Genomic DNA, 72,089 nt, shown 5'->3' with positions numbered 1-72,089 from the left:
GTTAGATTGTTAATACCTAGCATGCTAATATTTGATTCTTTAGTTAATGGTATTCATGTTCTGTGTAGCTTAGTGATAATTAAATTACATGAACTTGACACCTAGTGATTTAGTGAACATTAAATAGCTAGAGCTAGGATCGACCAAAGCTTAGGTAAGTGACTGAAATAATTAAATTTAGCCGTGCTAGAGAGCATATGTTATGACCATAATTATGTTTGCCTAATAAATCTTACATAGCTTATTCATAATCATAACTAGTTCTGTGTTTAATTGTGTGTCACCCTGCATAGTTTTACACGATTATGTTAAATGCTGGTAAGCTAACACTTAAATTACTAATATAATACAAAATTAGATAACCAACTTTGATAATCCATAATTGTTAGCTAACCAGAAAGAAGAAGTGGATTCGAACTAAATAGCAGTATTTTTAGTAATTGATTGAATTTGTGTTAAAAAAGTTAAGTTAATCTAAACTTTCAAAAATAGATAAATTCCATTTCTTTGTTAATAATTAGGTTAATTTAGTAGTAGATAGATTAAGTTGTCAAAATCGTTCTCTAAGATCGACACCTGACTAACCTGACAATTCTATAATTTGACTACGTACACTGCCTAGGTGCAACTTAGTTAGTTAAGTTAGTTAGCTTATAAATATAAAATTAGGTGTAGCTATTTGCACTCATCAAGTTTTTTCCTTTGTAAATTAACATTACATAACACTATCAAGTATAAACAACCTATTACACCTTACAATATATTTCGCCTCTAACAACCCCCCCCCCTTTGTAAGAAGTGTTGAAATCAGGTTGTGAAAATTTGTGCGGCTTGGTGTAATACCCATCTTATCTCTGAATACCAGTTAACAACCTTCTTTATTTATACTTTCTCCTGGTCACTACTCTTTTCATAGTTATTCATTCTAATTAGCAAATTTGTTAATGCAAAGAAGTGAAACTTTCAATTTCATTAACTTGAATCAGAATTTTTGTTGACGTACCCTTCTTGTTCTTTCCAACGAACACAATCCCCAAAGGTTTTAAGAATATCTCCCCATCTTCGTAATCTTTAAGAAATTATTGATTTTTAATCACTGATTTGGGAACCGAAACTTTCTTTCCTAATGTTGTCAAATCAATATTAGTGATAGTCATGGCTCCATAATAACCATCAATGAATACCCTTAAGTGTTTGAAACCTATCATGAAGTCTTCTTTGTTAATATGCTGCATCTTCGAATAATCAGTTGACTTCAAGATCTTTGCAAAAATTAAAAGATCATATAGGTTCATCACAGGGAAATTAGCAACTAAGAAATCAAACACCAAATTGTTTGCTCTTACTGCAACATATCTATAAATTTGTAGCATCCATTCGAACAAAACATCCTAGGTAATAATCACCACTCAAACATTTTTTACCAAAGACCAAACTGATTCTTCATTCCTTCCCAAAATTGCATGGAATATATACTTCAGTCGTAAATACTCCTCCTTTTCCTTGAACTCATTTGAAAGCTCAAATTGCTCATCACGAAACATCATCAGATTTATTGGAAACTCTAACTGATTAGTATTCGTGTTCTCAATATCATAACTCTTCTTGGGAAACTTGCTAAAAGAATGCATCTCAACAGATAGAACTGTGGCTTCGATGTATTCATATTTGAAATACATAGCAGGATCTCTTTTGTTTATCCCAGGAGGATCACTCTTTGAGTCAAAGTATGCTTTGTATTTGCCTTTGCTTCTCCATTTCAAGTTTAGCAACATCCTTCTTTTATTCTGCTATAGGTTCTTGTAAAATACCCTTCCATTTATTTTGCAACTCTTCTGTGGTAGGAGGTGGTTTCAAACTTGATCCCCCAACAACAGAACCCCCAATAACAATAGCTTTCGTTATGTAACACCGAAAATTTTCAAACAAATTTTCTTCAATTTTTATAAAACATAATTCCATTGATATTCATTAAACAACCATTTTAATTATCCAAACAAGACGATACAAAATCCCAAGATCATGATATCAAGCTCCGAATGTGTGTGTGTACGGATCAAGCCGGCGCCTTCCCGCGATCGTCACTAGTACCTGAAACAATAACATCAACACTGTAAGCACAAGGCTTAGTGAGTTCCCCAAAATACTACATATAACACATATTAGCCACTCGAGGCTATAACTCTGTGGGTCCGTGCACCCAAACTCTGTGAACCCTCAGGTTCTAACTCTGTGAACCTTCCGGTTCTAACTCTGTAAACATGCACAACATCAAACACATAGAAGTAATGCAGTACAACACATAACATACATAGCATACAAATACTCTATCACATAACTTTGGTTACCTACTCAAGGTAAAGTATAGTGAGAAGACTCACCTAGCGTGTCTCGGTAAATCGTAAACCTGAAATCGCTAATCACTCGACCTGTCGAGCTGTCGTCCTCCTATAGCACAATACACCTCTAATTAACACTTTTCCAACTAGGGTTGACCACACTATAACAAGTCAATCTAGGTCAACGCTGGTCAACGGTCAACGGTCAATTTTGACCGGACTCGGCGAGTACCCAGGCGACTCGGCGAGTCTGGGCGTGTACACCAAATTCCCTGGAATCCTCCCTTGACACGTCGAGCATTCCCTCAACTCGACGAGTTCCACCTGGCACGAGTTGTGGGGCTACCACGACTCAACTCGCCGAGTCTCAAGAACAACTCGGTGAGTCCAGTTAGACTCAGTCCACCTGTCCATTCTGACTCCCCCTTGACTCACTGAGTCCACCTTTCCCAACTCGGCGAGGCCACTCACAGTGTGGTCGGGCAACATTCATGCTACTCGCCGAGTCTGTTCTTCGGACTCGGCGAGTCCATGCCATGCACTGACTCAATCTTGCTCTAAAGGTCAGATCCAGTTCATTAATCCATAGATCCAGTCCCTCCAAGCTCATTTAGCACGTAAAGTTACAATCTTGATGCACATACAACCTCTATATGACCATATATGATGTTTATGACTCAAATGCTACAACACAAGGTCAAAGACTCTATTGTCACTCATAAAGCTTGATGAGTGAGGCTCTCTGGACCTCTATGGATCCGGATCCATGGCCTCAACTCAAAGAGGGAACCAATGGGCATCAAATCATCCCATAAATGACTACCACAAGCCCTAAATTGCATCATGCTTCACTAAACAGAAAATGGTCCGAGATAATACCTCTAGAGTGATGATCTAAGCTCAAAATCCACGAAATAGCAACCTCCTTTGCTTCCTCTTGCCTAGGGTCTCCTTCTTCTTGCTAAATAACACACACAAGATCAAGAATGGCTCATTTCTCTTCACAAATAGCTCAAGAACACAAAGGTCACTCACTGAGGATTGGGTGAGCACAAATGACGGCCATAAGGCCCTTTAAATAGGCCTCAAACCCGGAGATTTAGGGTTTCATTACACAGCGCAGACTCGCCGAGTCCATATCCTGGACTCGCCGAGTCCAGGCGCGCACCAATGTTCAATTCCGCGTCTCTACTCGGCGAGTCTGAGCTTCAACTCGCCGAGTCCCTCACACAATATGACAAAATTATATTTACAAGATACCTGGTAAAATCCGGATGTTACACGTTATAGGACTTGTAGTAGTTACTGTGGATGTCGCAGATGATGAAGTAGATACCAAAGAAATAGGAATTTGAGTTGAAGAAACCTTTCCCATTACTTTTTCATCTTCATCATTTGTCTTTTATGAACTACCACTAGCTCCGAAAAATGAACCTTTGCCAACACTAATCCTCTCTCCCCCTTGCACCCCTGTTGAAACAGGCGGGGCATCCGTGGGCAAAATAGTTAGTATTTTCGGCAATGGAGCTAACTCTTTATGAATAACATATTCGAGATTAGAAAACTTTTGTGTCAGAATATCCGGAGTGATCAATGAAGAGGACATCAAATTGGATTTAAGCACCATCCCTTTCAATTCAACTAGCAATTTATTTATGTTTGAAAAACTGTTAACATCATACACCAACATCTGCTCAACCATCGGACCAAGTGTTTCAAACAACATAACAAACTTGGTAACAACATCAGCGATGATATCAACCTTCTAATTAAGAGATGCATAATCTTATTGTACAACCACAATCTCTTTGCTCATATCCTCCCTAAGTTCTTGAAGTTTGAAATTTACATCTTCACAAACTTTCTTGACATCTTGAATAAACAAGATGTCTCTTTCATTCGCCACATCCTTCAAGTCCTTTAGTCAGAAGCAAAAGTTAATAATTGTGCCTTCACCTTTCTCTCGTTGTTTCGATCAGCATCTTGAATAGCATCGTAAAGACGATTTTCGTGACGTTTCAACAACATATCAACCTCCAGACTAGATATCGAATGTTTACCTCCTCCATCAGCTTGAATTTGTAAAAGTGAATTAAGATTTCGATTGAGTATTTTGAACTATTTTCCTATAATAAGCATATTATCTGGAATATTCTCCTCCTCCAGATGAAACTAAATGTCAGCAAAAGTTCAATCCAACTCATTCTCTTCATCATCGGTTGGGATTTGTTCTTCTTCGAGAGTGACAAGTAGATCGGTGGAATGGGAAGAAAATAATTAAGTAATGGGTTGATTGAGAATATTATAATATGTAGGTGAGTGGATAACAATTGGAGTAGAAACAAAAGGAGGCAATGAAGTTGAAGTGTCTATGGTGTAAGTATCGAAGGTAGAAGAAACAATAAGTTGAAAAGTACCTTGATCTTGAGAAGTCTCAACAATTGACACCGGAGGTGTAGTAATCACAATTTTCTCAGGGGTGGAAGCTTTTGTGGAAACAAAAGATGTAGAGACAGGAGCAGAAATCTCGACATTCGATACTATTAGAGAGTCAAGCACTGGTGATTTTGGAATGTTTTCTTCTTCGATAGATTCATCATTGATGACCAGCTTGCGAAGTTTCTTCTTCTGCTTTCTCGAAAGATGTTTGGCCATATCTTCTGCCCATCGCTTCTTTGAAGTAGGAGAAACAGGATCATGTACTTCTCTAAAAATAACCCCTTTTTGAGTAACTTGAGGTTTAACAGTGTAAGTAGGAGATGATTTACGAGCCTTCTTTTTCAACTTCTTAAAAACACTAGACCTGGATTGTAAAAGGATAGCCTCAAGTTGAGATACCTCTAGTTTCTTCACAAGAATAGGAGGTGGCTAACTATGGTCTTGCTTTTCCGACTTCTTGATAACTTTCGGAGATGATGGGTGAGAAGGACTCTCAACATGCTTCTTTGAGCCGCTCTGTGGTTTCACCTTTAAAGAAGACAGCAACATCCCTGTTTCGACATTGGGATTGATAGTTTTCAAATAGTTGATCAACATTGGATTAACATGATCAATTTTGCGAAGCATCACATCTGGAATATGAGCAACCATAGGAAAAACATCCACATCATCCTCAACTGTTTTAGGAAAATTAAACAATGAAAAAGATGCAGTGTCTTTGTCTTGAGGAACTTCAGTCCGCTCCTTCTCATAAGCAAACAACAATATAAGTCTCCAGTAACGACGACAAGAAATTCCATCCACATCATTATTGTTCACAATACTTTTAACAAATTCATTCCATAACTGAGTCGCATAATCCACCTACAAATCATAATATAACCCAATGACCATCGCATACACCTCCAACGTTCCCTTGTCTAAACCCACAGTATGACCAGTGAGACATTGAAGGTAAATCCCAAAGAAGAAATTCCATAAACATGGTAACCCTGATTTCTTGAATTCGTTTATTTTTGTAAGCCGTGGCTGATAACCCATTTCATTGAACATATGAAGAATTTGTTCATTAGTTACCTTGTAAAAAGGAGCAGTGTAACATTCCAAAAATACAAGCCAAAAAATTTGTTTAAATTAAGTTATTACATAAAATCATCAGTATAAAACATTGTAGTGACATAAGAACATGGTTCGGCATGTGGAATTAAAGTTTGCAAAATGAACATGGTGATTTGGATGCTAAAAGATATATTAGATCATAGTAAATGAGTACAAAAAGGGAACTAGTCTAGAACTTCATAAATATCTCACTCACTAATCACTATGAACTATATTTCTCAAGCACATCTCTACAAGTGGTATGAAGCCACCTTATATAGAGGTGTTTACATGTCTCTCTCTCACTCTCTAACTCTCATTAGTCATAAAACTAATGCACCACATGCAAGTGGGTCTACAAAAGTCAAATAATTACAAAGTCAAACATGAATAACTTTGCATCATAACATTCTCCCCCTCAGAGTTAGGAATGTATGACCTACTTCAAATCTTCCAAAATCAAGCAACTACGTGGTTCCAGCCTCAAAGGTGACACATGTCGAAACAAACTTCAATCTTCAATTCTTCCGTGATTCTTCAATTTGGGCTCTAGGATGTGAGACCATACAAACCGAGCATCAACAAATGATCACGAGCTTCTCAAACTCCAAATCAATCACCAAAAATTGAGCATAAAGACACACCTTAAAAATCTTCAATAATTCTAAACCCGTTTTGAAACGAAATCATTTCCGAACTTCCAATTGCATAATTTTGTAAGCTTCAAAAACTCAAGATCACTTTAGTCTTCAAATCCGTGTAATATGAAAAATATGCAAAAACTCTCCCCTTTTTCCAAAGCTGGGTAGAAAGCATCAATTTGCACAAACTGTAGGGGCTTGAAATGCATTTTCTTCAAATTCCAGCAAAATCAGTCATTTTTCGAATTTAGGTACGAACTGCCAAACATTCAAAACCTTAGGGACTAATTTCGACAATTCTTCCCTTTGTGCTCCAAACATACGTAGAGTACCCCAATCATACGAAGCTTCAGACAAGGTTCGAAGTTGGGTGAAAAGTATCAAACATCCGAAAGTTCAATTAGTTTTTGAATTGTCAAATATTCGAAGGTTTAGGGGTTGTTTCGAAACTTTTGCTTTTAACTTCAAAATATACGAAACTTTTATCAATCTTCATATTGGAAAAAGTGTCAAATTGGCGAAATATCAAGGGCCATTTACAAAAATTATTCTTTTTCATTCCAATTCGTACGGATCGACAAAATTACAGAAATGGTCCCTATGGTTTGCTAAAAGTCACAAAGTCAGTCCCTATTAATTTTTTTTGATGTAAATGGTCCTTGTGGTTTGAAAAACTTGCACGGATGGCTCTTTTTACTAACGCCGTTAGTATTCAGTCGTTAGGGACTGAATTCGTAAGGGCATTTTCGTCTTTTCAAGTATAAAGAGACTGAATTTGTGATACGAATTTGTGATACTTGGTAAACCATAAGGACCATTTTCGTAATTCGTCTAAAAATAATTTAAATGAGTGGAGGAGGATTCGAACTTGGGACCTCCTCCCCTAATCCCAAACCAACCTAAACCTTACACCAATAAGTTGCATCCAAATTTGGTTTATAATTCCGAAAAATAAATTATTACTTAAAATCGCAAAAAATGATAAATAACAAAATAAATTACAATTTTTTTTAATAAAACAAACTGTACTTTTACCGTTTTGAAGAAAAAATAAAATTTTACAATTAGTTTATATTTTTTTACGTTTTTATTTTACGTTAACTATTTTTATGTATTTAAAAAATATGTTTTTTGTACAATACGCTATTATGTTGTTATAATCTTATACTATACTTTTATGTTATGTTAACGTCTTTAATTGGTTTAAAGCAAAACTACAAGTATTTTTTTGCGTAAAAATATTAAGAACATGATAATATAACGTAAAAAAAATACTTGAATATTCGCTTTAAATCAACTAAAGATTTTAAGATAACGTAAAAGTATATTTTATGATTTTAACAACGTAATAATGTATTATATAAAAATGTATTTTTTAAATACATAAAAGACATAATTCACACACACACATATATATATATAATATATATATATATATATATATATATATATATATATATATATATATATATATATATATATATATATATATATATATAAGAAAATTACACATTTTTAAGATTAAGTGTTTGTATAATATGTTATTACATTTTTTTTATGTATTTAAATATTACTAAAAAATGTGTAACTTTTTATTTGTATATATTTATTTTACGTGAAGTATGTTTTTTTTATGTATTTAAAAAATACATTTTCATATAATACGTTATTACATCGTTAAAATCATAAAATATACTTTTACGTTATCTTAACATCTTTAATTGATTTAAAGCGAATATTCAAGTATTTTTTTTACGTTATGTTTTCATGTTCTTAATGTTTTTACGTAAAAAAAATACTTGTAGTTTTGCTTTAAACCAATTAAAGACATTAAAATAACGCAACAGTATACTATAAGATTATAACAACATAATAACGTATTTTATAAAACCGTATTTTTTAAATACGTAAAAAAATTATTTTACGTAAAATAAAAACGTAAAAAAACATATAAACTAATTGTAAAAATTTATTTTTTCTTCAATACGTAAAAGTACAATTTGTTTTATTTAAAAAAAATTATGTAAAAAAAATGTAATTTATTTTGTTATTTATCTTTTTTTTTTTTTTTTTTTTTTTTTTTTTTGCGATTTTACATAATATAATTTATTTTTCGGAACTATAAACCAATTTTTGTTGCAGCTTATTGGTATAAGGCATAGGTTGGTTTGAGATTAGGGGAGTAGGTTCCAAGTTCGAATCCTCCTCCACTCATTTAAATTTTATTTAGACGTATTACAAAAATGGTCCCTATGGTTTACCAAGTGTCACAAATTCAGTCCTTTTATATTTGAAAAGACGAAAATGCCCTTACGAATTCAATCCCTAACGGCTGAATACTAACGACGTTAGTAAAAAGGGCTATCCGTGCAAGTTTTTCAAACCACAAGGATCATTTACATCAAAAAAAATTAATAGGGACTGACTTTGACTTTTAGCAAACCATAGGGACATTTTTGTAATTTTATCGTACGGATCTATGACCAAATGAACGAAACTTTTGTTCTTCGTCCCTTCATTAGGAATCCATAGAACCCTTCGTATGACCATTACCCTTCGAATCATCAACTCCATTTGAATATCAAAAATTCACTGATTCGAATCAATATCACAACCCTTCGAAAGTTAAACCTTCGACTATCAATCATACATTATGTTCGAAGATCAAACAATTCAATAACCCACTTCATACAAATACCCAGTTAACAATTCAAATATCAAACCCAGTTCCACAACCCATTTTCATTCACCTTCGAAATCACAAATCAAAATTCGTCTTCTGTTTGTAATCGATCTCCGATATTAAGCTTCATTAATTGATACTTGAGTATTGGCTATTAATTTCATTTGAGCACAAATCGATTAAGGTTCGTTCTTAACACAGATAACACAGTCAAAACCGATTCCAAACATCTTCATAAACATTGACTTCCTAAAACAAATTCTTTGAATCGATTCTTCAAAATCAAAGCGTGAAATCGAATTCATCAATTAAAGATTTCGATTTTGATTTTCTTATAACTTTTCATACCCGACTATCAATTTTGGACTGAAGAACCAAAATCAAATACAGCCACTCGATATCAAGTAATATCAGTCAAATGCGATTTCAAATCCATTCATCATTACCCGACCATTAAATCACTATCCTCGGAAATTCAATTTTGACTCAAAATGAAGACTTTCAACAAAATTTGACTGCTCATGTCAAACTCAAATTCAACCATTTTCATGATCGATTATTCAAATCGAATCATATCAACAGAATCTTTAATAGAAACGAGATTTAAACAAAAATAGTGAAGAGATGATCTAAACTAGATGTAATAATATGAATAGAAATCATGAGCTAATGATAATCAAGAAAAGGAAACGTCGTCAAGGCAATTGAATTCACAAATCATGTTTATATCGGCTGAATAAATAAGATTGGGCCTCTAAAATTGTTTTGTACAATAAAAAATCGAAAGTTGGGCTTGAATCAATGAATAGTAATCCAAAATCAATTTGGGCTTGTATATTGATTCAATGAACAGTGACATTCGAAGGAAAAAAAATGAAGAAATATGATTTTAATTTTTGAAGTTTGATCTAAAAAAACTAATTGGATCTTCAAAGGAGGTTTAAAACAAATTCGATCCAATTGAGTCAAAATGATCAGGAAGAAAAAACGCAATGTATGAATTCAATGAAATTAAAAGAGATCATAGAGAGAGTCTCACCAAAAATGCTTCAATTGTGACAAAAGTTGCCAAACCAATAATCGTTCTTCAAAAATCACATTGATCTTGAAGACCCGCTCTGATACCAATTGTAGTGACATAAGAACATGGTTTTGCATGCAAAATTGAAGTTTCCGCAATGAACATGGTGATTTGGGTGCTAAAAGATATATTCGATCATAGTAAATGAGTATAGAAAGAGAACTAGTCTAGAACTTCATAAATATCTTACTCACTAATCACTATGAACTATATCTCTCAAGCATACTTCTACAAGTGGTATGAACCCACCTTATATAGAGGTGTTTACATGTCTCTCTCTCACTCTCTAAGTCTCATTAGTCATAAGGCTAATACACCACATGCAAGTGGGTCTACAAAAGTCAAACCATTACAAAGTCAAACATGAATAACTTTGCACCCCAACAAACATTCATAATAATATTTCATGTCAAAACCAGTGTGTCAATAATTAAGCATGTCGTCATAAAATAATATCAGAGTTTAATCCCAAAGACCTCCTGTATGGAAAACATAGTGTGATGTGCTACAATCGAGCCGACTCCTTTCCTTTGAAAATGAAGTACTTGAAAACATAAACAAAACCTGTAAGCACAAAGCTTAGTGAGTTTCCCAGAGCATACCATACACATGATCAACATATCACATATCCTGTTAGCTATATGAGCTATATGTATCACATATCCAGCTTGCTATTAAAGCTACATATAACACATAAGCCATGCATACAAAAACATGCAAGAATGCCATGGGCTACCCTACATGGTCTTTACCTAGGACAGCCATGGGCTACCCTACATGGTCTTACATCCAATGTCATGGGCTACCGCACATGGTCATTACCTTGGACTTCCATGGGCTACCCTACATGGTCTTTACCTAGGACTGCCATGGGCTACCCCACATGGTCTTGACCTAGAACTGCCATGGGCTACCCCATATGGTCTTACATCCAATGCCACGGGCTCTCCCTGGATCTTCATGCAAAACACACAATCACATATCATATCAAATCATAGAATAACTAACACATATAGACCCATGGGTATGGTGTGAAGACTCACCTCCCACTGCTAAAGCCCCGTAGACACAATCCCAGCTGCTGGATGACAGATTCCCAAACTCTCAATATCTAAACATCAACCAATTAATAATTGGGTTCCAACACAAAAAGTCCAAGGTCGGGGTAAAAGACTGCTTTACCCCTATCTTAGCTTGATTCAACTCAAGGCCCAAATCCAAACGCCCAAAAGTTAAACTATGAATCAAAGCCTAACATATTTCCTAATTTTCCAAATTGGGCCCAAACCTTTACCTGGTATTATTCTAAGGTCCAACTATTTAGTCCAGTCCAAACATTTGGCATTTCAAGTGGCCCAACATCTCATAATCATGAAGGCCCAATTATGGCCCATCTATGGCCCAATTTTCCAAATTGGGCCCAAACCCTCACATATGGGCCTTACCCTAAAGCCCATCTAAATATTATAGTCCATATGATTATTCATAATGGCCCATTTATAACCCAATCATCAAGGCCCAATAGAAAGGCCTAATAATAAACCCAAGTGGGAAGAGGGTTTCACATAAAATGATGATTAAGGTTATGCGTTTCTCACTTAACCCATTAAGGACTTAATCCATTAAATCCATCACTCATCTAAATAAATCATATGGTGTGTTTGGGCTTAATACACAATTCCATTCTGATGGCCCAACAGTGGGTCACGAGAAGTCCATGCCCATAAATCTAATATTAGGGTTTTCTAAACCCTAATTAGGGTTTCCAACTCCATCTTAGCCCAATAGGCCCAATTGATATGTCTTTTGATCAATTAAGGTTCACTAGGCCCATTAAGGTTTCACTAGCCTGATTAGTCTTCTGTTTGGGCTTTTAGGTCCATTAAACTCCAATGGGCCCATTAAGGTTTATTTGGACCATTAAGCCTCATTGGGCCCATTAGGAATTATTAGTCCCTTTGTCTAAACATCCAAACGAGTCACGATCCAACAGGACACACTGCCACCCGACACGGCGGCCGGTGGCGGTAGCCACCACCCTAAGGTGGTGGTTTTCAATTTCTTTCCATTATTCCATTTTTACAATTTACAATGAAAATACCAAAATAAATGCACACACACACTACACTAGAATAAACATAAACACGCAACCACCCTTGCTGTGGTCGGTGGTGGCGTATGGCTGCAGCTACCGCCTCACGGTGGTGGTGTTTATGTTCTTGGGCAAACACAACACCAAAAGCACTCCAAACATGAATCTAAATGCACCCAAAAACCCACAGCAACCCGAAATGGTGGACAACAGTGGTGAAATGGCGACGTAAAGGCGACAAAAGGTGGTGGTGGTGAGTTATCTCTGTTTTTCCGGTCCAAGAATATCCATACAACATTAATCTTGTGAACTAGGCCCACACACACTACATCACACACACAGACACCGTCCCATGGTGGCTGGTGGTGATAAAAGAAATGGCATCCACCACCTCGTGGTGGTGACGGTTGCTTTTCGGCCATAATATTGCTCATCCAATCTCGTGGTTATATTATTCAACATAAAAACTCAACAATACAAACGTCCGGCCACCTTCTAGGCACTAGACGTTGCCGAAAACGACAAGAACAATGGTGGCGATTACAACGTACCCAACATCAAGAAATTGTGAGGAAGGAAAAAGTGGGAGTTGGTCAATCTTACCGAGACTCTTAGGTCATGCATCAGTGACGAACATGGCCAATGTCATCGGTCTTGGTGGCTCTCCCGACGACCCATGGTGTCTGACAGCAGCTTTGTGGTGATGTTTCAGTGGCGACATGGCGGATAGAAGTGTGGTGGTCGGCTCGGGCTCACAATCCCTTGGCTTTGTCGACAAGGAAATCGATGGCGGCTGTAAGGTCTCCTCGTGGTGTCGGCTCGTGACAAATTAGGGTTAGGGTGCCTTGAGACGTATCTTAACCTAGTAGGGAGGTACCAGGTTTAACCCCGTAACTCCAATTCAAACTCATGCTCCATACTCCAATTTTGGTCCCTCCCCCTCAAGTCTTTTTCAAATGAAGTCCAATAGTTACCATTTCTACCCTATCTTCGAAAATTCCATACATAAATAATCCTAATAATTACCAAGCAGCCCTCAGCACTTCAATACCTTTTCAAATTAAGTCCCAATCTTACCAAATAGCCTCTGACTTCTAAAAACCCCAAAAATACCTTTAGCCCCCAAATAATCCAATTTATGACATTCGGTTCCCCAAAACTAACACTCCACTAAACAATATGGATTTAGGGTGACCATTCATTCATCAATTTTTTTTTATCTATTTATTTATTTTATAAACATGATGTTACAACTCTACCCCACTTAAATTAGATTTCATCCTTGAAATCATCCCTTACCATACCTTACACGCCCGACAACTTAAACGACATGGTCACAACCACAAGCTTACCCAATCCTTCCCAGGGCATCCAAACCATCCCTTCGCAGGTTTCAAAACCCAAAGATGAACGAATTTCTTGCAACTTGATCACATTTACTCAATCTAAAACCTAAAGTCTCGAGATGGGATGTCTCCCTGACAGAAGCCCGTCCTGAACCCAAGCTGAATCCATCCTATAAATGTCCCCACTACTACGTAACTTCTGATAACCTAAGGTTCCCACTAGAAGATAGAGCCACATACCAAATTTCCCTGCAGAATACCTATATTTGAACGAAGCTCGGTTAATCCCTCGAAAAACAGACATCAAACTGATTGCTGAGCCAAAACACACTCAACAGTCCCATGCGGCTTCTGAAGGATACCTCGTCCAACAATAATTACCCTAACTATACTACCACTCATGGCTCATCAAATCCTTATGATCCACCCGATCATGATAGGATGGCTACCCATCGCCCCTATATTCGATGCACCAAAAAGGTGAATGCTACTAGAATAACTGTAGTCTTACATCATACCCGGTCTCCTTCGACGTATCGTTTCCTCATTCAATTATGTTGTGACCTACTCATAACTTTGCAAAATGGCCCATACTGGCCTAACGAATCCTTGAATGTCACAGCTACCCTGCAGTCTGTCTGTATCTCCTACACTATCTAGCCGTTGTGAATGCTACAACACCCCCATAGTCTTACAACACTTTCCACACAATCTGGCTACTAGTGAATGCAACGGCTCCCCTGTAGTCTTACAAAACTTTCATTCTAACACAACCGTAGCCCAATACCTTACTCCTGACCTATTGATTCGAAAGGCGTACAGGGTCGAGCATGCACTCCACTGAACCACCCTAACTGAACTCTATTCATGATTGGAGTTCCAATCTACTTCCCCAATTCTGCTACCAAGCCCCCAAAAGATGCGGTTCACATGTTGGGGAGTTTTACCGTACTCTACATTAGTACAAACCTTAAACCAAATAACTACTTAGGCTGCCATTTTCCCTCGATTGGGATGAGAATCCCATCCTTGTCTAATACACGTCCCTATCATGAATACCTTCACGGTTCTCCCCTAATTAGATTCGACTAAGTCTTCACAATACATGAGATTTGAAGGATTCGCGATCCTTCTTACTCTTTAATACCCAACTACTGACAACATGTTTCTCGTCTGTGCGAGTGCTCTATTACGAGCCCAAATCCCCAAGGACCACTCACTCCTAAAGATCAGACAAACACTTCCCGAATCCCAACGAGAATAATAATCTCATACGCCTTGAAATGATTCCCCACCTATATCTTGAGGTTCGAATAATCGATGTCCATGGCAAGGCCTCAACAGTAAACCACTTACCCTGGCGCTTCTAAAATCCGAGTCAATCATAACGGCCGAGTCACCAATCCAGTCCATAGGCCTTCTGTGTCATGTCCCAGAACTGATCTCAACCCTAGACCCAGATAATATTGAACGCTCCAAACCAGCAAGGAGCGAAACAACTTTTCACTAACCACCCGGTAACTCACAGTATGCAAATGACATATGACAATTTTTTGAATGTGTATTCCAAACACAAACAGGGCAACACACCCAAAGATACACTTACTAAAACCCTCGAAGCGAAAACTCCCTCGTGCAACTTCCTACAAGTACCGCACTAAACCCGGCCCTGCTGGCCTCTCACAACTTACTCGAACCCTTGGGTCCCCTTCGGGGACCCTCCAATGTATGTACATGATATGATTACCCTCTTCCCAATGTGCTCCACATAAATCTCTTCTCACGAGCTCTAGAAATCATATTGATCAGGGTCTCGCACCCTAGCACACTCACCAACTCAATCATCGACGGTTGAACTACAATAGTTGGAGAAACCTCTGCTCTATACCGGGCTACTAACCATCCCCAAGACCTAGTCTGCCAATCCCGAAAGTGCAATAGATCGCATAATCAATCCTTGCTGCCTGATACAAGAGATCTAAGGCGAACTCAAAATCCTGACATTCCTTCCACTATCTGGCTCACTACCGGAGCTAAGATCAAACCCTGGTCCTTCTCCTTGCGGGCTCATCCGCATTCTGCATAACAACTATTCCCACATTCCAATCATAATCAAGGATTCTCCTTCCCAAGCTTCTTAGATTCTGCAAGACTCTCACTCATTCGAGTATGGAGCATGTGCTGTTAGTAGTACAAGCCCATACTACCTTCTATCCATACTTTCCTCAGTAATTCTACCGAATCCTCTAAGTCACCTACCCCATTAACGCACCAAACATCCGCCGAACAACAACACAATATCCAACGAAGCACCTCCTAGGCTTCCCCTAGGCTCCCAACCTCACTGAACTGCCCCAGTAACTCATTGGAGCATATCCTAGGCTTTCCTAGGTTCCCAATCATGCCCTGTCATTAGCAACTGAAGAAATCTCCATGATGTCATCCATCTACCTCCTGGATATCATCACATCCACTTAATATCTGACTCCCACCACTTAAGAGTTCCACAAAGCACAAAGCAAGCAGCATTCATGTAGTTGCACTCCGACCCAAAGAACTGCCATAAAACATTCAGTCAACATATCGCGGCTCTCGCTACCCACATCCGTCAATCCTCACTGTCGGCTGCCTTATGCATGCAAATTATACACATAACAGGATCCAGTAGACTGTTGAATAGAAGACTCTACCCTAGGACCACAACCAAACAAGGAAAAGAAAATAAGGCCAAATCTATTGTTCTACAGCTATAAGATCCTAACCGTATACAATTTTAAAAGCATACACATATCAGTTATAAATACGAATTATCATTCTCATTCCAGCATGACATCCAATATTCCAAGGCTACAAGCATCACATATCAGGCCAACCTATTGTTGACTACTCAACACTAGCATGCAAGTCTACCAGCTCACACATCATATGCAAGCATCTCCCCTAGCCCTAACTAGCATGCGAGTCACAAATTCACAAACCAAGTCATAATAAACAATATATATGGGTATTCTAGGGAAACTTACTTGGGCTCAGCTGATTACACGCATCACACACATTGTTCTTTTCAATGTTCTTTTCCCTTTTTAGCTTCTTTTTCAAATTCCTTTTTGTAAAAATGATTTTCTTTTGGAAAATTTCATACCAAGTCCTTAGTCTGAGTCCAGGCACACCTGAGAGTGTGCCCGAATCCCTCAAACCAAAGCTCTGATACTAAGTTGTAACATCCAAAAAATACAGGCCAAAAATTTCATTTTAATTAAGTTATTATATAAAATCATCAGTATAAAACATTCATAATAATATCTCATGTCAAAACCAGTGTGTCAATAATTAAGCATGTCGTCTTAAAATAATATTAGTGTTTAATCCGAAAGACCTCGTGGACGGAAAACATAGTGTGATGCGCTGCGATCGAGCCGACTCAATTCCTTTGAAAATGAAGTACCTGAAACCATAAACAAAACATGTAAGCACGAAGCTTAGTGAGTTTTCCAGAGCATATCATACACACAATCAACATATCATATATCCTGTTAGCTATAAAAGCTACTTGTATCACATATCCTGCTAGCTATAAAAGCTACATATAACACATAATCCATGCATACAAAAACCTGCAAGAATGCCATGGGCTACCCCACATGGTCTTACATCCAATGCCATGGGCGATACCACGTGGTCTTTACCTGGGACTGCCATGGGCTACCCCACATGGTCTTTACCTAGGACTGTGTGACAATTGTCAAATTTAGGACATTCTCGGTCTCATGCATCTTTTTATATACCATATATGCACATTATGTTATGGCCTAGTAGTATAAATTAGGTCATCATCTTGTAGAAACTAGGATCCATCAAAAATCTAGGACTAATATACTTGACTCTTGCAATTTTAGTAAGTTGTCTAGCTACTGTAGGAAATGCCAATGCTCGAATTAAAACAAACTCCAAGCGTTTGTTACAAATGAAAAAGGGTATTAAACCCTTAAAAATAAATTAAAACCTTCTAATTTCATTTCAATATGATGGTGAATATCAAACAATGTTCCAAAAATCCTAAAGATCGCAAAAATCCAAATTTATAAACTTTAAAACCTAAAAACTCTATAAGATTTGCTATGAACCTCATTATATTGAAATTTAAATAATTAAGTTATAAGATATAATAAAAGATATAAAGATTTAATTATCAAACGTAAATCATATTTTATGAACTAAAAAAAAATTCTTAAATAAATCAAGAATTACTTAAATAAACATTTTTATAAAAATTTAGGTTTTATAAAAAAAATTTTTTAAGGGAAATTTATTTAATTTGAATTAGGAGAGAGAGGGCCTCTCTTATACTCATAAAATCCGTCACCCTCTCTCCCATGCTCTCTCTTCCCAAAAACTTCAATTATTAAACCCATTCTTACAGTTCACATCCCTCTCTACACTCTCTCTCATACTCCACCCATTTACCACACTCAAACTCTCTCATTCTATCTCCAATCCCACGAAATACTCCAGCCAAGAACACCTCTCAACCTTCAAATCTTCATCTTCTAGGGTTGTTCTTCAAGGTAATCATGAAAATCCTTCATCTTCCCTCACTTTTCTTTCTTATTTTAAAAGTTTTTCTGGCACTTCTCATTCTTCTACTCCATTCTTTATGAACTTACATGAACATATCCATGAATGTCGAGTTTGATGATGATGGTGGTAGGGTTTCACCCAAGAACAACATGCATGTTGTTTAATGGTGAAATCCAAGGACCAAAACCTATGTCAAACCCTAAAATACGGATTCTTATAAGTTTTAAAGGTTCATATACCTTATGCATTCAAGTATTTCCTTTGAAAATATCACTATGACCAACATATTGTGACAACCCGATATTTTGAATCAATGTAATGACCTAAAAAGTCAAGAATTGCAACCCCTTTTAATATGATGAAATTATTGTCAAAAATAAAATGTTCAAAAGTCATCTACTGGATTTCATAAATGATAGTTATCATGTCAAGGTTTTTCAGAAATATAAAGAACATTAAAATCCGAGTTATAACGAAGAAGTTATGACCAACCTAAGATTCACAACAAAACCGTCAATACGATTAAACGTAAAAGTAAAATTGTTAATAAAATACTTTTTAACCTTAAGTATCTAAATGAGAATCGTCAATACGATTGGGAAGTTATGATTTTCGAAGTTTCGTATGTAGCAGTAGACAGCTAAAAACTCGAAATAGAGATCGAGGGATTTTTTACCGAAAAAATCTAAATGAGAGTCGAAGACCTCAACAATGGTAGTACAACGTTAAAAAGTGTGTCGAAAACAGACATCGGATGAAGAAGTTACAGATTTTTAACGGACCTTTTGTGTCCCGACCTGTTAAAAATAATATAATTAAAATTAAGTCAAAACTAGCCGACGGAGTCTAAATGAAAGTTGTAGTGTAGATTCTCACCTACGCGTGGATATAAAGAACGCAAAAAACGGAGCTCGTACGCAAAAGTTATGCAAGTTAGAAGTTGGAAAAATCCATTTACGCCCCGCGTAACAGAGGATAGGAGCCTCGACCCATCGGCCACAGGCTCTCCCATCGGACAGAAGCCCTCATATCCGAAGTGCGTAAGCAATGAGGTCCCACTATGTCCCGCGTAACCTCATACGCCCAACGCACCGAGGTGGTTCAGCCCCCTATAAAAGGGATGGGAGGGTTCCGGGCAAAATTGCTCATTTTTTTCTCATTCTCTTGCATTTTTACTCCATTTTGCATGCAAGAAATATCCCGAAGCCCTGGTTTTCACACCCAAGTCCCGAATGAAGTTTTATGCTCCTGAGATTCCCAAAAGTCCCGAGCAATCCGCTTTCTCCTGCCAAAGTTTTGTTCGGTTTTCATCTTACCATCTTCACTCTATCTGGTAAGTTTATACCCCTATAACTACATTTTCAAATGCTTTGTAAATGGTTTTATACACTTTTAAGGGGGGGGGGGGGGGGAATACAAGTAAACACACGATTATCCTCGTGTGAAAAACATCAATATCTTGCTATACTTTTTGTTATAATCAATCATATGTGATTTATAACTATCATACGATAACGTTCTCATGCAACATATCATGATAAACACTTTGTCTTTTTGGAATGAAACATGTTGTTATATAAATATCAAACACTTTATTTATTATTTTGAGTATAAATGTTCAATAATGTTATACTTTACATACAAAGTCGACATTACACTAAGGTTTACGATACAAACGAAACATACTTTTGGAAAAACTATAATATGTATAGTCTACTAGTTATTCATGAGATTTTACATACTATAAGTACTATATCAAGGAAATACTTTCATATACAAGAACAAATGGACTTTTCATACGGAAAATTATTTTATATTAAGTTTTGTGAGACATTCAACGTCATGTACTTTCAAGTATGCAGTTAAAGCCCTGTGTTATATACCATAATCTCTTGTAGGGAGAGCGTGATATTTGTGTATAGATCTATACGGGATTGACAATCCCACAACAAACCTGTTAGCTACAGCTAGGCCGGCAGGCATGGGGTGACAAACGTCATAACCTTCCAACACCTGTAGAACGTTGTTACAGGGAGTCTAGGTCAATAACATGGAAATAAAACTCACATGGAGTATTAAAAACACGATGATTTACGAGGTTATCAAATGTGTTAATAATTTTATACATACTTAAATCTGTTATGCTAGATATGAAAAACTACTAATGCATTACAGTTTTGGAACTTTTAAACTACCACACACTCATGGAAAAATATTGGATTTTTTCAAAAATAAACTCAGTGATTTTATACCAAACTTACAAATTTTATACATAAACGCTTACGAACTCACCAACTTAATTGTTGAAACTCTTTGAAAACTACTTGTATTTCTCAGGGATTCAGTAATACAAGTAAACCCCAACTTTTGGAGAAGGGATGCTAAGGCGTTAGTTTAAAACTCATTTTGTCATCATATTGTAATTTATTTTGAACAAGTATCATTCAATAATGTAACTTTTAAATCATATATATGATGGTTGTTTTACTTTCTTTACTATGTATTCAACTGTTACGATACTAAATGAAGTCATCCGCCCTCGAACAATTCCGTCGTTCTGGTTTGGGGGTGTGATTGATTGGTATCAGAGCATTGTTTATAGTGAAATAAGTATATCGAACCACATAAGATATACAAACTATAAATGCATAGGGACTAAAACTCTCTGACAAATTGTTTTTACACCTAAACCGCATTTCATTTAGCTTAAGTTATTTGGGTCGTAAAAGCACAAATACATGCATACAACAAGTCATTTTCATAGTTATAACTATACAAGAAGTATTAAGACAAGTTGGACACTACGACTAGGCCTCGGAATATGTAATCGTATTTGGGACGAATATAGCCTAATCAACTATATTTATCCGAGATCGGACTAATGTATGTTAAGGAATGGTCGTAGTGAGCAACAAGTCAAAACTTACCAAAATAACACTAATATCAAACATACAAACTTAAATACTATAGGAGTATTTGGTAAATACAATAAGTTAACTTACGTATTTAGATGTACATGTTTTGAATTCTAGACAATTCTCATATCTCTATTCTTGCATAGGCACAATGGCTGGATTCCACCCGCCAGGGGACCCTTACTACCCAAATCAGGGCAATGGAGGATGGGTAGAGGAGGACCCCGAAGAAGACGAAGAAGCCATAGAGATGGAGGAAGGGGATGACTCTGGGACAGACTTAGTACCAGAAGTAATCAACCCACCAGTTGCCCAATCTCCCGTAGTTAGGAGGAACTTTCACGGACCAACCCCCATTTGGGGAAGTCACCTTCACCATTGGAGCCAATAACAAGGAGTACGCCCTCCCTACGGTATGTGTCAGGACTTCTACGACATCAGGGATAGAGGTTCAACCGACCGAGCACTCCCAGTTATGGTAGGCAAACTAGCCAACCATTCCTATCAATTTGGGGTCCAAGCAAACCAGATTTGTGAGGTCAACGTGGAAGTATAAGTTCACACTTCCGACATCCATTAACTGGACAAGTTGCAGGATGATGCCCAGCTCCGTGCCGACACATTCCAAGCACAACTAATTGTAGCTCTCTTTGAGATAAGGGAACAGCAAGTCGCCTTCTATAGGCGCCTTATGGAAGCAAAGCAATCAGACACATAGTCGAGCTCCAAGTGCAACCTACGTCGCAAGTAGAACTAACCCAAATCCCATAATTTTGTTATAGAATAGTAACTCAACTAAAAGTCTTACTTTTCTTTAAATTGTGTATCGGAGATCCTTAGAAGGGTCGAAATTTTCCTAACTTCAAATGTAACTCAACGTATGTTTAATATATATGAAGAAATTCCTTTGTGTGTTAATTCTTTGAATACCACTCAGATTTATAAGTTTATCTATCACTATGCAAAATTTTGTTATGAGTCAAGCTCTAAAACCTTGGGTAGGACAGTCGAATTTATAAATTGATAACATAACAAATTTATTAACACACAACTTCCAATCATTCAAAACTTACGTTCTTTATTCTACCTCTTTAGCAGCACGATGCCGCCCCGTAGATCTAAACATCGTGTCAACATTGCAACACCTCCACCACCACCACCTCCATCAACAGATAATGCAACCTTGATAGTTGTTGTAACAACTGCAGTGACAACAACAATGGCACAGATGAGTAATAATGGGTCCAGAAGTGGAGTAAATAGCTCTACGAATGGCCAACACCATGGTCGTTCAGGGGATTTCATTTTCAGGTACTTCACCAATAGAAAGCTCATAACTTTTAATGGATCTGGAGGGATAATGGCTCTATCACAATGGATAGAGAAAATAGAAGTGGTTTTCGAGATCTGTGCATGTCTGGAAGTGAGCAAGGTAAAATTTTCCGCTTGTACATTCTCCGAGAGAGCTTTGATGTGGTGGAATGGCCACGTCAAGTCACTAACTCTGATAGTGGCAAATTCTATGGGCTGGGAGAATCTAAAGCAAATGTTAATGCAAGAGTACTGTCCAAAGGGTGAAGTACAGAAGCTAGAGAAGGAACTTTGGGGCCTTACTATGCTAGGCTCGGACATCACAACCTATACCAATAGGTTTAGTGATTTGGCAATCCTTTACCCAGGCATGGTTTCTCTAGAGAGCAAGAATATCGAAAGATACATCTGGGGGCTGTCATCCTAGATTCGGGGAAGTGTACTAGCTTCCAAACGAGTCACTTTCGATAGCACCAAACATTTGGCACAAGCTCTCGTCGACCATGGAATCTGTCAAGGCCTCGCGAATGTTGTCCCGAAGCAAACCATAGGAAACAACAACAACAATATCAATACCAACAATAATAGCAAGAAGAAGTTTTGGAGCAAGAGGAAGAGTTAGTTTTCACAAGAACCTTCCAAGAAGCAACAAATAGTGGCAGTCCATGCCGCTACTACCCCCACTACTGCTCCTGTTACCTCTGCATTAGCAAAGCAATACGCTGGGAACCTACCGAAGTGCAAAAAATGAAATTTCCATCACAATGGAAATTATCGGGAGATGCACTACAACAACTGCAACAGGAAAGGGCACACTGCCTGTTTCTGTAAGTCACCGGCTCGACCAATCACCCAAGTCCCTGGAGTCGGTGTGGGCTAGGCGTGTTATGGGTGCAGTGAGGCTGGACACTACAAGAGGGACTGCCCTAAGGCAAGGAATGTTGGCGGCATAGGAAGAGTGCTTGCAATAGGGAAGAATGAGGAAATAGCTGATCCCACGGTGGTTACATGTACGTTTCTCCTTGATAACGCTTATGAATGCATACTCTTTGATTTTGGTGCGGAGAGGAGTTTCGTGAGTCATAAATTCAAACACATACTAAAACAGAATCCGCAATCACTCAATAAGATATTTATAGTAGAAATGGAAAACGGTAGAACAGAAAGCACAAACGATATGTACATAGGCTGCACGCTAACTCTAAACGAACATTCATTTCAAATCGATCTAATGTTGATCACTATAAAGAGCTTTGATGTCATCATCGGTATGGATTTGTTAAGCCTACACCATGCCGATATACTCTGTCACGAAGGGGCCGTTCACATAAATCTGCCAAACGGCGAAACTCTTGTCGTTTATGGTGACAAACCCAGTACCAATTTACAAATCATCTCTTGCGTCAAAGCCTAAAAATACCTGTGTAAGGAGTACCATGCCTTCTTAGCCCACGTAGTAGATAAGGAAAAAGAAGAGAAAGACCTCAAAGACATTCTATAGGTCTGCGACTTTCCCGATGTCTTCCCTGAAGATCTTCTAGGAGTCCCACCATCACAACAAGTTGAGTTCAGAATCGATTCAATCCTAGGAGCTACCCCAGTAGCTAAGTCGTCGTATCTTCTAGCGCCAGCTGAGATGTAAGAATTATCCAGCCAATTAAACGAACTACTCAACAAAGGATTCATCAGACCGAGCTTTTCACCCTGGGGAGCACCAGTTCTATTCGTAAAGAAGAAGGAAGGATCTTTCCGCATGTGCATCGATTACCGAGAACTCAACAAGCTCACTATCAAGAACTGGTATCCCTTACCACACATTGACGAATTGTTCGACCAACTCCAAGGAGCGAGTTATTTCTCAAAGATCGTTTTGAGATCCGGGTATCATCAGCTACGAGTCTTGGAAGGAGATGTTCCCAAAACAGCCTTTCAAACTCGTTATGGTCACTACGAGTTTGTAGTGATGCCCTTTGGATTAACAAATGCACCAGTGGTGTTCATGGACTTAATGAACTGAGTGTATCATTCATTCCTGGAGAAACTTGTGATCGTGTACATAGACGATATACTCATTTATTCAAAGAGTAAAGAGGAACATGGTCAACACCTCCGATAAATCTTGGAAACTCTAAGAAAAGAGAAGCTAGACGCAAAGTTTTCAAAGTGCGAATTTTGGATTCGGAAAGTAGATTTCCTAAATCATGTGGTTAGAAAAGACGGGATACACGTGGACCCTTCCAAAATCAAGGCAATAAGGTCAGCACCAAGAACCCCAACGGAAATCCAAGAATTCTTGGGCCTTACTGGCTATTACCTAAGATTTATACAAAACTTCTCAAAGATTGCTAAACCACTTACCACCTTGACGCAAAAGGGTGTAATTTTCAATTAGGAAGAAATACAAGACCCTGCATTCCAAACACTGAAGCAGGCACTATGTAGCGCACCTATATTGTCCTTTCCAGAAGGAATAGAAGACTTTGTGGTCTACTTTGATGCATCTAATCAAGGTCTTGGATGTGTTATGATGCAGCGAGGGAAGGTCATCAACTACGCCTCGAGATAACTCAAGATGCACGAGGTCAAATACACTACACACGACCTCGAACTGGGAGCAATCGTTTTTGCGTTAAAGATTTGGAGACACTATCTCTACGACACAAAATGCACAGTCTTTAACGATCACAAGATCCTTCAACACATCCTCAATCAAAAGGAACTCAACATGAGACAAAGATGATGGGTTGAACTGTTAAATGACTACAAATGTAAAATTCTTTATCATCCAAGAAAAGCGAATGTGGTGGCTGATGCTCTTAGTCGAAAGGAATGCTCGGGCCGCCGAGTGAAATCCTTAACCATGACGATCCATTCATACCTATCCACGCAAATAAAGGAAGATCAGATGGAAGTCTTGAAATAAGAGAATGTGACGAGTGAAGCCTTTAAGGGAATGGATAAGAATCTTGAGGTCAAGGGCGATGGAGTTCGTTACTTCGTGGATCAGATCTAGACACCGAAGTTTGGTGGATTTAGAGACATTTTCATGAACGAAGCTCATAAAACTCGATACTTAGTGCATCCGGGTTCGGAAAAGATGTATCTGGACCTCAAGAAACTATATTGGTGGCCGACCATGAAAGCAGAGATCGCTACCTATGTGGGCAAGTGTTTGACTTGCACCAAAGTCAAGGTAGAGTGCCAAAATCCATCAGGATTACTACAACAACTCGAAATACCCGAGTGGAAGTGGGAGCAGATAACCATGGATTTCATAACCAAATTACCCAAAACAGCAGGTGGACTAGACACCATCTGGGTAATCGTCAATAGATTAACAAAATCTGCACACTTCCTACCCATAAAGGAAACTGACAAGATGGAGAAGCTAGCTTGAACATACATCCAAGAGATTGTACGACTACACGGTGTACCAATATCCATCATCTCCAACAGAGATAGGAGGTTTACCTCGCGATTCTAGCAGTCGCTGCAAAAGTCTCTAGGAATGAGGCTAGACAGGAGTACCAGTTTCCATCCACAAACCCACGGTCAAAGTGAGAGGACCATACAAACCTTAGAATATATGTTAAGAGCTTGTGTAATTGATTTTGGTAAAACATGGGATACCCATTTACCACTAGTCGAATTCTCATACAACAATAGCTATCACTCCAACATTAAAGTTGCTCCATTCAAATCCCTTTATGGCCGCAAGTGCAGATCACCACTGTGCTGGGCTGAAGTGGGCGACACACAACTAGCCAAGGGACAAGTACTTGTGTAACACTAGTCAAAATAGGTCAATAACAATCACATGTGATTATACCAATCATGTAATGTGATTTTGTTAAACTAGTAATGTAGTAAACTCACTATGTATTTCATGATAATTCTAATATAAATATGAACTTTCATACATACTTAATGGTATAAATCAAAGTGTACGTCTATATGATTCCAAAAATATAGAGAACATCTAAATCTTACTTTGCATGAAGAAGTTATGATAAACCGAACACTATAAAATCTCTATAACATGAGGAATTTAACATAGGCTTATAATTTGCTATTTGAGTCTAAAATAGAGTTGTATTGCTCGTAAATTCCTATGCGTGGATATAAAGAACATAAAAAACGGAGTTCGTATGAAAAAGTTACGACCTTCCGAAGTTATAGCTATCTGAGTGCACAACACATGTCAGAAACCCTAATCTGGCTGGACTCACGACGTGAGCCTAAAAACTCACGACGTGAGGAGTCAAACCACCTCATTTTGTAGCTAGAAGTCTACGGAACGATAACTCAAAAGCTCACGACGTGAGCTAGGTTTTCTCACGACTTGAGAATGCTGCAGGACACTTTTCGAGGCTAGAAAACACGCGCTAAAGCTATGGGATGACTCTTGCCATAACTCACGACGTGAACCTATCATTTATCACGTCGTGAAGGCAAAAAATCAGCCTATAGATATCCATTTTGAGCCCAAGGCTCATTACACCATTTCTACTTTCTTTCTCTCTCGTTTGCTGAAGCTGTTTTGCTTCCCAAGCCCGGTGATCGCGAACTGCTGACTGCTTTTAAACACGATATTAAGGTGAGTTTCACGGCCCCACTTTCTAATATTTTGGGGAAAACGCATGCTAAATATTATATATATATATATATATATATATGTTATTATTATGTCTATATGATAGTATATATCAGTATCAACGTAGATAGTTACAATAACTGGGATATAGTTATTTCGTATCTGAAAGTATACAACTATCATAAAGTTGTTAGCATGTTATTGTCATACTAATGTAGATCTTGAGTTATACTTAGGATTATATATATATTTTGTGTGCGATATAGTTCCAAAGTTATATATCGGAAGTTCTATATGTTAAGTTGTAAAGTATATTGCTATTATTGGTTTTATGTCAAGATAAAACTTGGTATGTTATATCTTGTTATTGTTAGTTTTATGTCAAGATAAAACTTAGTATGTTATATATTGTTATTGATAGTTTTATGTCAAGATAAAACTAGGAACGTTATATGTTGCTATTATTGATTTTATGTCAATATAAAACCTGGTTTTAATTATAATTATAGCTGTTGTGCTACCTAAGTATTATAAATATTAGGAGTAATGTTAAAAGCATAGTCTAATAACTTAGGGTTTTAGACATGAATATGATTTTACTACTAGATTTAACGGAAGTCGACAAGTCTACATGTGTTATTGTATTCATCAACTATGACTAGAAATCTTAGGGAAAATCCTCTGACCTGTAACCGTTAATCCAATTGTGAGCGAGGAAGTCGTGTATGAATAAGATACATGTTGACAACCCCTCTCGTGGCTGCTAGTTACAACAAAACCATGTGCGAGTGACGAACTGTCCTTTCGTTTATTTATTGTTCCGACGTTGATGAAGCGTGTGGAACTTATCTCAAGATGCAAAACTTGTAGCATCAAGCAGAGGTTTGAAACTAGTCATATAGCCGTGGTTACGGACTCATGGTAGCAAATTGTTAGAAGCATTATACTTTGCCGTTATACAAGTATTAATGTTAAGTATAAGTTTGCCAAACACTTATACTATAGGTACAAGAAACTGGTAGATATACTACTTGTATATTAAGTAGATAATTATACCTAACAGACGTACTCGTATAGAATTGAAATAGATTTATACGTAGCAGTTTTCCTCGTATAGAATTGAAATAAGATTTATACGTAGCAACTTTCGTTTGTATGGAATTACAAACACTTATATTCATAGTATATGAGACTTATAGGTAAACTACTTATTTGGTAAGTAAACTTTTATACCTAGGATATATATACTAAACGTTGGAAAGTCAAAATGATACTTTCAAAACTATACTTTTGAACATGGAAAATGTATTATTTTTATATGGAGTCAAAACTTGTGGACTCACCAACTTTATGTTGACGTATTTTAAAATGCATGTGTTTTCAGGAGGTTGATAACTATAATATGATAAATGACTTTACACTGCCTGGTGTTTCCGCCGATGCCCAGGGTGTGACAACCTGACAGCGCTCTCACAGGCCCGAAAATCATAAGAGAAACAACTGAGAAGATTGTTCGGATTCGGGAACGACTAAAGGCTTCAAGAGACAGATAAGAGAGTAATGCGGACAAAAGACGGAAGCCCTTGGAATTTCAGGTCGGGGACCGAGTGCTATTAAAGGTCTCGCCCTGAAAGGGTTAATATGTTTCAGAAAACCTGGAAAACTAAACCCAAGGTATATCGGACCATTCGAGATCCTTGTAAGGATTGGTCCGGTAGCATACAAACTTCGACTACCGCAGGAACTCAATAACGTACATCCTACCTTTCATGTGTCAAATTTGAAGAAATGTTTGTCCGATGAGACCTTCATCGTCCCTCAAGATGAAATCGAAATCAACGAGAGTCTCCACTTTATAGAGGAACCAATTGAGGTCATGGATAGTGAAATTAAAAGAACAAAACAAAGTCGCATACCCATTGTGAAGGTCCGCTGGAATGCAAACGAGGACCTAAATACACTTGGGAGTGCGAGATCAAATAAAACAAAAGTATCCACGTCTTTTTCCCTAATCCACAAATATATATCTCACATTAAATTTCAGGAAGAAATTCCCTCTAATGGGGGGGGGGGATGATGTGACAAATCGATATTTCGAATCAGTGTAATGACCTAAAAAGTCAAGAATTGTAACCCCTTTTAATATAATGAAATTATTGTCGAAAATAAAATTTTCAAAAGTCATCTAGTGGATTTCATAAATGATAGTTATCATGTCAAGGTTTTCAGAAATATAAAGAACATTAAAATCCGAGTTATAACGAAGAACTTATGACCAACCTAAGATTCACAACAAACCCGTCAATAGGATTAAACGTAAAATGCGAAGTTTTAATAAAATACTTTTTAACCTTAAGTATCTAAATGAAAATCGTAGATATCATTAAAATGTGAAAATACATAAAAAGAACTCCCAAATCTGACTTCGTATTGGGAAGTTATGATTTTTCGAAGTTTCGGAGGTAGCAGCAGACAGCTAAAAACTCAAAATAGAGATTGAGGGATTTTTGAACAAAACAATCTAAATGAGAATCGAATACCTTAACAATGCTAGTACAACGATAAAAAGTCTGTCGAAAACAGACATCAGATGAAGAAGTTACAGATTTTTAACGAACCTTTCGTGTCCCGACCTGTTAAAAATAATATAATTACAATTAACTCAAAATTAGCCATCAAAGTCTAAATAAAAGTTCTATAGTAGATTCTCAACTATGCGTGGATATAAAGAACGCGAAAAACGGAGCTCGTATGCAAAAGTTATGCAAGTTAGAAGTTGGAAAAATGCATTTGCGCCTCGCATAAAGGATTACGCCCCACGTACCAGAGGATAGGAGCCTCGTCCCATCGGCCATAGGCTCTCCAATTGGACAGAATCCCTCCCATCCGAAGTGCGTAAGCAATGACGTCCCACTACGCCCCACGTAACCTCGTACGCCCAACGTACCGAGGCGGTTCAGCCCCCTATAAAAGGGATGCGACGGCAAAATTGCTCATTTTCTCTCCTTCTCTTGTGTTTTTACTCTGTTTTGCATGCAAGAAATATCCTGAAGCCTCGGTTTTCACACCCAAGTCCCGAACGAAGTTTTGCGCTCCTGAGATTCCTGAAAGTCCTTAGAAATCTGCTTTCTCCTGCCTAAGTTCTGTTCGGTTTTCATCTCACCATCTTCACTCTCTCAAGTGAGTTCATACCCCTATAACTACGTTTTCAAATGCTTTGTAAATGCTTTTATACACTTTTAAGGGGGGGGGGGAATACAATTAAACACACGATTATCCTCGTGTGACAAACATCAATCTCTTGCTATACTTTTTGTTATAATCAAGCATATGTGATTTATCACTGTCGTACCAAAACATTCTCATGCAACATATCATAATAAACACTTTGTCTTTTTGGAATGAAACATGTTGTTATATAAATATCAAACACTTTATTTATTATTTTGAGTATAAATGTTCAATAATGTTATACTTTACATACAAAGTTGACACTACACTAGGGTTTACCATACAAACAAAACATACTTTTGGAACTATAATAGGTATAGTTTACTAGATATTCATGAGATTTTACATACTATAAGTACTATATCAAGGAAATACTTTCATATACAAGAACAAATGGACTTTTCATACGTAAATCTATTTGATACTAAGTTTTGTGAGACATTCAACTTCACGTACTTTCAAGTATGCAGTTAAATTCCTGTGTTATATACCATAATCTTTTGTAGGGAGAGCGTCATATTTGTGTATAGATCTATACGCGATTGACAATCCCGCACCTAAACTGTTAGCTACAGCTAGACCGACAGGTCTGGGGTGACAAACATCAAAACATTCCAATGCCTGAAGAACGTTGTTACAGACAGTCTAGTTCAATATCATGGAAATAAAACTCACACGGATTATTAAAAACACGATGATTTACGAGGTTATGAAATGTCTTACTAATTTTATACATACTTAAATATGTTATGCTAGACATGAAAAACTACTAATGCAGTACAGTTTTGGAACTTTTAAACTACCACAAACTCATGGAAAAATATTGGATTTTTTCAGGAATAAACTTAGTGATTTTATACCAAACTTACAAATTTTATACATAAACACTTACGAACTCACCAACTTAATTGTTGACACTCTTTCAAAACTACTTGTATTTCTCAAGGATTTAGTAATACAGGTAAACCCCAGCTTTTGGAGAAGGGACACTAAGGCGTTATTTTAAAACTCATTTTGTAATCATATTGTAATTTATTTTGAGAAAGGATCATTCAACAATGTAACTTTTAAATTATATATATGATGGTTGTTTTACTTTCTTTACTATGTATTCAACTGTTACGATACTACATGAAGTCATCTGCCCTCGAACGATTCTGTCGTTCTGGTTTGGAGGTGTGACACATATGTCCATGCATGGTCTTCAAACGGTGATGCATGTGATGAACACCAAGCTAAAGAGCTTGATGATCAAAGTACATTGTTAATAATGCATGTAAATGAATTTATTTATAAAAAAATCTAAAAATCCTTTTTAGTTTGAAAGAAAATTACCCCAGATTCCCAGTAAGATGATATGAATATTTGGAAAATCCCAAGAGTTTTAATCATTTCCTTGATTTACTAAAATTGTTACAAGAAAACAAGGGCTTAAATTATATAAAATACTTTCTGAGGTCTATAAATCCTAGATAAATTCGTGGATGACCCCTAAAGTAACTAATGGCACCTAATTACGTTTCATCGATTTTTGTTGCTGTTTATTATGACTTTTGATTTTCTTTTTCTTTTGCCCCAATCAATCATAAAACCACTTTATAAAATGTGAAAAAGATATGTAATAATTTTCGCATCTCCTACTAGAGGGACGAGACAATAAAGATATTTTGAGAATTTTTCATAAAACATTCTTATTTTTCACCAATTTTTGTATTTATAGTTACCTAAAAACAAATAAAATAGTTCTGGTCATCCAAAATTCACGAAAATCTACCAAAACACCTTAAAACACATTAGGATGCGACAATAAACGTTTTATGGTTTTTCGATACTGTATGCTCTTTTTGTCATATTTTCCCAAGATTAAATACACTTAAACCCATTTTTTATTCGAATAAATGCACAAAAATCATAAAATTGAGTTAAATAGTTTAGAAATCTATTTTTATAAATTTCTCAGCTTAATAATGTTTAATAACAGTAATATAAAAAGTTTGGGTAATTTTGGAAACTGTTTACTATTTATTTCATTTTTTATTATAATAAATGCACAAAAATGATAAAATTGGGTTAAACATTTTAGAAATCAATTTTTATTTATTTCACAGCTTAATAACATTTAATAAAAGTAATGTAAAAATTTTATGTAATTTTGGAAATAGTTTGCTTTCTATTTCATTTTTATTATAATAAATGCACAAAAATCATAAAATTTGGTTAAACAGTTTAAAAATCCATTTTTATATTTTTTTTTCCAGCTTAATAAGTTTAAGAACAGTAATATGAGAAGTTTGGGTAATTTCAGAAACTTGTGGCTATTTATTTCATTTTTTATTATAATAAATGCACAAAAATCATAAAAGTGGGTTAAACATTTTAGAAATCCATTTTTATATTTTTATCAGCTTAAGTATATCTAGTGGAAGTATTATAAAAAGTTTGGGAATTTTTATCTATTGGATGCTATTTTTCATGAATCTATATTGTTATGAAAGCTTACAAATTTGGAAAAATAGTTAATCACATCAAAAATTCAAGGGAAAATTTCTGGAAGACCTCTATTGTATTTAGAATGAAAATACAAGGTTTGAAAACTTTTGGAAACTTTTTGATGATATTTTACATTTTTAGGAGTTTAAAACACCTTTAAATGTGTTGAAATACGCTCAATTAATATTACAAAAAATATGGAAAATTGATATCCAAAATTGTCTTAACCACATGAGTTATAAAATTTCATAGTTTCAGAAAAATAGTAACCAATTAATATAAAACCAATGTTAGAACAAAAAATTTGGCATTTCTCTATATCTAGAGTTTAGTATATTAGCATTAGATTTCGACATAAAAACTCACTAGTGTGTGTTTGATGTCGTAGGATCCCGGTAGTAAGGCGTTGGTGTATTCCGAGGCACGACTTGTACCTACTAGAAACATTGTGAGTATTCACGCACTCCCTTTATTTTCGGTTTTTATGTTTTGTGGTGGAAAAGCATGTCCAAAATACTATTTATTGTTCATTGTATTTATTTTGACTCGTATGAAACTTGGTTGCTATATTTTGTATGTATGTGTATGTTACTTTAATTCATGAGGACTGTATCGCGATTAAGTCCCTAGAATCTCTCGACACAACTCATTAACTCTTTTGAGCCTATGGTTATTATGGATAGCGCTATCAGGAGGTAGACAACTCCTCACTCGCACAATTCGCTTGAGTGCATTTTACCATTTTATACACTAGGTTTGCGATACACATAGTATTCAATAGGGCACGATTCGGTCATTAGGCTTGGGTTGTGAACTCATGAATGGAAACTTGATGCACATACGAATCCTACATCACATTTTAGCAACGAAACTTTTACACTCATTGTATCAATAAAACTTGTATAAAAATATCTTAGCAACGAACTTTGTTTCTTGTTATAGCAATGTACTTTTATTTATGAAAACTTCTATACAAAACCTTGATTTAGTAAACATGTGAACTCACCAACTATTTTCATAGTTGACGCTCGTTTTACATGCTTTTTCAGGAAATAATTTGTAATTGGTGTAGAATCTAAGAATCGAGTTTGAATATTCATCAGAGTTTGAAATCAGAAAAGTATGTAACGTACATTGAACACTGATGTAAATAACATCTTGATTCAGCTCAATAAACAATTTTGTCAAAAGTAAAATAATTCAGAGTAGACTCCCAGGATGCGCAAAACATGTGTGTGTGTGTGTGATGTGCTGCTACACCGCTGGCTCCTTCCCCTTAGACGAAGAGGTACCTGAAACTAAAACTGAAACTGTAAGCACGAAGCTTAGTGAGTTCCCCCACCATACCCATAGCACATAATCATCTGTATCTTTCAACCGGTAACTGGGAGCTACCCTCCCCTTTGGTATCTTTCAACCGGTAACCAAGAGCTACCTTACCCTTCATCATCTTTCAACCAGTAGCCGGGAACTATCCTCCCCTTCGGTATCATTCAACCGGTAATCGGGAGCTACTCTCCCTTCGGTATCTTTAACCCGATATCCGGGACCTAACCTCCCTTTCGGTATCTTTCAACCGGTATCTGGGGACTATTTCACCCCTACCCTATCACATATTACATGTCATAACATATTAGTTTCATGATAACATACATGGGCATACTGAGACACATAATGACATATCATAAGCATACAGCTATACATACGTGGGTTTTTTCCACCCCTTCGGTATCTTTCAACCGGTAATCGTCTTCGGTATCTTTCAAATGGTAACCATGGGCCAGAACGCCCTACTACTACTAACACATACTCAACACAGATATAGCAACCAAACAATTATCAAAAAGATAACCATCTCACCCATAATCACCTACTGGTGGGCCGACATTGGTGTCGTAGACCCACCCCTACTGGAAGATAACTCACCCCGTAAGGCTGACTGCTGAAACGTTGATCGACAGATGTCCGACTGCTTCTCCAGTGATCCTCCAGCTCTAATTCCCATAAAACACTTATTCAGACACTGGTAACTGTTCTTAGGGTAAAATGTCTATTTTACCCCTGACCAATTGAAAGTCAAAGTCAAATTCAACTTCTAGTTGCCTGACTCGTCGAGTTGGGCCTCCAACTCATCGAGTCCCTATCCTTTATCTTCCCTTCTTCATGCTTCTACTCATCAAGTTTAGCAAGGACTAGATGAGTTCTCCTTCTAAAACAACCTCAAATGAACCTTCATCCGACTTTCCGAGTTGTATGAGCAACTCGTCGAGTTCATCCTCATCCTACAAACAAGTCTTGTCCTTCAATCGTCGAGTTGTATGAACAACTCATCGATTTCATCTTCAAAAGTTGAGAAATTCCCATGATCTCGCCGAGTTTGCTCATGCACTCGTCGAGTCATATGAACTCCAAGTCTATGCCTAAGTCCAATACGTTGGGTCACTCCCTTGGACCCTCTAAAACCCTTCTAACACTCAACTGGGTTCCTTTGAACCCTAACAGAAAAGGGGAGTCAAGCCTCGGACTCATCGAGTCCCAAGAACAACTTGCCGAGTTGACTTTTTCCAAGTCTCATTTCTCGATTTCTGATCTACAACACTTGTCCAAATGATATATAAAGGCTCCTAAGATCGATCTAGCAAGTAAAGTTACGAACTTTACGTGCATGCATGGGACTATGAGCTAAAAGGACCCTAAAAGAAGCTCTTGAGTTGCATGGGGCTTTCCATGGGACTAAAGGCAGTCCCTTGCTGCCTTCTAACTCCTTAAGGAGCCTGGATCTGAAGCCGCAACCCCCAACCATGCTTGAAATCATGGTTGGTCACCAAGAATGGCTTATTAAAGCCCTAAATCTCCCCAAAAAGGGATCTAATACAAGAAGGAGCAAGGTGTCGACTTTATACGTTCAAAGTACTATAGATGATGCACAAGTTTGACTCCTCTGACCAATCTCTTGGTTCCTCAAGCCTCTCATTCCTTCTTGCCACCATAAACCACCAAGAATCACTAAGAAGGCCTTTAGATCTTCACAACATGATTAGGGTTGTGTATGGAGTGTTCTAGGAGGATAAAGTGGCGATGGAGGCTGTATAAGGTTGTGCAAATAGGGTGCAACCCCTCATATTAGGGTTTTGCTATAACGCCCGCAGATCCGGGCTAGTCAATTTAGAGGCAATAGGGGTCAAAAATGACTTTTCGACAAAAGATTATTAAGAATGAATAGTCTTAACCAAGTTTTAGAATATGTCACAAGGTTTCCGTACATATAAAGAACGCCGAAATCCGAGTTATAACGAAGAAGTTATGGCCCGCCGAAGTTTTACGGCAAAACCGGCACGACACCGGAAGACGTAAATAGTGAATTTACGATAGAAGACTTTTTAGCCTTAGAAATCTAAACAAAAGTCGTAGAATATGTTAAACTAAGAGCGTCGATAAAAATAACGCCCAAATCTGACTTCGTATGAGGAAGTTATGATTTTTCTAAGATTCGGCTTAGCAGTGTACAACCCGAAACTCAAATTTTAGTTCGAGCGGTTTTTGGCTTACGTGAAATAAATGAGAGTTGAAGATATCATTAATAGGAACTCAACGGTAAAAAGACAGACGAAAACGGAGTCCGTATGAAGGAGTTACGAATTCTTCGCGGTTATTTAACAGTCTAAACGCCTCGTACTGTTAAATTTAAGATCGGTCGAGAATTAGCCGACGGAGTCAAAATGAAAGTTGTAGATATTATTTTTACCTACGCGTGGATATAAAGAACGTAAAAAATGGAGGTCGTATGTGAAAGTTACGGATTTTAGAAGTCGGAAGTGTGTTGTGCGAAAATGGGTGATGTGGCACAATCTTGGCCATTGCTTTCTCCCCAAGCCTTGCCACTAGATGGTGACATGTGGCACCAAGTTCAGCCATTTTCACCCTATAAATACCATCTCTCCTACCCTCATTTTCTTCACACCTTTCCCATTCTTTCTTCTCTTTACTCTCTCTCTAGAACCTCTCTCTAGCCCCGAAATCCCCCGAAAAGCCTAGCGAACCTCCCTAGCACGAGGCGGAAGCCCTGGAGTGCTCGACGGCTCCGAGAAGAAGAGATTTTCGGCTCGGAAACGCTGCTCCAAGCAAAGCTTGGTTTTCTATAAAACCCGCTGTAAGTGAGCTACGCCTACGTTATTTTTAATATAGTTTTTATTTAATTATATTAACGTTATTAAGAACATATAATAAATACTTGGGCTATTATTATGGGTTATATAAGTATATTTTTTTTAACGCTTATATAATAGTAATAATAGCTAGACTATTAATTAGTCTCGGCGAATAATAGACTAAAATCTATTGGTGATAATACTAGGTTTCGTCGAAGGAAATTATTTTAAAGTAAACGAAGCGCTGTCCGAGTACCGAGTCACCACCTTCTCAGGTGAGTGCATAGTCCCTTTCATGAACATGATTTTAATACAAGTACTGATTGAAGTATTAATTATATGTTTATGTGCGGGTTAATTGATGTTGCTTGAAATTCGTGTTAAAGAACATACCTGATTATATTTGATAATTTAGGATAAAGAGTAGACCTAAATTAAATATGAGGAATATTGGGTAGTATATTCTTACGAGTACAAGTCAGTTAAACTCAGAGAATAGAAGTTAGTATATGTCACTTATCCGGGAGTATGGATTAGACATAGTCATTGTCCTTAGTCCGAGAATATGGATTAGGCATAATCATTCGTCGTTAATCCGAGAGTATGGATTAGCTATTGTCCCTAGTCCGAGAGTATGGATTAGTCATTCGTCCCTAGTCCGAGAGTATAGATTTGGTAAATTCGTTCATTTCTGATCCGAGAGTATGGAGTAGGTAAAACAACTAATCTTAGGTCCGAGAGTATGGATAGCCTCGTTGCGAGGATCGACGGGGTGGGATAAGAGTTGTTTATATATATGTATGGTGAAATTGTATATTTTGTGAATTTTAAACTATATATATGGTATAACATTGTGGGATTGAAATCCCTATGTGCTCACCAGGTTTCCCAACCTGACCCACTCAGTTTATTTATATCACAGGTGTTGATATGAAGTGACATTACACTGAAAGATTTAAAGAGATGTAGACCACTAGTGTGAATAATTGTAGGTTCTGTTTATGCTTATGTTCCTGTATTAACGATGACATCCCAAACGTTTTAAAATGAAATAAATACGTTTCTTCGAAAATGTTTTAATAACGTATTTACCATGTTTTTCTGGGAACAAATTCCGCAACCTTTTTATAAAATGAAGTACTCTAATTTTTATAAAGTATAAACAAAATCGGTCTTTTCTGGCCGTGATTTTGGGGATGTCACAGTTGGTATCAGAGCATTGGTTTAAGCAAACTAGGAATATGGATTTATTTCTAGACTTAAACTTAGAATGCTAAGCGATGATTGTGAGGTGTGAGCACTAGCTTGTTTTAGGAATTATGCCTAAAATGCTTTTATGTGCTAAATACTTGTGCCTGATATGCTGTTAGTTGTTCGGATCTATGGTCTGTTGCCGACCGGATCTGGAAACCTTATGTGTTTAGGATTCTAAACGTACGACTACGATATTAGAACTAGCATATAAACGTTTCGGAGTGATAAGGATGATTTAGCCGTCAATCCTAAGTAAAGATCTAGATTCACCTTATTCGGTGTATAGATCAAGATGGCAAGAACCTGTAGCGGAAACGTGAATGCAAATGGGAACAGAAACCAACCCCCATTGATTGAGCAAATACCGGTGATGGAAGCCGCCGCTGAGCCAATCACAATGGCCGGAGTGCAAGCGATGATCCAAGCGATGTTGGATCGTCAAATGGAGGAAACTAGATGTTTGCTCCAGCAAAATCGTGAGGAAGCCACTATTCAGATCGAACAGCCCGAGTTGAACGAAGGGCAGACTGAGGAAGGAAACTACAGTGGGACTGTTGGTCAAGTCAACCCACCAATAGTTCAACAAAACAACCAAGATGACGAGGTCAAGAGGAATGGATGCAAGTACAAGGATTTTCTGACTTGCAAGCCATCGACTTTCACTGGAAAGGAGGATCCGATCGTGGTCATGGATTGGATCTCGGAGATGGAGTTAGCCTTCATGACATGCGGTTGTAGAGGGAAGCTACAGACCACATTTGCAGTGCGTCAGTTTCGAGGAGGCGCTGTACGTTGGTGGAATACCTTGGGGAAGACTCTGAGCCCTAATGAGCCTCTGCAACTGACATGGGCAAAATTTCTGGTGCAATTCAAACGAAAGTACTGCCCAGCTCAAAACCTGCTTGAGCTAGAGAACCAGTTTCTAACCCTGAAGAAGGGAAGCATGTCAATCGATGAATACACCAACAACTTCACAGAGAAGATGGAGTTCGCCTTGCGTCTTGTTCCGGATGAGCTGACGAAAATCGGCAAGTACGCAAAGGGACTTCCATGGGAGTACGCGGTGCCAGTGCGTCAAGCACCTACTCTAGAGGAAGCTATCTGGGCTGCCAAGTCTGTCGAAGATATGATCAAGGGAAGAGCCTCCAGCAAGATGGAGGTTGGCGAGAAGAGAAAGTTTGAAGGATCTTCAAGGTCCAGCGAGAAGAGAAAATTCTCGAAGTTTGAAGAAGGAACGCAATGGTGTGACAAGTGTAGAAAGAAGCACATCGGGAAATGCTCTAAATATACGACATGCTTTAAATGCGGGAAGACTGGTCATTACGCCAGCGAATGCACAACCAAGAGAGAAGTCTACTTTAAGTGTGGAGAAGAAGGACACTTCAAACAAGACTGCCCAAAGAGAGAAGGGGCTACAAAGCCAAATGTGCCACCAAAGCCAAAGGCGAGAGCATTTCAAATGATCCTTGATGAAGCAGATGACAATGCAAGGATTCAAGAGTGAAGGCTTGACATCCGAGGATCGAGTTATGGAGTAATCGTGTAGATAGTACCTCACGATGTAGCCCGTTAGAGGCATAGTCTAGGGTGAACTTGAACACCTATGTAACAGTTTCAAGAAATAATATAAAACCTTTGTTTTGTTATCTGATGTGTTAAGTTGTTGTATGGTGACTTGGAAAAACTGCGGGACAATACTTGGGACGAGTATGAGTAGGTGTGAATGGTAGTAGAGGCCTATACTACCGGAAGCACATGACTCACACTTGGATCAGGGAAAGTCACAAGGTTACCAAGAAGCCAGTAATTGATTTCGTTTTATTCAAGTATGCCGTTACCATTGTTTCGGTAATGACTAAGAAGATTGTTGTTATCCCGACCCTAGTGGTCATATCACCTTGAGTCCGACTACGATGAGTAGGTTACGTGGTTCAGAGAACCAAGTTTGATATAGCGTCCGACTTAAACCAAACGATTAAAAATCAAAGCGATCAATAGAAGTATCGCGCTCGTTGGTAGCTAGAAATGCTATATGTTAAAGTATGATTATATCACATTAGAACATGAAGGAAGGCTTAGTCTGTTTTAGAATTTAAGAGACCTGAGTCTAAACGTACATCACATGATGATAGGTCATAATTTGGAGTCTAATATGAGGTAGAGAGCAGGCGCACGATCAAGTACTGCTTACAGTCAATAAGTCTAAGAGATAGACTTGAAGGAATAAAGAAGTTATAATTATTACCTAGGATGAAGAGATGACGTATGGAGTCATTATACGATCCTTGTTTCGTTGATGATTCCGGGATGTAATCATCCTAAGGGGGAGATAATTGTAACGCCCGCAGATCCGGACTAGTCAATTTAGAGGCAATAGGGGTCAAAAATGACTTTTCGACAAAATATTATTAAGAATTAATAGTCTTAACCAAGTTTTTGAATATGTCACAAGGTTTCCGTACATATAAAGAACGCCGAAATCCGAGTTATAACGAAGAAGTTATGGCCCGCTGAAGTTTTACGGCAAAACCGCCACAACACCGGAAGACGTAAATAGTGAATTTACGATAGAAGACTTTTTAGCCTTAGCAATCTAAACAAAAGTCGTAGAATATGTTAAACTAAGAGCGTCGATAAAAAGAACGCCCAAATCTGACTTCGTATGAGGAAGTTATGATTTTTCTAAGATTCGGCTTAGCAGTGTACAGCCCGAAACTCGAATTTTAGTTCGAGTGGTTTTTGGCTTACGTGAAATAAATGAGAGTTGAAGATCTCATTAATAGGAACTCAACGGTAAAAAGACAGACGAAAACGGAGTCCGTATGAAGGAGTTACGAATTCTTCGCGGTCATTTAACAGTTTAAACGCCTCGTACTGTTAAATTTAATATCGGTCGAGAATTAGCCAACAGAGTCAAAATGAAAGTTGTAGATATTATTTTTACCTACGTGTGGATATAAAGAACGTCAAAAACGGAGGTCGTATGTGAAACTTACGGATTTTAGAAGTCGGAAGTGTATTGTGCGAAAATGGGTGATGTGGCACAATCTTGGCCATTGCTTTCTCCCCAAGCCTTGCCACTAGATGGTGACATGTGGCACCAAGTTCAGCCATTTTCACCCTATAAATACCACCTCTCCCACCCTCATTTTCTTCACACCTTTCCCATTCTTTCTTCTCTTTACTCTCTCTCTAGAACCTCTCTCTAGCCCCGAAATCCCCCGAAAAGCCTAGCGAACCTCCCTAGTACGAGGCGGAAGCCCCGGAGTGCTCGACGGCTCTGAGAAGAAAAGCTTTTCGGCTCGGAAACGCTGCTCCAAGCAAAGCCTGGTTTTCTATAAAACCCGCTGTAAGTGAGCTACGCCTACGCTATTTTTACTATAGTTTTTATTTAATTATATTAACGTTATTAAGAACATATAATAAATACTTGGGCTATTATTATGGGTTATATAAGTATATTTTTTTTAACGCTTATATAATAGTAATAATAGCTAGACTATTAATTAGTCTCGGCGAATAATAGACTAAAATCTATTGGTGATAATACTAGGTTTCGTCGAAGGAAATTATTTTAAAGTAAACGAAGCGCTGTCCGAGTACCGAGTCACCACCTTCTCAGGTGAGTGCATAGTCCCTTTCATGAACATGATTTTAATACAAGTATTGATTGAAGTATTAATTATATGTTTATGTGCGGGTTAATTGATGTTGCTTGAAATTCGTGTTAAAGAACATACCTGATTATATTTGATAATTTAGGATAAAGAGTAGACCTAAATTAAATATGAGGAATATTGGGTAGTATATTCTTACGAGTACAAGTAAGTTAAACTCAGAGAATAGAAGTTAGTATATGTCACTTATCCGGGAGTATGGATTAGACATAGTCATTGTCCCTAGTCCGAGAATATGGATTAGGCATAATCATTCGTCGTTAATCCGAGAGTATGGATTAGCTATTGTCCCTAGTCCGAGAGTATGGATTAGGCATAATCATTCATCTTTAATCCGAGAGTATGGATTAGTCATTCGTCCATAGTCCGAGAGTATAGATTTGGTAAATTCGTTCATTTCTAATCTGAGAGTATGGAGTAGGTAAAACGACTAATCTTAGGTCCGAGAGTATGGATAGCCTCGTTGCGAGGATCGACGGGGTGGGATAAGAGTTGTTTATATATATGTATGGTGAAATTGTATATTTTTTGATTTTTAAACTATATATATGGTATAACATTGTGGGATTGAAATCCCTATGTGTTCACCAGGTTTCCCAACCTGACCCACTCAGTTTATTTATATCACAGGTGTTGATATGAAGTGACATTACACTGAGAGATTTAAAGAGATGTAGACCACTAGTGTGAATAATTGTAAGTTCTGTTTATGCTTATGTTCCTGTATTAACGATGACATCCCAAACGTTTTAAAATGAAATAAATACGTTTCTTCGAAAATGTTTTAATAACGTATTTACCATGTTTTTCTGGGAACAAATTCCGCAACCTTTTTATAAAATGAAGTACTCTGATTTTTATAAAGCATAAACAAAATCGTTCTTTTCTGGCCGTGATTTTGGGGATGTCACATTTGCCCAGCCAGAGTCTACTCGTGGAGTCTTGCCGCCGACTCGACAAGTCCGCCACTTAACTCTCGGGTCCAAACCGCTACTACTCGACAAGTTAGGCCATCAACTCGCCAAGTCTTACTCCAAATTGCAAAAAATACTTGAATGAAATACATACCAGGAATCGGGTGCTACAAAATCTCCCCCACTTATCTAGAATTCATCCTCGAATTCTGCTATTCATTCTTGGAAAAGCTCTTGGTAATGATCCATCATCTCGTCCATCGGCTGTCACGTCCACTCTGAGCCCTTCCGGTGCTTCCATTGCACCTTCACCTGCTCGACCCTCTTCTTCCTCAGATCCTTCGACTTTCGGTCGAGTATTGCCACAGGCCGCTCAACGTAATTTAGGCTGTCGTCAACCTGAATATCCTCCAAGGGCAACACTGCCTAGTCGTCCACCAGGCACTTCGGGAGTTGGGAGACGTGGAAAGTGTTGTGGATCCGACTGAGTTTGGCTGGCAGATCCAGCATGTACCCCACCTTTCCCACCCGGGCTATAACCTTGAAAGGTCTAATATACCTGGGGCCCAACTTGCACCGCTTCCTGAACTGGATGATGCCTTTCCAAGGAGATAACTTCAGGAAAACCATATCCCCTACCTTGAACTCCAAGTCTGAACGGCGCTTGTCGGCATAGGTTTTCTGCCGACTCTGTGCGGTCTGGAGCCTACTCCTGACCTTCTGAATCCTCTATGTCATCTTGAGTACCACTTTGGTGCTCCCCATGACCCTCTGGCCAACCTCACCCCAACATATCGGGGTTCTGCACTTTCTCCAGTATAACATCTCAAAGGGAGAATTAGCAAAACCGCACATCCCTATCCGAAATCACTGACACTAGCACCCCGTGCTGTGCTACCACATCTCAAATGTAGATGCCAGCCAACTTCTTGGCCGATATACTCTCCTGGATCGGTATAAAATGGGCGCTCTTGGTCAACAGATCCACAATGACCCATATGGAATCCACTCCCCGCACGGTCTTGGGAAGTTTGGTGATGAAGTCCATGGTGATATCTTCCTATTTCCACATGGGGATATCCAATGGCTACATCTTGCCGTGTGGCCTCTGATTATCGGCCTTGACCCTCCTGCAGGTCAAGCACCGCTTCACACACCATGCTACGTCCCGCTTCATGCAAGGCCACCTATAGTCAAGACGAAGATCCCTATACATCTTCGTCGCCTGGGGATGGATAGAAAACCTGAATTTGTGTGCCTCCTCCATTAATGTCTGACGCACGCCTCCATTATAGGAGACCCACACCCTACGGTGGAGGGTCAACAACCCTCGGCTATCATATTCAAAAGAGGAAACCATACCCACGATACGCTCGCTCTTCTGATGCTCCTCCTTCATAGCCTCTTGTTGGGCCTCTCGGATCTGCTCCAGCAGCGGAGTCACCACGGTCATCTGCATGCAGATATCCTTGATCGGTGCTGCCTTGCGGCTAAGCGCATCGGCCACCACATTGGCCTTCCCCGGGTGGTAAAGGATCTCATAATCATAATCCTTCACCACATCTAACCACCGACGCTGCCTCATGTTCAGATTCGGCTGGTCCATGAGATACCTCAAGCTCTTGTGGTCCGTGTAAATGGTACAACGAACCCCATAGAGGTAATGACACCAAACCTTGAAGGAAAAAACAACCACCCCAGCTCAAAATCATGCATTGAGTAGTTCGCCTCGTGAGGCTTCAGCTGCCTCGAAGCGTAAGCAATAACATGCCCTCTCTGCATCAATACCGCGCCCAAACCCGAGATGGACGCATCGCAGTACACCATAAAATCCTACATGCCGTCCGGCAGGGCTAAGATTGGCGCCTCGCACAATCTCTGTCTCAATGTCTCAAATGCATTTTGCTGCTCAGGCCCCCATCGAAAGACCACAACTTTCCTTTTCAACCTGGTCAGTGGTACAACTATCTTGGAGAAGTCATGAATGAATCTCTGATAGTAGCCTTCCAGCCCCAGGAAACTCTGAATCTCAGATGGAGACTTTGGGACCTCCCACCTCATCACGTCCTCCACCTTGGCAGGATCAACTGATATCCCGTTTTTGTTAACGAGGCGCCCAAGAAACTGCACCTCGTGCAACCAGAACTCACACTTGTAGAACTTAGCATACAAGCTCTCCCTCCTCAAAGTATCCAAAACCTCTCGCAAGTGCTCCTCATGCAACTCTCAAGTCATGGAATAAACCAAGATGTTATCGACGAAAACTATCACAGAACGATCCAACATCGGTCTGCACACACTGTTCATGAGATCCATGACAGCGGTAGGAGCATTAGTGAGCCTGAAGGGCATCACCACGAACTCAAAGTGGCCATAACGCGTCCGAAAAGCAATCTTACCTACATCTTCCTCTCTGACCCTTATATGATGATACCCCGAATGCAAATCAATCTTGGAGAACCAAGATGCTCCCTGTAACTGGTCAAAGAGGTCATCAATCCTCAGAAGTGGGTAATGATTCTTCACCGTTACCTTATTCAGCTCCCGGTAATCTATACACATCTGATGCGACCCGTCCTTCTTTTTCACAAATAGAATCGGGGCTCCCTAGGGTGAACTGCTCGGTCTAATGAATCCCTTATCTAACAGCTCCTGCAGCTGTGTAGACAACTCCTGCATCTTAGGAGGAGCCAACCGATACGGTGCTTTGGCTATCGGAGCCGCACCAGGGACGAGGTCAGTCCTGAACTCCACCTACCTCTACAGAGGTATCCCAGACAACTCCTTGGGGAATACAGCCGCAAATTCTCGTACCACAGGCATATCGCCCACCATCTCCTTACCCGCCTCCCGGGTATCCGTAACATAGGCGACAAATCATGCGCAACCCCGATGAAGGTAGTGCCTCGCTTTCGCTACTGAGCATAAGGCTGGTCCTCGCTGTGGCCACTCGCCCTGGATCACCAGCTCTCCCCCTTGGGGTCCTAATCTGCACCAACTGCTACGCGCAGTCGATCACTTCCCCAATGGGGCTTAGCCAATCCATACCAATAATAACCTTGTTCCCCCGTAAAGGTATGGGAACTAAGTCTACTAGGTAACGTTCCTCGAACAGCCTCACTACACAATCCCGGTAGATCTATGATGCTCGCACTGATTGGTCGTCCGCAATCTTGACCTCTAGAGGAAAATCCAACACACCCGAAGACTCAGGAAACTTCTTACTAAGCACAAGAGAAACAAACGATCGGGTAGCACTCGAGTCAAAAAACACCTGAATCGGGATACCGTTTACATGGAACGATCCTAAACAGATCATACATATAACATATCAAAATCACAACGACATAACATAAAGAAATAAGAGAAGAAATTGTACCCGTCACCACATTGGGTGCATCACGTGCCTCCTCAGCTATCAACTGAAATGCTCGGCTCCGCACCTCTGGAGCCTCTACCTTGAACTTTTGGCCATCCGTAACCCATGCTATTGCTGGGGTCGGCGCCGCTGCTGGTGCTACTGTTGTCGTTGCTGTGAATCTAGGGCAATTGTCCTTCTTGTGGACCCTCTGATTGTAATGAAAGCAAGTCGTAACCCGACCCAGTGTGACAAGCTTAGGTCTGATATCTGCAATTGTCCCTCAGGTCTGACATTTGCATTGTCGTTGCTGTGAATCTAGGGCATTTGTGCCTCAGGTCTGACATCTGCATTGTGGGGGTGGGGCAGTACAATCCCTGCCAAAATGCCCAGCCTTGCCGAACTTATAGCAGTCGTAACCCGACCCAGTGTGACAAGCTCCCTCGTGTGACCGACCGCATTTTCCACAGCAGTCCCGACCCTGCTGGCCCTTCAACCTAGAGTCAAATCCCTTGGATTTCTTCCCCGAAACCCCTGTAACCTGTTCAGTCTCGGCCTTCCTCTTCCAGAGGTGCTCCAAATCGATCTCCCTCTCCCATGCCCTGGCAATCATAAAGTCTAAGGTCGGGCATACCGAGAAGCTGACAAGCTCCCAGATATCGGCTCTCAACATGTCGTGATAGTGGGTCCTCTTCATATCCTCATATCCTACATACTGGGGCACCCAAGGAGCCATCTCCCGGAACTTGGTGGTGATCTCCATCACAGTCTCTGTACTCTGTCTCATCTCCAAAAACTCCCTGGCCAGCTATTGAAGCTCTACAGCAGGCGTGAACTCCACCCCGAATCTAGTCACAAAGTCTGACCAGGTCATAGCCTCGACATTCGAGGCTCCCAATGAGTCACCAACCGACTCCCACCAATCTCTAGCTCTGTCTCTCAAACATATCGCTGCAAAGCAGACCTTTGACCCTTCCGGACAGAAGCTCGTCAACTGCGCAGACTCAATGTCTGCGATCCATCTCCTGGCAGTAATGTGGTCCTTCACCCCGTGAAAATCCAGCGCACCACTCCCTCTGATGTCCTTGAAGGATAGTGTGCGCGTACTCGCCTGGCCAGACACCAAATCACTCTTGAATGCTCGGAGGTGATCCTCCATCAGCTCAATGATCCCCTCCTTGATCGGCCTGAAGATGACCAGGGTCACCTCAAGGATGCCTCTCGTAATCTCATACGTGATGAACTCGCGTAACCCATCATCAACCTGCTCGGATCCCGGGCCCGAGCCCAATCCCGATCCTGACCTAGCTCCTGAGCCTCTTGTTCCATGTCGTGTGGTCACCATATTAAAAATAAACAAATAAATGTCAGGATCAGAACATTCCCCGGGAGGTCTGACACATTACCCAAGATTCCTGGTTCCATCTCGACCCTCCTTGACTCGAGTACGGATCCTCTGCTTTCAGTAGTAAGGGTCCATACTACCTTCTACATCTAGTCGTACTATCCTCAAGGATTGCTTCGACTTCACCAAGCCCCTTAACCAATATCCCTTTCCAACTATTATTATCCTAGGCTTTCCTAGGGCACTCTCCGACCTACTCTCCGCTACCAGCTGCACCAGAAGGCGTTACCATCCTCCCCTAACTAGATTGTGGATATTGTTACATATCTGCTCACTAGTTAGTTGAAGTTAGCCAGGACTCCTATAGCACAAAGCAAGCAGCATTCGTGCATCGAATAACTATATCAAACATTACCTAACCAGGCCATCCTACTGCTGATTATGTAGTCCTAGCACGCGGCTTATACAACAGGCATATAAGGCATCCTTCTTAGATCCTCAACCCTAATCTAGCGTGCAGTTCTTTGGGTCATATATCATATAACATAACATAACATAACAAGTATGGGTATCTTGGGGAAAACTTACTTGAGTTCGGCCGGTCACACGCATCACACACCTTGTTCTTTCTCAAACTCTTTTTCTTAGATTTAGAAAACCATTTCTTTAGAAAAAAAATCCTTTAGCCCCACAGTTTTAGTCTAGACACCCCCGAGGGTGTCTCCAAATCCCTCAAACCAGGGCTCTGATACAAACTTGTAACATCCCAAAATTCAAGGCCAAAAATTTCGTTTTTAAATAGATTATAACATAAAAACAATTGGTATAAAAACATTCATAATGATATCCCATGTCACAATCGATATGTCAATAATCCAAAACATGTCACCATAAAAACCATTTTGTCAAAAGTAAAATAATTCAGAGTAGACTCCGAGGAAACTACATGTAGAAAACATGTATGTGTGTGTGATGCACTGCTACACCGTCGGCTCCTTCCCCTTACATGAAGAGGTGCCTGAAACCAAAACTGAAACTGTAAGCACGAAGCTTAGTGAGTTCCCCTACCATACCCATAGCACATAATCATCGGTATCTTTCAATCGGTAACCGGGAGCTACCCTCCCCTTCAGTATCTTTCAACCGGTAACTGGGAGCTATCCTCCCCTTCGGTATCTTTTAACCGGTAGCCGGGAACTATCCTCCGCTTCGGTATCTTTCAACCGGTAACCAGGAGCTAATCTCCCCCTTCGGTATCTTTCAAACGGTATCCACGAATCAACCTCCCCCTTGGTATCTTTCAACCGGTATCTGAGGACTATTTCACCCCTACCCCTATCACATATTAATTACATGTCATAACATATTGGTTTCATGATAACATACATAGGCATACTGAGTAACATAATGACATATGATAAGCATAAAACTATACATTCGTGGGTTTTGTCCACCCATTCGGTATCTTTCAACCGACAATCGTCTTCGGTATCTTTCAACCAGTAACAAGGGGTTAGCATGCCCTACTACTACTAACACATACTCAGCACAGACATAGCAACCATACAATTATCACAAAGATAACCATCTCACCCATAATCACCTATTGGTGGGTCGGAATTGGTGTTGTAGACCCACCCCTACTGGAAGGTAACTCAGCTCGTAAGGTTGACTGCTAAAAAGCTGATTAACAAATGTCTGAATGCTACTCTGGTGATGCTCCGATGATAATTCCCATAAAACACTTAGTTAGACACTGATAATTGTTCTTAGGGTAAAATGTATACTTTACCCCTGACCAAGTCAAAGTCAACTTCCAATTGACCTGACTCGCCGAGTTAGGCCTCCAACTCGTCGAGTCACTACCCTTCATATACCCTTTTTCACGCTTTTACTTGTCGAGTTTAGCAATGACTCGACAAGTTATCCTTCTAAAACAACCTCAAATGCACCTTCATCCGACTCGCCAAGTTGTATGAACAACTCGTCCAGTTCATCCTCATCCTACAAACAAGTCTTGTCCTTGAATCGCCGAGTTCTATGAACAAATCGTCGAGTTCATCTTCAAAAGTTGGGAGATTGCCTTAGACTCATCGAGTCTGCTCATGCACTCATCGAGTCCTATGAACTCCAGGTCTATGGCTAAGTCCAATACGCTGGGTCACACCCTTGGACCCTCTAAAACCCTTTTAACACTCAATTGGGTTCCTTTAAACCCTAACAGAAAAGGAGAGTCAAGCGTCGGACTCGCTGAGTCCCAAGAACAACTCGTTGAGTCGAGGTTCATTTCTCAATTTCTGATGTACAACACTTGTCCAAATGATAGATCTACGCTCCTAATATCGATCTAGCACGTAAAGTTATGAACTTTATGTGCATGCATGGGACTATGAGCTAAAAAGACCCTAAAAGAAGCTCTTGAGTTGCATGGAGCTTTCCATGGGTTCAAAGGCAGTCCCTTTCTGCCTTCTAACTCCTTAAGGAGCGTAGATCTGAAGCCTCAATCCCCAACCATGCTTGCAATGATGGTTGGTCACCAAGAATGGCTTATAAAAGCCCTAAATCTCCCCAAAAAGGGATCTAATACAAGAAGGAGCAAGTTGTCGACTTTATACCTTCCAAGAACTGTAGATGATGCACAAGTTTGACTCCTTTGGCCAACCTCTTGGTTCCTCAAGCTTCTTCTTCCTTCTTGCCACCACAAACCACCAAGAATCACCAAAAAGGACTTTAGATCTTCACAACACGATTAGGGTTATGTATGGAATGTTCTAGGAGCATAAAGGGGTGATGGAGGCTGTATAAGGTTGTTTAAATAGGGTGCAAACCCTCATATTAGGGTTTTGCCCAGCCAGAGTCTACTCGTGGAGTCTTGCCACCGACTCGACGAGTCCGCCACTTAACTCCTGGGTCTAAACCGCTATTACTCGATGCGTTGGGCCATCAACTCACCGAGTCTCAGTCCAAATTGCGAAAAAAATACTTGAATGAAATACATACCAGGAACCGGGTGCTACAAATCTCCCCCACTTATTCTAGACTTCATCCTCAAATTCTGTTGTTCGTTCTTGGAAAAGCTCTTGGTAATGATCCGTCATCTCGCCCATCGGCTGCCAAATCCACTCTAAGCCCTTCCGGTGCTGCCATTGCACCTTCACTAGCTCGACCCTCTTGTTCCTCAGATCCTTCAACTTTCGGTCAAGGATTTCCAGAGGACTCTTAATCTAATTAAGGTTGTCATCAACCTGAATATCCTCCAGGGGCACCACTGTGATTTGTCCACCAGGCACTTTTGTAGCTGGGAGACGTGGAAAGTGTTGTGGATCCGACTGAGTTCGGCTGGCAGATCCAGCCTTTACGCCTCCTTGCCCACCTGGGCCGTAACCTTGAAAGGTCCAATGTACATGGGGCCCAACTTGCCCCGTTTCCTGAACCGGATGACACCTTTCCAAGGCGACACCTTCAGGAGAACCATATCCCCGACCTGGAACTCCAGGTCTGAACGACGCTTGTCGGCATTAATTTTCTACTGACTCTGTGCAGTCTGGAGCCTGTTCCTGACCTGCTGAATCCTCTCTGTCGTCTTGATTGATATGAGGAGATGGATTGAGTATGTTGAGGTGCAATGGCAACCAGTAGGTCTGGCCCCGGGTATTGATCATGTTAGTGGGAGGCGGTGCATGGACTCGGGAGTCCAAGCGAGTAGATTCAGAGCATGTGCGATACACGAAGTAGTGGTTACTCTACAAGGGATAGTGTAGAGTAGAGTGTGTACACCGTGGAACTTGTTTGAAGCGGCAAGGTTGGCAAGTAGATTCCCTTGGATAAGGAAAGGGAAAGATATGTAACTCCGGGAAGGAGTGTTGGTTCACAGAAGTGGAAGCTGTAGTGAGATTGGAGGATTGAAAGTATTTCAATTATGATTGTTGAAGCACTGTGAAATACCAGTGGTATGGGAGCACATCCGGATTGGGTGTCTGTTGAGGTTGCGGATGAATTTTCGGTGGTATAGTACTAGAGGAGTTCGAAAGGGATGCAAGGATGGAGCCTTGGATTTTCGGTATGGTTGTAATCAGAAGGTCACATATGTGGCGGTAATTCACCCTGGGAATGTCAGGAGGTATCATCAGTATGTGGGGTTTTCCAGCCCGAGGATGTTAGAGAAGGTTCAACATTTGTATGTGATTGCAGAAGAGAGCTCTTGGGAGTGCTCAGGAGCTGAAGGATGAGTCATCCTGTCAGCTGGGGAAGGAACGAATTGGATTCGGAAAGGGAAGCGGGATGAGTCCCAGCAACTGGTACCGGGTCGGATTCCGATGGTTCAGGGTTATATCTAACTCGTAAGAGCCAAGTGATTGTTGTGATCTGGAACGAGTGAAGTATCATGGAGTGGTACTCGGTTCATAAGTGTGGTTATAAGACGATGAAGCCGGTGGTCGGCTTGAGGCGGTGGTCAAGACACCGCAGGGGAAGAGTTGGGTTTTAGGTTTCGGTGGTAGTGTTTGGGGAACCTGGTTTGGGTTAATGCCAGGTGGTGGATTGCGAGAGTAATTTCTGGAGTTTGTGTTGCCGCAGGCTTCGAGGGCGAAGCCTAATTTAAGTGGGTGAGAATTGTAACATCCCGAAAATTCATAAGTAAAGTTGAAGTGCTAAAAGTGTAAATAAGAGGGTCGACTCGGCGAGTTGAGTCACGTTTCAAGTCGCGTGTTAAGTGACCAACTCGGCGAGTTGCATGGGTGGACTCGGTGAGTTGGTGCTGTATGGAGAAAACCCTAATCCCGGGGGTTGAGCCCTATATAAAGAACATAATACCCTCTCCCCAGCCTCTTTACCTTCCCTTTGAGTTCCAGAAGCCCTAGATTAGTGTGAGCTTTCCTTTGTAAGTAATTAGAGCCTTGGAGGAGGAAATCTTGGAGGGGAATTGAAGAACAAGAAGATTTGGAGCAAGGGGATTTGCAGAGATTTGGTTCATTCTCTAGTAGGAGCTTGCATTGGAGGTAAGAGATCTATTCTTGAGCTTTTGTGGATCTAGATTTAACAATTGTGGGGTTTTTGGAGCATAAATGAGGTCCATCTCGAGTTTGGTGTAAGATCTGAGGTTGCTACCTCATATCTGGGATTGTAATGGTCAAGGAAGCCATAAAGTTCATGCCCAAGAATTGTTAGTGAAGCCTTCTTGTCCCAAACCCAAGCCCAAGAGTGTTTTATGCTTAGATCTCTTTGGATTCACGTAAAGTTTGCAACTTTACGTGAGGAATAGCTTGTGGAAGGGTAGATCTATGGATTGGAGCCCCTGCATGGCTTGGAAAGCCACTGTATGGAGTAAGAACTAGAGGTACTCGGCGAGGTTGATGAAGATAGGCAGGGACTCGACGAGTTGGAAGAAAAACCCGGCGAGTCTGTTGAAGGTGGCCTTGGACTCGACGAGTCTGGTCGCGGAGTCCTAACCGTTTTGGTTGAGCTGTGAATCGGTGAGTCGAGGGACGACTCGGTGAGTTGAGCTGGAGGTGACTCAGAGTTCATGGGACTCGGCGAGTCTTGGGGCGACTCGGCAAGTTGGGTCACGATATGGGAGCTTTCAGAGCACAGGGACTCGACGAGTTAGCGAGATGACTCGGCGAGTAGAGTCAGTCAGGAAGTTTGACGTTGACTGAGGACTTTTGACTTTGACCAAGAGTTGACCAGTTGACTTCCAAGGGCATTTTGGTAATTATTGCTATTTATTGAGTTTAGTCTTTTGGTATTATCAGTGGTGGAGTTCGTGTCAGGGGTTGGAGCAGCGTGATCTTATCTTTTTAGTCAGCAGTTACAAGGTGAGTTATCCTCACTATATCGACAGGGTCTAAGGCACCAAGGCCGGCCCTTCATCGGATTATAATCCGGGCAGTGTTGTTGTGTAATTGCTTTGCTATGCTTGCATCCTGGTAGTTAGGATGGTATACGTTAGTGACCGGTTAGGTCGGTATCCTGTTTAGAGTATGCTATGTATATGATCTGCTAGATCGGTTGACTGATGATTAAGTGTTATGTGGTTATATGTTTATGTGCATATAGATGGTTGACTGGGGTTGGGTTGAGGCGGGTCCTGCTTGTGCTGTAGGCCAACATACCCAGGGCGTACCGGTTATCCCGAAGGCCCAGCGAGCGGTCCGGATAGGCTGTAGGCCCCACGAGGGCGGACCAGACGTGCCGAATCTCGGAGAGTGGACCAGGCCGACTGAAGGCCCGATGCGGGCGGACCAGTCATTCTATAGACTCAGAGAGTGGACCAGGTGGGTTGAAGGCCCGATGCGGGTGGACCAACCACACTGCAGACTCGAGGGATATGGCTAGACTTGAGGGGTGGACCAGGTGGACTGAAGGCCCGATGCAGCGGACCAGTCACACAGTAGACCCGAAGTGCATGGTTGTTCTATGTTCTATTATGATATGGCTTGTTATGTCTATGGTATATGTGGTTGGTATTTTGGGGGTATCTCACTAAGCTTTCGGGCTTACAGTTGTGGTTTAAATGTTTCAGGTATTTTAGGAGACCGTGGCAAGGCAAAGGCGTGATCGTACCGCTCCTCATGTTTACGTTTTATGTTATGGTTCTGGGAATACTCTGATAATAAATGTATTGAAAACCTTTTTATAATAACTTAATGAATTTGGGTTGTTTTTGAAAAGTTTAAATTGGTTTGAATTTTTGGACGTTACAGTTATAAAATGTATTGTTGTGTCTAATTTGATGAGTGAATAGCACAAGCAAATGAGTTGAACTTTATCCGTTCCTTTTGCCCTAAATGAGAAAAAAGTGATATATATGGTCCCCTCGATGATTTGATGATGACATCTAAAGCACTTGGTCAAGCCTGGAATGAATTGATGTGTTTAATTTGTTCTGATATAAGTCGTCATAATTGTAAATCGGGAAACAAATCTTAGATAGAGAGAATGATTATAATCCATGTCACTTGTACATACGATATCTTGTAGAACATAGGATTATTTGATCACTTATCTAAGGACACATCACTGACTAGGTCAGCGTTCGACAACGGTTTTTGGTAGCTATAATTTGCTAATCAATTTGGTAGTTATACTTGCAGTTATAGTTACTAGACTTATCCAATTGGGAGACTATTGGATTAGGTGTCTAAGCCCACAACTATAATTGGTATAAACTTGAATTGATAGTAGCAATGTCCTTTTGGGTTGCCTTCAAACCTAACAATTGAATAGGATAATTGTTAGAGAGAAGAATGATTTATTAATTTATTACTTGGTTAATAAATTAATTAGAAAATAAAATAAATTATTTATTAATGTATTATGGAAGTGATATATTAATTAGAAATCATATTGTTTAATTAATATTTAAGTAGAAATTAATTTGGAATTAATTTTTGGATTAAAGTAATTAACTGAAACCATAGGGACTAAATATGATAATGTTCAATGTTGAGAATTGAGCATTCTAGAACTTCCCTAGGGGGGGGGGGACGAATTCTTGGGTGTTCCTAGGGTTTGCTTGGACTCTAAGGGTGGTTTAGATGCCTTAGGGAGGAAGTTAAGAGATTAGGGTTATCTTGGATACACCTGCCTAATCCAATACCTTCCTAGCACCTATATAAACCGTACACCATGAGGAATTTTAGCTATGCACTCTTAGAAAAGGCTTAGAGCCGAAATTTCTTCTTCCCTTCTCTCTCTCTCTCTCAATGTTATTCCTTGGTTGCTTGGTTTGTCTGTGAGCTATTAGAGGTGCGACACTTGTGGCGCTTGCTACCAAAGGTCTTTCAAGCAAGGATTCAAGATTGTTTATAATAACAATCTTAAAGGTATGTATTATAACCATTTATTATGTGAATTTTGATTATAATACATATAACCTAGGGTTTCTTCTTTGTTGTTCAAGCTTGCATGTTCAATTAGAGAAAACCTATCCAAAACAACTAGTCTTGCATGCACACATAGGAGTGTATGTTTTGCTCAAAACCCATCAGAATCAAGATCCTATGACTCAAGATCATGTCAATCAAGAGTTTGTGATTCAAGAGAATGTACTTGTGAATCCAGATCCTCTGAATCAAGATCCTGTGAATGAAATACCTGCCAATCATGATCTTGTGAATCTAGTACTTGTTAAACAAGTGCCTTGGAATCTTGGTGTTAGAGTGCCTAAGAGCCTTGGTGCTAGTGCAAGGAAACCTTCAGAGAGAATCAACAAGATACAAATCAGGAAGCATGTTTTCTGAAAGGAAGGCAAAGGAGTGATTGAGGACAACTCAGATACTTTGGAATGATTAGGGTTACTTGTTTTCTTTTTTCTTTAGAAGTTTATAATAGTACACTACGTATGGTGACGTTCTTTTGATAATTGGACCAACTTTTGATGTAATTGACAATACTACCCTTGCTTGTAACCTAGCAACTTTTGATGGCCTTTTAGTAATGGAATCAAATATGGTATCTTATGTCAAATGTGTTTTGTCTTTTTCAATCTTTATTGTACTAATGCCTTAGTTTATTAAGAATCTTGTTATAATGGGAATAATATGCCAATTGTCTATTGGGAATCATATTTGTTTCTATCAATGTCCTTGTCATTTTTTGTTGAAATTGCAGCCAAATTCAATTATCAATGTCCTTATCTTTTGGTTGTTGAAATTGCACGCAAATTCAGTGTAAATTACATTCAAATGTGTAACATTCAATACCAACCCAACATTCAATATAAACCATTCAATACATTCAAAGTACCCAAATTCAATACATCATAACAAACTCCATTCAAATGTTTTCAGATAATATTACTACTCAGGGAAATCAAGATCGACAGAGGGAAATCAAGATGGTAAGAAGCTCAATATCTTTATTTATTAGAAACCAGTTAATTGGGGCAAACTTCGAACTTTTTGTTAGGGTTTTCTTTAGTTTTGGATGCGTATATTGGAACTGGGAGTCGACAATCACAAAGCTCCTCTTTTTTTTTTTTTTTTTTGGTTGCGTTGGAACTAGATGAACTGGGAGTCGACATCTTTTTTTTTTTCCGATTTTGGGTATGGGTTCGAAAGTTTTTTTGATTGAATTTAGAGGTAGGCATCATATTATAATCGATGGAATGCATAGATGATCCACGTATGAGTGTTTTGTTTTAATGATTGTCCATATAAACAGCCATTTTAGCAAATATAGCATCAACCGGTAATAATGATTTAATTTACACACAATAGCAAGTTCAAAAGGAAAATATGGATAAAAAATAATCACAGACTAAATATGTACAAACCCAATAATATATAACCATTTTAAGCCGTTATCCATAATATTGAAAGAATAAGAATATTATGGCTGGTGTAATTTAACCTTTGTAATACGTTATATGTTCATGAAATATACTTTTTTTTTTTTTTTTCAAAAATCGCTTAAAAAATATAATATTTATTAACTAATCTTCCGATTATTATTATTATTATTATTATTATTATTATTATTATAATAATAATAATAGTAAAACAGATTGTGTTCACACACATTTTTTAAAGTTAATAGTTATTTTAATATTTATTCTTTAAACCCTAAATTAAGTATTGTCGGTGTATAAACCGTAAAACTCTTCTCAAGATATTCTTTAAACCCTAAATTATGTATTAATTTAATTAGATAAAATCCAAATATTCCTGGTAAAGAATGATTGTGTTCTTGCCAGGAAAAGTCATGCAATATGCAATATAGTTTTGCATCACGCGGTGTTCATGATTGTATTACCTTTAAAACACATAAATAAATAAATAAATAAATAAATAAAAGTCATTTCATGTAAACATTAAATAACACATTAACATTTTAAAAAGACTTTATAAAAGAAGAAATCGAATCGAGTTAATCTAGTAAAGCTTTTTCCAAGACTTTATATATATATATATATATATATATATATATATATATATATATATATATATATGATTAGGTTCATTTGAGACCACCTATATTTTGTAAGACCGTGAGACGCATTTTTTTTATTTTTTTTATTTTATTTTTTATTTTTTAGTTAATTCATGTTCCGAAAATAATATTTCAAAAAAGAATTTTTTGATTTTTCCATTTATTTTGCATTTTAAAATTATTTTTAGAATATGTACAGTGTAATATTCTATTTAGAATATTTCACGTATTTTTCAAAAAAAATAGAATTTTTTTTTATATTTTTTTTAGTTAATTCATGTTCCGAAAATAATATTTAAAAAAAGAATTTTTAGATTTTTCCATTTATTTTGCATTTTAAAATTATTTTTTAGAATATATCAGTTTAATATTCTATTTAGAATATTTCACGTATTTTTAAAAAAAACGGAATTTTTTTTATTTTTTTTATTGTTTTTTATATTTTTTTTATATTTTTTTTAGTTAATTCAAGTTCCGAAAATAATATTTAAAAAAAGAATTTTTGGATTTTTCCATTTATTTTGCATTTTAAAATTATTTTTAGATTTGGTCTCACGGTCTCACAAAATTAGAATGGTCTCAAATGAACCTGAACCTATATATATATATATATATATATATATATATATATATATATATATATATATCCGGTAAGAATTTTTTTTTGTAGGAAGGTAAGAAGTTTGTTTTCTACATACTTTTTTGATGAACAAAACAAATGAATCAATAGATGAATCAAAAATAACATGATTCACAAAAAAAAAAAAAATCTCAAAAAAACACACCGATGATTCATTTATACAATGATTTCGTTGTTATTCTTTAATATTGTCATGAAAGTGAATTTTTTTCTTAATTTACTTAAAAAATGAATCATGAAGATGTTTTTTTGGGAATTTTTTTATTGTGAATAATCTTACATTTGAATCATCTAATGATTCATTTTGTATGTTCGCAAAAAAATATGTTGAAAAAAAAACTTTTTACCTTTCTACAAAAATTTTCCTTCTTATTTGATCTTGAGTCTATATATATATATATATATATATATATATATATATATATATATATATATATATATATATATATATATAGAAATAAATATACATTACAGCCCCACCTAAGATTAGGTAGTAAACCTCATCAAAATACGTTGTTTTACTATATAAAGATTATGATTAGGGATTCACGATTAACACTTGAAGATGTAGTTTCATGATGTACACAATAGTTTTGATAAGGAAGCAAGAACATTGATTATCTTCTTCCTTCGTGACGATGAAAAACAATATTGTTTACTAGGGTGAAGTAGTAAATGATAATGGAGGAAAGAAACAAGGATGGTAAAACGATATTGGATAGAGGAAATGTTATTGGGGACGATATATTTACCAAGTGAAAACCAAATCAAATAAAATTACTAAGTTATAATGATATATTTCAAAGGTTTAGTATCTAAGTTTAGATAGGATTGTAATGTATATTTGTTATCCCCATATATATATATATATATATATATATATATATATATATATATATATATATATATATATATATATATATATATATATATATATATATATATCAAATTGCAGGCCTCGTCTGCGAATCAACTAATTCGGATGCAAAATTGTCAAAACGATGTTTTAACATCAAAAAAATAATAATTTTTTTTTGAAAATTATATATATATATATATATATATATATATATATAAAGCGAGAGAGCAAGGATCATTTGAGAACTCTTATTTTCCCGAGAACCTGAGAACTGAAAGTTGACCGTTAGATTAAAAAAGTTAAGGGCTAAGATCTTTGATGACAATTTTGTAAATAAATAGAAAAAAACAAGGAAGGGTATCTTATTAAAATAGGATAAGGGCATTTAAGGGAACAAGTAATTAGCTCCCCAAATAAACATATCAGATCATGATTAGTCTTTCTATCGCTTGTTCCCTTCTCCGATTCTTCACCGACTCCATCGACCTCCTCCCTCTTCGTCGACCCCTCCCTCCTCCCTCTAACAACCACCCTACCTCTGTCAACAACCACCGCCTTCATTGAAGATTCTACGATGATTGATAGATTTAACATCGCAGTGGTTGCGTCATTCTTCCCTCTCGAAGTTTCGTGCCCTAATAAGTTAGCCAGAGGTACGATCGCTCTGAACCTCCCGATTCTCCTTCGCCTCTGAGCTTCCGGTCTCTGAGCCACGGGACGACTTGATGTTTGGAAGCAACAACATAGTCCGTTCAATCCATAGTCGTTACTTTCTCGCCTTCAGATATGGATCCACAATCGATCCAGATTTCGTAGTCGTTATCATCAATCCACATGGAATCCAAAATCCTCCAATGATCTAGGATTAATGGTCGTTGATCATCAACAATTCATGATTAATTGTTGTATTCCATCAACCATTGAACAACAATTAGAAACTAATCCATTCATGAGATCTAATCTACCTCAACATCAGGTACTCTTGTTGTTTTTTTTACCTTTTTAGGGAAATATGGAGGCAAGCCTCGTCCTGGTGGTCCAGGATCTACCTTATGCATATCCTTACAGGTAAATCATTACCCTATCCATTCCTTCCAAACCGAAATTCTTTCCTGATTTGAGTTCTTCAATTGATAGATTCAATCGACATTTTGCTCTATATCACAACACATATGTAACACCCGCAATCAGAAAGGCTAAGAAACGAAACGAAACCCATAAGTTTAAGGGATCGACTCGTCGATTCCAAGGAAGAACTCGACGAGTCAGAGTGGGTTCCGCATCACAGATTAAGTGAACGACTTGATGAGTAGGGGTTTGGACTCGGCAAGTCTGGTTTAGGTTGGGAAACCCTAATTTCGGGACTTGCTACCCTATTTAAGCATCTTATTCTCTTTTCTAGGGCTCATTTGCGGCCCCTGTAGTCCAGAACTCCAACCCTAGCCACCATAACTGTTTATGGAGCAACATCTCCCATTGGTGAAGTAATTTGAAGCTTAGAAGAGAAGAGATTCATAGTGGTGCAAGAGGAGGCCTTGGATCCAGAGTTGGTGGAACTTTTTAGAGCATTTGGAGGTAATGAATCATTATCCCTGGCTTTCTCCTTTCTAGATCCATCTTTCATGGAGTTTTAGGGTTTCTTTGAGAGTATGTGATGAGAAATTGATGCACAAGTTAGATCTGGATTTGAAACTCCAGATCTGAGCTCTATTTGGATCAAAGATGCAGAAAGCCCTGTTAGTTGCTATGCAAAAGCCATTCCCCATGAATTAAGTTCCTTTCTAGCTTGGTTTTTAGTATTATGAGATAAGAAGCACGTAAAGGTAGCAACTTTATGTTGCTAATGGACTCTAGGAACCCAGATCTATTGTTTGGAGCAAAGGAGTAGCTCTGTGACTCGAGATTATGAGAATACACGTAAGGAATCGGCGAGTCTGGGAGAGGACTCGGCGAGTCGAGCTAGATACCAGACTTAAATCGCGTAGTATCTCGGCAAGTCACATGGGTGGACTCGGCGAGTTGGATGAAGATAGGCAGGAACTCGATGAGTTGGAAGAAAAACTCGTCGAGCTTGTTCTTGGGCTTGGCGAGTCAAGTCGCGAAACCCCAAACCCTTCTAGTTAAGACTCGGATCAGTGAGTTGAGTGGAGACTCAGAGACTTGGACAGGACAGAACTAGGAAATCAGTAGACTCGGCGATTCATGGTCTGACTCGGCGAGTCGAGTCGCAAATGAAAGGGGTTTCTGAGCTTATGAACTCGGCAAGTCAGAAGGCTGACTCGACGAGTAGGGTCAACCTGGAAGGTTGACTTTGACCAGGACTTTGATTTTGACAAGAGTTGACTTAGTTGACTTTTGGAGGACTGTCATACTAAGTGTTATATTGATATTAGTAGCTCGGAGAGCTAGAGGAGCAGCACTACAGAGGGTTGTCGGTTAGTAGTCAGGGGGTTATCAGCATAGCTCAGCAGTTCAGATGAGTTACCTTCCAGTAGCGATGGGTCTACAGCCACAATACCGGCCAACCAGTAGGAGTTATGTGTTAGATGATTATCTCTGTGTTATCATCTAGTTTTGCTACTACCTGATATGTTATATGATAGCTTTATGTGTTATAGTAGTAGAGTTCGGTTGTTAGGACCGAATGGTAGTCATACATCCTAGATACGTCTGACAGTATTTGATGTCATGATTATATGCTAGCATGATCTGAGATATGTGTTAGGGGTAGTAGGAGGGGAACAGTCCCCGAGTTTGGTTGTTAGGACCGAAGGGTAGTCGGACACCCTAGATATGTATTATAGTATGTTATGTTATAATAAGTGATAGTAGTAGTGGTAGGGGTGAAACAGTCCCCGAGTTCGGTTGTTAGGACGGAAGGGTAGTCAGACACCCTAAATATGTCTGATAGTATGTTATGTTATGATAAGTGATAGTAATAGTGGTTGGGGTGAAACAGTCCCCAAGGTCCGGTTGTTTGGACCGAAAGGTGGCTGGCACCCCAGAATGGCCGCACAGGTAGGACGGCACCCCAGAATGGCCGCACGGGTAGGTCGGCACCCCAGAATGGTCCTACCGGGTAGATCAGGCACTCCATAAATGCCTGTCAAGTATGGTATGTTATATGATTGTACAGTATGTATGCTACGTGATTGTATGGTATATGGTATTTAGGGGTAGCTCAATAAGCTTCGTGCTTACGGTTTCATTTTTCGATTTCAGGTACTCAGTTTTCAAAAGAGGAGCTCGGAGAGGTTGCAGTGTACACACCATAGTCAGTTGGCCTAGGAATGTTTTACTCTGATAATAATATTATGTTTTGGATTAATACTCAGAAATTATGTTATGACTTATGTTACTGTTTTTATAAATATGGTTTTAGTAATGTTTTAAAAGAAATTTTTAGCAATGATATTTGGGTCGTTGCAAGTTGGTATCAGAGCCTTGGTTTGAGGGATTCAGACATACTCTCGGGTGTGTTTAAACTCAAACTAAGGAATTGGTATGGAAGTTTTCAAAATGAAAAGACAGTTTTGTAAAAAGAGTTTTTTTTAGAAAGGAAACAGTTTTAGAAAAGCGAAAAGAATTCAGAAAGAAAAAGAATTTTGATAAGAGAAAAGGGTGTGGTCATGCAATCAGCCGAGCTCAAGTAAGTACTCCCAAATTACCCATACAAGTTTATGATTATCAGTTTCAGTTTCAGTTTTAGTTCCAGTTTCAGTTTCAGTAGAACAGCATGCTAGTATAGGACTAAGGATCTAGGAGGATGCCTTATGATCCTGCTTATGTGTTTCAGCCTTATGACAATTGCATGCTATTATTGAGTAGATAGCAGTAGGATAGCCTGTTAGGTTATGCCTGATAGCATGAGTTCAGCATTGTATGCTAGTGCAGATTCTTGGTTATGGGAATAGATTTGCCTGAGTTAGTTTCCTTCTTGTCTGAATGTTGCTTGCTTTGCGCTTTGTGGGAATATGAGTGTTGGGAGTTAGCTATTAGGTGAATACATCACGTCACATGTGATCAGGGTTGAATAATCTCATAGTGATGGATTTGGCCCTACGACGCAGCTCTTGTCTGAGTCTAACCGTTGTAGGGATGAGTCCCTTACTCGAAGGATTATCCGAGCCTCGTTACATGTGATAGCATTCAGGTAATGGATAATTGGCATTACGAGGAGACCTTTAGCAGCTAAGGACTGTTTGGGTGGAGTCAGAGGTTCCCTAGGGCAAGCCTAGGATGAGAGTAGCAAAGACTAGTAGTAGAGAAAAGGGACTTGGTGGAGTGGAGGTAACTCTTGAGGAAAGTATGGATAGATGTGGAAGGTAGTATGGTCCCGTACTACTGAAAGCAGAGGATTTGTACTCGATTCAAGAGGGGCCAAGGCAAAATCAGGGAACTAGTAGAGTGTGTGAGAGATCCCTCAACAGTGGTGTGTATTGATCAGTAATGTGTTATGTTTCCAGCATGGTGACGTTGCATGAGATGCCAGTTAGCAGTTCAGGTACCAAGGAGGAATCTGGCTCAGGTTCTAGAGTCGGGCAGCTTGATGATCAGATGAGGGATTTCATTTCCGTAGAGATTGTGCGCAACATCATTGATCAAACTCCAGTGATTTTTGGTTCGGTTAGAGAGGCCATCGTGGAGTTCATGGATAGTCATCTTCAGGCCTTTAGGGCTGAGATAGTTTCAGGACAGTTTGGGGCTCGCCTAGAGCCTGATTCTTATGGAGTTCGGGGATCCATCGGAGAGGGGGATTCCATTTTTGGATTTTTCCATCAGAGTTCAGGAGTGAGTGGGGCACCCTGTCTCTAGGAGAGACCCTTGCATGATTGTGTAGTTAATGAGGTTTCGCTAGTCATTCGCGAGGAGTTACCCAACATCATTGAACGGGTCACTGGTCGGTTGACCGCTAAGTTCCAGGGATAACCTGCTGCTGTTCATACGGTTGATGGAGTAGTCGGAGTCACTCGAGAGCAGGAGATTGGTTTGGATGGGCAACTCGGAAAAAATAAGAGGACACGTGTTGCAGGGAGATTGGGAAGAATTGTGGAGTCCTACTCAGCTGACTTGGGCGCTGGAGGATAGGAGGACCTAGAGGTGTGTGGTAAGTGTGGAGGGACTCATGGGTTTGCTTGTACCAAGTTCAGGTGTTTCAAGTGCAGGGAAAGGGGGCATGTGTATCGAGATTGTAAGCAGGATCAAAGATGTTTTCATTGTCACCAGCCGGGTCATTTCAAGTCTCGATGTCCCGTCTTAGTGGTGTAGAGAGTTCGGGGTTAGGCGCCCATCATTCCGCAGAAAGTCAAGATCGAGCCGCACTAGATCGCAGGTATGTAGTTTGATTTCTTCCCTTTTGTAGTAACTCTATTGTTATGGTACTGCATCGATGTTAGTAAGCATGTATTTGTGAGTATTATATTACCTGCTTGTGATTGAGTTATATGCCATTTGCATACCTTGGTTTTAGATTGATAGTCATAGGTTGTTCTCCAATAGAGCAGGTTATTTAGGTTGCAGTAGCTATAGCAAGATTATGTGCGACTTGGAGTGTCTCACTAGTTCAGAAATGGGTCGTATTGGAGCTGGATTGGTTAGATCCCTAGCTATGGTAAGCTTGGGCTTTTCAGCGAGATTGATTACGGAATGGTGGTAAGGAATGGGAGTTCTTTTCAAGCTTTGAGTAGTGAGGTATAGGCGGGATCAAAGTGGGGGAGAACCCTCCGAGTATACAAGGGTAAGAGTACGCAAATCCAGAATGAGTACACAACCTCCAAGAAGAAAATGTTGTAGCACAGCAATTGATGGATTGAGGAGTTCAGGGTTGGGAGTTTGAGGAACTTCCCAACAGTTAGTTCATATGATCGAGATGGTTAGTAGCTGGTTGGGAATCCAGGGTTGGAGGACCACCTGTAGGACTCTAGTGAGTTGGAATGAGGATCTTGAGAACGGTTAGCAAGAGATGCTTTCGTGATTAGTAGTCAGTGGCAGAGACAGCCTGCAGAGCATGGTAGAGCGGCGAGAAAGCCGCGACATTATCGAGCAACAACCAGTTAGTAAGTAAAGTGTTGTTAGTCTGCGGTGGTAACCGTAGCATTCACTAGCAGTCAGATTGTAGTAGAGTGTTGTAAGTCTGCGGGGGTAGCCGTAGCATTCACTAGCAGTCAGATAGTAGTAAAAGTGTTGTAAGTCTGCGGGGGTGGCCGTAGCATTCACTAGCAGTCAGATAGTAGTAGAAGTGTTGTAAGTCTGTGGGGGTGGCCGTAGCATTCACTAGCAGTCAGATAGTAGTAGAGTGTTGTAAGTCTGCGGGGGTACCGTAGCATTCACTAGCAGGCATATAGTAGTAGAGAGTTGTAAGTCTGCAGGTGTAGCTGTAGCATTTATCAGGTTGGTAGGCAGCATGAGCGCGTTGTTTGGATGCGGGGGAAGCAGTAGTACCCACCAGTTCGGGTGCAGCAGTGAGGATATGGGAATCCACGGGTTAGATTTCAGATCTCCCAAATGGTTCAGTTATGGTTAAGCTGGGGATTTGACAGTCGGATCGTCTCCACAGTTGAGTTGGAACTCGGTGTTGCAGATAACGGACGAATGATTGGAGACCAGGAAGGTCTTGAGATACTTTGGGAAGCAACCATATAGTCCTTTCAGTGTTTCAGTCAGTTCGGCACTTCAGTGAGTTTAGTGTTTCAGGCAGTTCAGTGTTTCAGGCAATTCAGTGCTTCAGTCAGTTTAGTGTTTCAGGCAGTTCAGTGTTTCATGCAGTTCAATGTTTCAAGCAGTTTTGTGTTTCACGTAGCTCAGTGTTTCAGGAAGTTCAGTGTTGCAGGTAGTTCAGTGTTTCTGATAGTTTCAGTGTTATGAACAGTATTAGTATTTGTGTTGGAACGCAAGTGCTGATGGTATAGTTGGTTGATTTGGAAATGGAAAGTCCCTCTCAGTGGGATCAATTGAGTCTTTTGCTATGTATAAGTGATCTACAAGGATAATTAGGCAGGTATCCTTTCTTTCAGGGTGGAAGACTCGAGTTATTGGAAGTTGAGTAGTCAGATGAGAGATAAGCAGGTTGGCTCCACCAACATCGATTTAGTATAAGGCAGAGTGGATATACCAGTTATAGATAGTCGAAGTATCTTCAGAAGTTTCTGGAAGCGACTAGGAGATTGCGATGGGGTGTAGTGACCGGTAGGAGTCCGGTAACCCAGATATCGACATATTAGTTGGACCAGGGTGCTCTCAGTGCATCCGGTAGGCAGATGAGGGGCAACAAAATTTGCAGTCAGAGGTAGTAACAATAAGGGAAGTATGGTAAGTGGCAGCAAGTTGGCAGAGGGTACTATGCCTCCCACAGCAGGGTTGGATAATCTCAGAGGGGAGGGTTTGACCTTGTTGCGCAGCTCTCGTATGAGTCTTAACCGTTGCAGGGTTGAATCTTTCACTCGAAGGATTATCTGATCCATTCATTGGGACGGGTGCTCAGCACTATGTTATGGAAATAAGAAGCATTCAATATGTACCAGCATTAGTGACCAACATTGAGAGTGGCTGGAATGATGGACATCGTGAAGGGTATGATCTTCACAGTGACAAAGGAGGTGAATAGCTATAGAAGGCAGCCTCGGGAAGGCCAAAGAAAGCATGAGGAAAACAGAGTATACCCCCAAAAATGTTTAGCCTAAGTACTCAGGGAGTACCGGAAGGATTGTCAGTTGAATAGGAGGTGTTCTCAGGAAGGTTAAGGATTAGATTGTACTCGGGGATTTTAACTGCAAGGATTAGGCATCCAAAATGACCGGGCAGAAGGTCAAAAGGGTTAGAGTCACAAGGCAGGGTGTCGAAGGCGGATTGCAGGCCAGATGGACATAGCGAACTTCAAGGGTGAAGTTTAGTTTAAGTGGGGGAGAGTTGTAACACTCGAAATCAGAAAAAGGCCAAGAAAAGAAAGGAAAACCATAAGTTTAAGGGGTCGACTCGCCGAGTCCAAGGAAGAACTCGACGAGTTGGAGCGGGTTCCGTGTCGTAGATTAAGTGACCGACTCGACAAGTCGGGGTTTGGACTCGGCGAGTCTGGTCTGGTCTGGGTTGGGAAACCCTAATTCCGGGACTTGGTACCCTATTTAAGCATCTTATTCTCTTTTCTAGGGCTCATTTGCGGCCCCTGTAGTCCAGAACTCCAACCCTAGCCACCATAACCGTTTATGGAGCAAGATCTACCCTTGGTGAAGTAATTTGAAGCTTGGAAGAAAAGAGATTCATAGTGGTGCAAGAGGAGGCCTTGGATCCAGAGTTGGTGGAACTTTTTAGAGCATTTGGAGGTAATGAATTGTTATCTTTGGCTTTCTCCTTTCTAGATCCATCTTTCATGGAGTTTTAGGGTTTCTTTGAGAGTATGTGATGAGAAATTGGTGCACAAGTTAGATCTAGAATTGAAACTCCAAATCTAAGCTCTATTTGGATCAAAGATGCAGAAAGCTCTGTTAGTTGCTATGCAAAAGCCATTCCCCATGAGTTAAGTTCCTTTCTAGCTTGGTTTTTAGTATTATGAGACAAGAAGCACATAAAGGTAGCAACTTTATGTTGCTAATGGACTCTAGGAACCCAGATCTATTGTTTGGAGCAAAGGAGTAGCTCTGTGACTCGAGATTATGAGAATACACGTAAGGACTTGGCGAGTCTGGGAGAGGACTCGACAAGTCAGGCTAGATACCAGATTTAAATCGCGTAGTAAATCGGCGACTCACATGGGTGAACTCGACGAGTCTGTTCTTGGGCTCGGCGAGTCAAGTCGCGAAACCCCAAACCCTTCTAGTTAAGACTCGGATCAGTGAGTTGAGTGGAGACTCAGAGACTTGGATAGGACAGAACTAGGAAATCAGTAGACTCGGCGATTCATGGTCTGACTCGGCGAGTCGAGTCGCAAATGAAAGGGGTTTCTGAGCTTATGAACTCGGCGAGTCAGAAGGCTGACTCAGTGAGTAGGGTCAACCTGGAAGGTTGACTTTGACCAGGACTTTGATTTTGACAAGAGTTGACTTAGTTGAATTTTGGAGGACTGTCATACTAAGTGTTATATTGATATTGGTAGCTCGGAGAGCTAGAGGAGCAGCGCCACAGAGGGTTGTCGGTTAGTAGTCAGGGGGTTATCAGCATAGCTCAGCAGTTCAGATGAGTTACCTTCCAGTAGCGATGGGTCTACAGCCACAATGCCGGCCAACCAATAAGAGTTGTGTGTTAGATGATTGTCTTTGTGTTATCATCTAGTTTTGCTACTACCTGATATGTTATATGCTAGCTTTATGTGTTATAGTAGTAGAGTTCGGTTGTTAGGACCGAAGGGTAGTCAGACATCCTAGATACGTCTGACAGTATTTTATCTCACGATTATATGCTAGCATGATCTGAGATATGTGTTAGGGGTAGTAGGAGGGGAAAAGTCCCCGAGTTTGGTTGTTAGGACCGAAGGGTAGTCAGACACCCCAGATATGTATGATAGTATGTTATGTTATGATAAGTGATAGTAGTAGTGGTAGGGGTGAAATAGTCCCCGAGGTCGGTTGTTAGGACCGAAGGGTAGTCAGACACCCTAGATATGTCTGATAGTATGTTATGTTATGATAAGTGATAGTAGTAGTGGTAAGGGGTGAAACTGTCCCCGAGGTTCGGTTGTTAGGACTGAAGGGTGGTCGGCACCCCGAATGACCGCACGGGTAGGACTGGACCCCAAAATGGTCGCACGGCTAGATCGGCACCCCAGAATGGCCGTAACCGGTAGGTTGGGCAACCCAGAAATTCCTGACAAGTATGGTATGTTATATGATTGTATAGTATGTATGCTATGTGATTGTATGGTATGTGGTATTTAGGGGGGAGCACACTAAGCTTCGTGCTTACGGTTTCAGTTTTTGGTTTTAGGTACTCAGTTTTCAAAAGAGGAGTTCGAAGAGGTTGCAGTGCACACACCATAGTCAGTTGGCATGGGAACTTTTTACTCTGATAATAAGATTATGTTTTGTATTAATACTCGGAAATTATGTTATGACTTATGTTACGGTTTTTATAAATATGGTTTTAGTAATGTTTTAAAAGAAATCTTTAGCAGTGAATTTTGGGTCGTTTCAACATGTATGAGAATCATTCTCTTCATCAGGTTGGATGCAAAATGGGTTGCACATTCTGTGCAACTGGAAGTGTGGGATTCAAGAGCAACCTCTCAACTGGAGAGATTGTAGAACAAGTAGTACTTGCTTCTCGATTATCACCCATTTGCAATGTTGTTTCCATGGTAGATACCTAAAAAAAAGCTTGTTTTACTTTAAATTTATGTCACTACAACTGACACCATCATCTTGTATTCAGGGAATGGGAGAGCCATTAAACAACTACATTGCTTTAGTTGAAGCAATTCGAGTAATGATAGCATTCCCTTTTCAGCTTTCACCCAAGAAAATTACTGTCTCAACGGTTTGTTTTGTTTGCTCCATTTTACATCCTCAATATTAGTCTTTTTAAGAACATTTCTGGATTCATATCTATCATTCTCATAATTTCTTGTAGGTTGGAATAATTCATTCAATAAACAAGCTTCATGGTGACTTACAAAATATAAACCTAGTAGTGTCGCTTCGTGCACCAGTTCAGGATATTAGGTGTCAAATAATGCCTGTAGGTCGCGCTTTTCCTTTAGAAAAACTTATGAATGCTTTAGCAGAATATCAAAAGAAAAGGCAGCTCTTTTTTGTTTCTTTTTTTAATTTCCACAAAGTGTAAAATTACTAAAATACCCTTCTAGTATTGACTTTACAGGCTGCAAAAGATTTTCATTGAGTACATAATGTTGGATGGTGTAAATTATAAGGAGCAGCATGCCCACCAACTTGGTAGATTGCTTGACACATATGAAGTGGTGAGAAAGAGATTCAAATTTGTTTTTAGAGTAAATTATAATTTTGCTCCCTGAGTGTTGCTGTTTTTTTTTTCACTTTTGTTCCCAAAAATTTTTCTCTTGCAATTTTTGTTCTTATTTACATGTGATTCACATATGAATCACATGTTATTCACATGTAAATCACATGTTATTCACATATGAATCACATATAAATCATATATGAATTAGATGTGATTCACATGTAAATCACTAGTGAATCACATATCAATTACGTCAATATGCACACATGCATTTTGCGTGAGTTGTCTTTGTTAATTTTTTTTATTTTCTTGTGAATTTCATATTTGAATCTTAAAAAATACAATCACATGTGAATATCACATTATATAATCACATTTGAATCTTAGATCCTATAATCACATGTGAATATTACATGATATATATTTGTGCATTTTCTGAGTGTTCTTGCATTAATCATTTTTTTTTGAATTTTCTTGTAGGTTTTGAAGAATTTGTTGAAAATATTGAAGGGATAAAAAGTGATAAATTGAAGAAAATATAGAAATGCTGATATGAAGAAATGATAACATTGTGAATCTTTGTAGTTTTTTTATATTTTATTTTTTGTCGAATAAAATATTTGTATTATTTTTATAGATTGAATAATAAAAATGAGATTTTTATAATTTACTTACGAATATTATAATATAAGAAATATACATATATGCATTTGAAAAAATATGCATATATGCACCTAAAACGTTGATTTTTTTGTTAAAAAAATTCAGTTTTGAAAAAATTGCACTTTTTTTATAAAAATTGTAGTTTTTTTCATTAAAAAAAATGCAGTTTTTCTGAAAAAAAAAATGCAGTTTTTTTGAAAGATAAAAGAAATCAGTTTTTTTTTTTTTTTAATGCAGTTTTTTTTTGGAAAAAATAAATACAGTTTTTTATAGAAAAAATGCAGTTATTTTTGAAAATAATATGCAGTTTTTAAAAAAATACTTTTTTTTTTCATTTTTATTTTAAAATTCATGTTTTTTGAAAAAAATTAAAAAATCTCCATTTCTTTAAAAAATCGAAAATTATTTTTTTTTAAAAAAAAATCCGAAATGTTGAGTTATTTTGTTAATTTTTAGACATTTATATTAATATATTAAATAATACAAAAAAGTTCAATATTAAATGAGATTAGTAAGATGACGATCATGTCCTCAACGAATTGCTTTTATTTCCAAAAATTAACATTGTAAATAAAATTTTGGATTTTTTTAATAAAAATATCAATTTTCATTTTTTTAATTGCAAATTTTTAATTTTTTTAAAAAAAGTTAATTTTTTTAAAAAACTAAAAAAAAAGTTTTAAAAGAAACTGCAAATTTTTTAAAAACAGTAAATTAAAAACAAACATGAATATTAAATTTAACTAAAAAAATCAACATTTTAGGTGCATATATGCATTTTTTTTCAAGTGTATATATGTCTTATATTATAATATTCGTAAGTAAATCAAAAAAAAAAAAAAATTAAAAAAAAAAAAAAAAAAACTCATTTTTATTTACTGACCAAAAAACACATTAGTATAAGTATTTTAATCAATAATAAAATATAAAAAGCAAAAAATGCTACAAAATTACAAAGCATTTTTATATCTTCATGTCAATATTTTCATTTTTCTTCAATTTATCACTTTTCACATCTTTAGTATCTTCCCCTAATAAAAATGTTTATTATCGTACATCTTAATAAAAATGTCCAAAAATTAACATTGTAAATAAAATTTTTGGATTTTTTTTAGTAAAAATATCAATTTTCATTTTTTTAAATGTAGATTTTTAATTTTTTTTGAAAAAAGTTAATTTTTTTTATAACTGAAAAAAAAAATTAAAAGAAACAGCGAATTTTTTAAAAACAGTAAATTAAAAAAAACTTGAATATTTAAAAAAAACTATAATTTTTAACCAAAAAATCAACGTTTTAGGTGCATATATACATTTTTTTTCAAGTGCATATATGTCTTATATTATAATATTCGTAAGTAAATCATAAAAAAAAAAAAAATGAGTTTTTTTTATTTACTAACCAAAAAACACAATAGTATAAGTATTTTAATCGATAATAAAATATAAAAAGCAAAAAATGTTGCAAAATTACAAAGCATTTTCATATCTTTGTGTCAATATTTCTATATTTTCTTCAATTTATCACTTTTTACACCTTCAATATCTTCCACTAATTTTT

At 38.6% G+C, this 72,089-nt stretch overlaps 1 protein-coding gene across 1 annotated transcript; it reads left to right on the top strand.

Moving 5' to 3' along the window:
• The first annotated feature begins 22,314 nt into the window (after positions 1 to 22,314).
• LOC145035283 (uncharacterized) lies at positions 22,315 to 70,384 on the top strand. The gene is made up of 7 exons (XM_078983853.1): positions 22,315 to 22,660; positions 59,940 to 60,031; positions 69,111 to 69,245; positions 69,320 to 69,424; positions 69,518 to 69,687; positions 69,767 to 69,866; positions 70,349 to 70,384. The coding sequence occupies exons 1-7, from the start codon at positions 22,315 to 22,317 to the stop codon at positions 70,382 to 70,384; spliced, it is 984 nt and encodes a 327-aa protein (XP_078839979.1).
• The last annotated feature ends 1,705 nt before the right edge of the window (positions 70,385 to 72,089 follow it).

Source organism: Lactuca saligna, chromosome 3, assembly GCF_052625555.1.
Source record: "Lactuca saligna cultivar CGN05327 chromosome 3, ASM5262555v1, whole genome shotgun sequence".
Classification (NCBI taxonomy): Eukaryota; Viridiplantae; Streptophyta; class Magnoliopsida; order Asterales; family Asteraceae; genus Lactuca; species Lactuca saligna.
This window is presented reverse-complemented; position numbering and strand designations above follow the sequence as displayed.

What these genes read in the sequence shown, in the direction of transcription:
- LOC145035283 (XM_078983853.1), top strand. Translation starts at nt 22,315, where the DNA reads ATGCCGCCCCGTAGATCTAAACATCGTGTCAACATTGCAACACCTCCA. An exon ending in CCTTATGCATATCCTTACAG is followed by an intron (nt 60,032 to 69,110) that starts GTAAATCATTAC and finishes TCTCTTCATCAG; the next exon opens with GTTGGATGCAAAATGGGTTG. An exon ending in AGAAAATTACTGTCTCAACG is followed by an intron (nt 69,425 to 69,517) that starts GTTTGTTTTGTT and finishes AATTTCTTGTAG; the next exon opens with GTTGGAATAATTCATTCAAT.